The sequence below is a fragment of the Monodon monoceros genome, unplaced genomic scaffold, assembly GCF_005190385.1.
Source record: "Monodon monoceros isolate NGI ecotype Baffin Bay Population unplaced genomic scaffold, NGI_Narwhal_1 Super_Scaffold_2, whole genome shotgun sequence".
In the NCBI taxonomy this organism is placed as follows: domain Eukaryota; kingdom Metazoa; phylum Chordata; class Mammalia; order Artiodactyla; family Monodontidae; genus Monodon; species Monodon monoceros.
The window spans coordinates 50,010,169-50,082,257 of NW_021703776.1; the positions used below are offsets into that span (position 1 = coordinate 50,010,169).

At 38.0% G+C, this 72,089-nt stretch overlaps 1 protein-coding gene across 1 annotated transcript; it reads left to right on the plus strand.

Moving 5' to 3' along the window:
• The first annotated feature begins 29,252 nt into the window (after nt 1-29,252).
• On the plus strand, nt 29,253-37,048 carry MTERF1 (mitochondrial transcription termination factor 1). The gene is made up of 3 exons (XM_029234440.1): nt 29,253-29,308; nt 29,875-29,937; nt 34,482-37,048. The coding sequence occupies exons 2-3, from the start codon at nt 29,906-29,908 to the stop codon at nt 35,668-35,670; spliced, it is 1,221 nt and encodes a 406-aa protein (XP_029090273.1). The 5' UTR covers nt 29,253-29,308; nt 29,875-29,905; the 3' UTR covers nt 35,671-37,048.
• The last annotated feature ends 35,041 nt before the right edge of the window (nt 37,049-72,089 follow it).

A 72,089-nucleotide genomic window follows, 5' to 3' on the forward strand; every position in this document is an offset into this window, starting at 1 on the left:
TCTATAGTAGCTTTAAAAAAACTTCATATTTTGTTAATGTCCAGATTACATTTGTTAATTTCTTGATTTCATACTGTCTCCAACAGTGGTTCTCAAACTTTAAAGTGCATATGAATTATATGGAGTGTTTATTAGAAATATAAATTTCCTAGGCCAGAAGGTCTGAGAAGAACTGAAAGGACCCAGGAATCTGTACATTTAATAAGCAGCCCATGTGACGGTAATGCAGGTGGTCTGAGGACGAGGCTAGTGCTATAAACTGAATGTTTGTGACCCCCAAAATTCACATGTGGAAATCTTTCTTTTTAAAAAATATTTATTTATTTTGGCTGTACCGGGTCCTAGTTGCAGCATGCAGGATCTTCAGTTGTGGCATGCATGTGGGATCTAGCTCCCCGACCAGGGATCAAACCCGGGCCCCCTGCATTGGGAGAGCTGAGTCCTACCCACATGACCACCAGGGAAGTCCCCATATGTGGAAATCTTTTTATTTTTTAGCATCTTTATTGGAGTATAATTGCTTTACAATGGTGTGTTAGTTTCTGCTTTATAACAAAGTGAATCAGCTATACATATACATATATCCCCATATCTCCTCCCTCTTGCATCTCCCTCCCACCCTCCCTATCCCACCCCTCTAGGTAGTCACAAAGCACTGAGCTGATCTCCCCTTGCCTATGTGAAAATCTGAACCTCTGTTGTGATGGTGTTAGAAGGTAGGGCCTTTTGTAGGTGATTACGTCTTGAGGGCAGAGCCCTCATGAAAGGGATTAGTGCCCTTATAAAAGAGATCCCAGAGAGCTCCTTCACTCTTTCTGGCATGTAAGGATAAAATGAGAAGTTGGCAATCTGCAACCCAGAACTGATCTCAGACTTCAAGCCTCCAGTACTGTGAGAAATAAATTCCTGTTTATTAGAAACCACCCAGTTTATGGTATTCTGTTATAGCAGGCCAAACAGACTAAGACAGCTCCTGTTCTATAAGTAATGATTTTCCAAATACATACCAACACAGATATAAAATTATCACTTCTTTTATACCACTTAAATTATAGTTTTTGCTGTAGGATTTAAATTTGGGGAAATGTATATATGATACAATTCTAATAGGGGAAGCTCATCTTTAAATAATCTAGGTTTGAAAAATCGACAAAAGATATTAACAGGTCACAGAAAAAGAACTGTTAATGCATTAACGTTAAAAAAAGTACGTTAATGGATGAAAAAATCCTGGACCTAGCTCATAATGAGACAAATGCAAATTAAAACTATACTCAGACACCATTTCAAACATACCAGGTTGGCAAAGCACATGTCCTTATAAGTGAAAAACTAATAAAGGGGTTCATAGAATGCATTTTATAACTCAAAAGGTATTTGTATTGGCTGTTAGAGGAGATCACCATCAAACATTTTCATTACCCAGCCCTTATATACAAAAACAGCATTTTTGATGCATGCTATTCATTGGCTGTAAAGTCTTTGGTTGAGCATGTTGCCAATAAATATTTGATTTTCATTTTAATTATAAGGGTACCCATTACCTGAATAGCCCTAAAAAACTAGTAATGTAAGGTATACAATTCATTTGTATAAATGTAGCATGATATGCTCTATATATTGGTATAAGTAATGATTTCACAAAGTTTGTCCTTACTTTTGGTATGTACATCTGATTAGCTTTGCATTCTTATACAATAGGAAATGTGGATTTACATGTCAATGAAATTCAATCCCACATAGGCTGACCAATCCATCTTTAAAAGAATGGATTACATGTGAAGATATATGGAAATGGATCACACACTCTTTTATCAGTATTGCTGTAATTTTCATGATTATTTTTCTTCCAATTACCTGTTTAATGAAAAACATGAGTTAGTTTTCAATAAATTTTCCTGTGACAATTTCTGTTCCATATATTTTAATCCAAATTATTATAGCAGGGACTTCCCTGGTGGCACAGTGGTTAAGAATCCGCCTGCCAACGCAGGGGACATGGGTTCGAGCCCTGGTCTGGGACGATCCCGCATGCCACGGAGCAACTAAGCCTGTGGCCACCACTACTGAGCCTGCACTCTAGAGCCCATGAGCCACAACTACTAAGCCCGCGTGCCTAAACTACTGAAGCCTGCACGCCTAGAGCCTGTGCTCCGCAACACGAGAAGCCACTGCAGTGAGAAGCCCACACAGTGCAACGAAGTGTAGCCACCACCCCTGCTCCCCGCCGCTCACGGCAACTAGAGAAAGCCCGCACGCATTAACGAAGACCCAATGCAGCCAAAAATAAATAAATAAATAAATTTATATAAAAAAAATGATTATAGCAGTCATGTAGCAGTCCCTAAGAACTAGAGAAAGTAAACAATCACTGTATACAGTTTTGATTTCTTCTCTTTAATCTCATATGTTTATCTTTGATAGTTTATGAAAGTTATATCTGCACAGTACAACCTAAACAGGAGAATTAATGCAATAATCTAGAAGACTTGAGCAGAACAAACAATTGAATTAATGAGTTCAATTCTCCACATTCTTTCTTACTTTTTTAAAAAGTTTTATTTATTTTTGGCTGCGTTGGGTCTTCGTTGCTGCACGCAGGCTTTCTCTAGTTGCAGCGAGTGGGAGCTACTCTTCGCTGTGGTGCATGGGCTTCTCATTGCGGTGGCTTCTCTTGTTGTGGAGCACCGGCTCTAGGTGCGTAGCCTTCAGTAGTTGCAGCACATTGGCTCAGTAGTTGCGGCAGGCAGGCTCCAAGAGCACGCAGGCTTCAGTAGTTGCAGCATGCAGGCTCTAGGGCTCGTGGGCTTCAGTAGTTGTGGCACGTGGGCTCAGTAGTTGTGGCTCACGGGCTCTAGAGCACAGGCTCAGTAGTTGTGGCACACGGGCTTAGGTGCTCCATGGCATGTGGGATCTTCCCAGATCAGGAATCAAACCCGTGTCCCCTGCATTGGCAGGTGGATTCTTAATCACTGCGCCACCAAAGAAGTCCCCTTTCTTACTTTTTTTTAAAACTAAAACTCGAGAAATTTTCAGATGTTCTGTAATACACCCTTACCTTTTGCTTCTTCCCCTATTCCTCTTTCATCTCTAAAATTGAACCTTTCCAATGTGTCATTCAGAACTCACAAGTGTAGTCAGCAAAATCCCAAATATCTAAAACCTCTTCTCTGATCTTTTCCTTTACTTCTTGATCTGCTGAAACTTGTTCTCCCCTAACACACTGCTTTCCCTGTAGTCCTCTTAAGTGGTAGCTGTTCCTCCCCAAAACCCTTTGTGCTATGGGGGCTAGAGGTAGAGAACAGGCTTTCATCCATACAACTCTACCCAAACTGCTCTTGTCAGGGTCACCTAAGGCCAGCTTATTGCCAAATCCAATGCTCAGGTCTGGTTCCTTCTTGCTTTCCTGACCTCTAAATGTTGCAGTGCTCAAAGTCAGTTCTCGGATCTTTTCTCTGTCTCCATTCACTACTTTGGTCATCTCACCTAGTGCCATTGCTTAAAATACCACCTATCTGCTGCCTACTTATAATTCCAGCTTGGACTCTCCCTTGAACTCCAACTTCATATATCTAATTACTCATTTGACAACTCTACTTGAATGTACAATACACAAATATATTCAAAGCCAAACTTTAAAAATGTATCTAAAATCTGCTCTTTCAATAGTTTTCCCTATCCCAGTAAATGGTAATCATAATTTAGGAGTTCCTTGGACCAATAATCTTGGAGTTATCCTGGTCTTTTCTCTTTCTCTCATAACTCATATTCAGTCGAATAGTAAATTGTGCTCACATATATCCATAATCCTGCCACTTGTTCCCCTTCCACAAGTATCACCCTAGTCCAAGCGATCATCATCTCTTACCTTGATTTTTGCTAAGGTCATAGCTGGTCTCTCTGTTTTACCCTTGCCTCCTCTTGGTATATTCTACACACTGTAGCCAGACTGATCCTATAAAAGGTAAGTCACATCATTTCATTCCTCTGCTCGAAACCCTTTAAAGGCATTACATATCATTCAGAGTAAAACCCAAAATCTTCATGAGGCTACTAGATCAGGTCTTTGATCTCATCAACCCTCTCTGCCTTACTTACTCTGATCCTGCCATATTGGCCTCCTTGGTCTTTCTCCGAAAAGCCAAGCATGTACCTGACTCAGGGTCTTTGCACTTGCTATTCCCACTGCCTGGAATGTTCTTTCTCCAGACAGCCAGACAGCTCACTTTCCAATCCTCTCTCTCATCTCTGCACAATTATCATCTTATCAGAGAAGGTCTTTTCTGAACATCCCATAAAAATGTCCTGTCCTTGCCTGGCTTTATTTTTTTTCATGGTACTTGTCATTACCTAACATCATTTGTTTATTTTATGTCTCTCTCCCATCTCATGCCACAAGTGTCCCCAAAACAGTGACTTTATTTTGTTCACTATTATACCCCGAAAGTCTGGCACATGGCAGGTGCTCAATAAATATTTATTGAAAGAAAGAATGAATATTGTACACTCCTCTTTTTCTCTCTCCCCGTCCTTCCCTCCCTCTCTCTCATTCCTTCCCTTCCTCCTCCCTTGCTTTAATATTCATTTAAATATTAACTAAATATTTCTGTAGTAGAACTACCCACTGCTCTTTGATAGTTCCCCAAATCAATTAAGTTTGCAAATTAAGTTTTGTTCTGATGATGGAAAAGGATTTTTATTTGTTCTTTTCCCCCCTTTCTTGAGCAGTGCTGTCCTATAGAACTTTCAACAATGACTGAAGAAATATTCTATATCTGTACTAGTGTGGTAGCCATTAGCCTCATGTGGTTATTGCACACTTCAAATGTGGCTAGTGTAACTGAGGGACTGAATTTTTAATTTTTTAACATTTTAACTTAAACAGCCACATGTAGCTAGTGGTTATTATTTTGGATAGTGCAGCTCTGGACAATATAAATTTTTAGTATTATATTAAACAATTCCAATTAAACATTTTACAATTTTACATGTCTATTTTTCATTCTTTAAAACATTATTGTAATTTAAGATTATTTTCTTAATTGTGAAGCAGGTATCTTCACAGTTCCCATTTAAAGATTTTCACTGGTTCCTTTCCAATGTAGATTTACATTTACCTTGGAATGTGCATGTGTGCATTCAAATACTAATATGTAAATAAGATAATCAGCAACTTTTTTTTTTTTTTTTGTGATACGCGGGCCTCTCACTGTTGTGGCCTCTCCCGTTGCGGAGCACAGTCTCCGGACACGCAGGCTCAGCGGCCATGGCTCACGGGCCTAGCCGCTCCGTGGCATGTGGGATCTTCCCGGACCGGGACACGAACCCGCGTCCCCTGCATCGGCCGGCGGACTCTCAACCACTGCGCCACCAAGGAAGCCCAATCAGCAACTTTTAATAAAAAGAATGAAACTTAAGTTTCATCATAAAATTTAAAACTGTGAAATTGATTTTAGCATATGTTGCTGTTTAGCTACTCAAAAGCCATTTCTAACCTGATTCTCTTTTGTAACCTCCCATGATAGTCTCTAGAAAGACAAATAATTTCATTACCTCCCTTATAGCAAGGTGTGGCCATATGATTAGATATGACCCATGAGATGCAAGTAGACATTTATTAGGAAAGTTTCTGGGAAACCTTTCGGTATCCCAACAAAAAAGGAATAGACAATGGTATACTACTCAGCAATAAAAAGGTTCAATCCCTTGATATATATTATGGGAGAATCACAAAAACCTGTTGAGTGAAATATCCTGACAAGTGTACATATTGAGTGGTTTCATCTTTATGGAATTCAAGATGGCAAAACTAAGGTTTACTGATAGAAATCAGAACTACTGTTGCCTCTGGGGTGGGTGAGGTGACTGGCTGAAAAGGAACACAAGAGAATTTTCAGGGGTGATGGAAATATTATGTGTTGATTTATGTGCTGATCATATTTGTGTATACATTTGTTAACACTCACTGATTGGTATGTTTAAGGTATATTCATTTTCCTACATGTAAATTGTACAACTATAAAAGAAAGGAAGGAAGGAAGGAAGGAAGGAATGAAGGGAAGAAAGGAAAGAAGGAAGAAAGAAAGAACCAGAGGTGACGCATATGCCCTTTAGCTATCACCCTTTCTTCCCGGACATGATTCCTACCACAGTCATTTTCTCTATGCACAAAGACCAAGAGAATTGTAGAGATACTTGCCCTAATGTTGCTAAGCCATTGAACCACTACAATAATTGCTCACTTCTTATGTCAGAAAAATAAACTCCTATTTGTTTCAGCTATCATAGTTGGGTTAATTGAGGAAATGAAAAAATATATATACATTTTAGGACTTCCCTGGTGGCACAGTGGTTAAGAATCCGCCTGCCAATGCAGGGGACATGGGTTCAAGCCCTGGTCCGGAAAGATCCCACATGCCACAGAGCAACTAAGCCCGTGCGCCACAACTACTGAGCCTGAGTGCCACAAATACTGAGCCCGCATGCCACAACTACTGAAGCCCGAGCACCTAGAGCCCATGCTCCACAAGAGAAGCCACTGCAATGAGAAGCTCACACACCGCAACGAAGAGTAGCCCCCGCTCGCTGCAACTAGAGAAAGCCTGTGTGCAGCAACAAAGACCCAACACAGCCAAAAATAAATTATAAATAAATAAATTTATTTAAAAAATTTTTTACTTGGACTTTTGAATGAGCCTAGTGATGTAACAATTTCATATTAAGTGATTTGTTTCCATTTCATATCTTACCCAGTGGGATCCTACAATGGCCCCAAATGGTTTATCATCATAGAAGTATTGATATGGGAAAATACGCATGTCAAAGAAATTTACCTCATTATTGATTAAATATTAGTAATGACAAACTAGAATGTACACTTATAAAACTAAAGAATTGTGGGGTTTTTTTTTGTTTTTTTTTTTCAGTACACGGGCCTCTCACTGTTGTGGCCTTTTCCGTTGCGGAGCACAGGCTCTGGACGTGCAGGCTCAGCGGCCATGGCTCACGGGCCCAGCCGCTCCGCGGCATGTGGGATCTTCCCGGACCAGGGCATGAACCCATGTCCCCTGCATCGGCAGGAGGACTCTCAACCACTGCGTCACCAGGGAAGCCCAAGAATTGTTTTTTAAAATAAACAAGAGGACAAATAAGAATAAAGAACAAGATGTTATATAACATTCTTTTGTTTTGGAATTTGGGTCCCTAAAAGGGAACAAAACTACAGTTGCTAAAATAAGAAGAAATTATACAGGCTGAAAAAGTTCAAATTACCCACTGTAAAACTAATTGTGACAGCTAATATTTGTTGAGTGACTCCCAAGTATCTATTAGTTAAGTACTAAATGCTTTATGCACACTATCTCAACATAATTCTAACAACTCTATGAAGAATGTATTATCTCCATGTTGGTATGAGGAGACTGAGCTGTAGAGAGGTTAAGCAACTTTCCCAAGGTCAAGGGGCTGATAAAAGGTAGAGGCAGACCTTGATCTTGGGTCTTTCAGACGTAAAGTTTAGTGCCCTTAACCATGGCTCTGTTTACTTTCTCCTTGCTATCACAGTACAATGCATCACAATTTTATTAGGTTTAAAGCAGGGTTGTTTGGGGTTTTTTTTTGAATAACAAATATATGAAAAGGACCTTTACAATTTCTGACCCTTATTAGGGTGTTTTTATAACTGTAAATTAAAAAAACTGTATTTTTTTATAAAAGTAAAAAACGATCTTACTTCGCTTTTTTTTTTTTTTGGCCACGCCATGCAGCATCTGGGATCTTAGTTTCCAGACCAGGGATCAAACCCTCATCCCTTGCATTGGAAGCACAGAGTCTTAACCACTGGACCACCAGGGAAGTCCCTAAAAAATGATCTTACTTTGAATTAAAGAAAGATATTGTAGCTATTAATCATAGTTCTTGTAGACCACACTGCAATTCTGTAGCTTGACACATTCTATAATCTGTCCTCATTTTAATATTTAAATGATGGTAAAACTTTGCATAAGATATTAGAATAATGATCAGTTATAATCTGTTAAGAAAATATTCACAGAGTCTCAAAGAATTCAGAAGACAATGATATACAATATCTACACTGAAACTTTCTAAAGTAACTGGAATATTTTCAGTTTTGCAATTTCACCTTTGTAATCTTTAAAAGACAGTAGAAGCACAATTGCAAAAACATTAAATTAAAACTAGTCAGTGACAAAGTGGTTTCAAAAGAAAAGATTAAATAAACTTTTTTCCAAACAAGGAAAAAATCAGAGGCTTTTTGAGAAAACATTTAGTTAAATCATAGAAATAAAGACTAGTTCCCCTCCCCAACTCAATTGCCAAAAGTGTCTAGAAAATTCCCATAAAAATATTTTAACTCCATATAGTTCTTGGTCAAATTATGAAGCTTTGCTATTATGTGATGTTCCTTCTTTCTCAGAAAACAGAAACAGCATCTACAATTTGCTATTACTTTTCTGCAGGGTTAGGGAATGGGAAGAGACAGGAATAAAGAATTGCTGCTCTATTGAATTATTTTTAATTTCTTATATGTCTTACATAGATATATATTTAGTGGTCAAGCCTCAATTGTCTAGCTCACATAACCATCCAAGATTTTAACTCTCATACTTGTCCATACTGAGTCTCCAGCAATTCATCAATTACAGTTCAGGTTTTCCTACCTCGGCACTGGTTTCCCCAGTTGTTTCCACCCAGGAATCCCTGCTCTGGTAAGCTGTGACTCCCTGTATTCACCTATCTCTCCAATCTTGGGGGGCAGCTGTTGGCCCTGTGTCCTCCCCCTCTCTTATAGATCAAAGAAGCATGATTTTTCAGTCTGTTCAGTTTTTTCACTTGTTAGGATAGACTTCCAAGCTCCTTACATGCGGAACTGGAAACCAGAAGTCCTACCTAGAAATTGTGACACCAGGAACAGCTGGTGTCAGAATTGTTCCTTTAGACACCAACAACAGCTGAGGTCAATGGTGAGATGCCAAACTGACGTAGGAGAGCTTAATAAGCTTCTCTTCCCCCATTTCCCTTCTTGGCGTCCAGAACATGGGAGGCTAGACATATATTGCCAGACAGAATATTGCGAGAATCCTCTCTTAGGAAATGGATCAATACACTGGATGCTCTCTAACTCAACAGCCCTGCAAATCACCCTTAAAGGAGCTCATTCATCAGCATGCCTTGCCAGTATACACACATACAATCAGATAATCAAAAATTACAAGACACTTGAAGGAAACTGTTAACATTTAAAATGGAAGCCAAGGGAATTCCCCGGTGGTCCAGTGGTTAAAACTTGGTGCTTTCACTGCCCAGGGCCTGGGTTCGCGGGCCCTGGCTGGGGAACTAAGATCCCACAAGCCATGTGGTGCGACCAAAAAATAAATAAATAAATAAATACATTATTTAAAAAAAGCCAAAATAAACAAGGAACTTAGAGAAAACAGAGACAGTGTGGAGAGTGAAGGAAAAAAGAATTTTAAGCACATATAATATTTATCCCCAGAGATAAAGAGAGGGTGTTGATTGTGTACATGAGGCAAAAACAGGAGGCTATATAAAAAGCAATATTCAGTGACCAAGAACAAGCTCCTGGAAAATAAAAGAATAGTGAAAATGAAAAATTCATTCAAAGAGTTGGAAGCTAACTTTCAGGAAATTTCCTGCAAAGTAGAATAAAACAAGGCAGAGAAGGAAATGCATGAGAAAAGATAAGAAAATTAGAGGTCTAAAATCCTACTAGTAGGAGTTTCAGAAAGTGATAAAGAGAAAGTGGCAGGGATAAATATGAAAGAAATAATACAACAGAATTTCCTAGAACTAAAAAGCAGGACATTCCACTTTGAAAGCCCACAAATTGTCTACTATAGCGAATGAAAGTACTCCAGCAAGGCAATCACTGAAAAAAATTATAGAACTCTGGGCATAAAGATATCTTGTATGCTCATCTGTCTTGCCCCTCTTCCTTCTTTGTCCTTGCTTAAGAAAACCACAACTCTGGTTAAATCCAACACTAAACTCACTCTTTGTACCCAAGTCCCACCAAGACTGCAGGAAAACCATGCTGACTGGTTTCACTTTAAATTAATGACACTAACCCTAATTGGGCTCTTTTAGTTATTTATTTATTTTTGGCTGCACTGGATTTTCCCTGCTGTGTGAGGGCTTTCTCTAGTTGCGGCGAGCAGGGGCTACCCTTTCGTTGCAGTGTGGGCTTCTCATTGTGGTGGCTTCTCTTGTTATGGAGCACGGGCTCTAGGCTCGCAGCTTCTGTAGTTGTGGCACATGGGCTCAGTAGTGTGGTTCATGGGCTCTAGAGCGCAGGCTCAGTAATTGTGGCCCATGGGCTTAGTTGCTCTGCAGCATGTGGGACCTTCCTGGAACCAGGGCTCGAACCTGCGTCCCCTGCATTGGCAGGCAGATTCTTAACCACTGTGCCACCAGGGAAGCCCCCAAGTGGGCTCTTAATGCTACATTACTCATGTCATATTTCCATGATTCATTCTCTCTCATAGTGACTGCTTCATACTTTCTCCTCTCTCATTAAATTCCAACCCTCTGCAGACATCCTAACTTTTAGCTAACAATTTTGCTTTATTTTGCTGGGAAGAGTTTAGAATTAAATAAAAGAGATCTTCCATAAACTCCTATCACCACAAGATCCGCATGATGAGGCCCCCGTTCTACATTCTCCCTTTACTTTTGATGTCTTCTCCGAGTGAAGGCAAATTTCTCCACCTGTGCATTAGATTTCATTCCCTTTTGCCTACTCAAGGAGATTGCTCCAGTAATTCTCCCCTTTTTCTCCCAAGTCACCAAATTTTCTGTCTCCAGGATAACTTTTAATTAGAATACAAATATCTTCTCTCTCTCCCTCTTGCTCTCTAGCTCTCTCACTCTGACTTGTGTGTGTGTTTTCATGTGTGTAAAACCAACCTTCTCTTTCCTTTCCCAGCTACTGCTCTATTTTTCTCCTTTCCTTGTCAGCAACACTCCATCTATCTCCCATTTCTCTCTGCTCATTCTCTCCTAAACCCACTCTAATAATTATTTTCATCTCCATCATGCTATCAAAATTGTTCCACACAAAGTCCCTGATGATCTCTATGATGCCAAATCCAATGGTCATCTCTCAAACCTCATCTTCCTTGACCTGCCTATCAGTGGGATTTGATACAGATGATGACTCTCTCCTCCTTGAGACACTTCTTTACCTGACTTGCAGGGACACATGATATTTACCTAGTTTTCCTCTTCACCTTCTGGCTGCTACTTTTCTGTCTTTTCTATTGATTCCTTTTCATCTCTTCAACCTCTAACTGTTGAAGTGCCTCAGGGCTCAGTTCTTGGAGTTGTATATACTCACAAAGGGGAGATCTCATCCAGGCATTTGAATGGCATATGACCATCAGTATACTGATGACTCTTAAATTTCTATCTTACCTTGGACTTCTCCCTAGTCTCTCTGTTTCATATCTCTACTTGGTATCTCAGATTTAACATGGACAAAACTGACCTATTGATATATACTCTCCAACTTGTTCCTCCCATAGGCTTCCCCACTTCACTTAAGGGCAACTCCTTTCTTCCATTTTTGCAGGTCAAAAACCTTGGAATCAAAAACCTTGGAGTCATGCTTGACTCCTTTCTTTCACACCCCACATCAAGTAAGTCAGCAAATGCTGTTAGCTTTACCTTTAAAATACGCCCAGAATTTGACCATTTCTCACATCGCCACTAGCACCACTCTGGTCCAAACTACCATTACTTCTCACCTGGATTATCATAATAGCATTCTAAGTGCTTGCCCTACCTCTACCCTCTACCTCTTTACCCAGCTACCAAAAGTGAGAGCAGTCACATTTCTGCTTAAAACTTTCCAATAGCAACTCATCTCTTTTAGAATAAAGGGCCAAGTTCTTACAAGATCTGGCTCTATCTTACTGCTCAGAGCTAGTTGCCTTTTACCTTGTACCTCGTATATCTGCTCCAGCCACACTGGCTTCCTAATGTTCCATAAACAAGACAGACACTTGTCTCAGGGCCTGTGCACTTAGTGTTCTCTCTGCCCACAGTGGTCACCCCTTGGATATCAGCATGGCTTGCTCCCTCACTTCCTTCAAGTCTTCACTCAAAGTTCCCTTCTAAGTAAGGCCCTTCTCATCCAAATTTCCACCCCTCACACTGCATATTCTCCTTCTCTGCTTGAGTACTTATCACTATCTAATATATTATATATTTTACATTTATTTTGCTTATTATTTGTTGCCCACCCACCACTAGAATATACGTTCCACAAAAGCAGGGATATATGTCCTTCTCTTTTCAATGCCATAATCCTTAGTCTCTAAAACAGAACCTAGCACAGTAATGGCTGCCCAACAAATATTTTTGAATGAGTGAACATATGTTTAAAAAAACCTCCCACAGAGGAAAAAAACAGATTCAGGAATCAGAGTGGCACTGTGCTTCTCAGCAGCAACATTGGAAACTGGAAGACAAGAGACCATAAAAAATGGTCATAAAAGAGGCCATAAAAAATGTAGAAGAAAATGTTTTCCAGCCTCCCTGGATTTAAAGGCAAACTGTTAAGGAGGGTAAATTAAAGACGCTTTCAGACTTGCAAGATTTCAAAAATATTATTCTCATGAACTCTTTCTTAGGAAGCTATCAGATGACAGACTCCACTAAAATGAGGGGGAAAAAAACCATGAAATAGGAAGATACAGGTTCCAGGAACCAACTGATTCAACACAAGGGGAAAGGCGAAGGGAAAACCTAGGATAATAATTAGTAAAATTCTAGACTGTCATCACGCAGAAGGTCTTGAGAGTGATCGATCCATACAGAAACAGGAGGACCTGGCCTCCAGGAAGCATCCCTCAGAATTAAAAACCAGAACTAATAGCTCACATGATATATTTACTCATAAGGAAAGGACTTCTACAGTCCTGTTAAAGAGTTCATGAAACAATTAGAAACAAGTAAATAGAAAACTAAACAACACTATGTGGCTTAGTTATGAACAATATTTGCATAGTAATAATAAAATAATGGTCAAATAATTTGACTAAAAATTGTAAGGTGGGTAGAAAAGAATGTGGGGACATTAAGTACAGAAGCCCGATCCAAATTTTTCAGAGTAAAAAGTTGATATATAAACACCTAAAATGGAATAAGAAAAACAGCAGTATAAGCATATTATTTAGAATTATGAATATAAGTAGTTAAGAAAGAGAAAAGAGCTGAAAGAAGCCACTTCTGGAGACTGGGCATGAGAGATTGAGAGAGAGAGGACTCTGAGAGTCTCCTATTCTTCACTATAAGGTTTGTAGTACTATTTGACTTTTTAGGCTATGTTAATTCAATTTTGATAAAAGTAAAAATTAAAATTTAATAAGTTCATGTAAAGTGAAGAAACAGTATTGTAGAAATGTCTTTTAGAGTTTACAGAATAAAAGGAACTGAACACAAATGGTAAAAGACAATGGTTAGTACTGAAAAGTGGGGTTGTGGGCTGACTTTTTTATGACCACAGGCATGATTGCTTTAAAACAAAAATAAATGAATAAGACCAGACCACAATAAAGGTTGGCCAATAAGATCTCTGTGAGAATGGGGTAGTCCTGAAAAATCGTGAACTCGCCAGCTTTCATTAAGGGCATTTTGTCAGAACACGTACACTTACAGAAAGAAACCATTCTTTTAAGGAATTGAACATGTTTGGGCTTCAACGCGATGATGTTACAATGATTTGCCATTTTAAAAACTCAATATCTTAATATCAAGGAAAGGTACCTGCTGATTTAATAGGAATACTGAAATCCAAATTCAAGACTGTCCGCTTGAATCGAAATGACCTTCCAGTAAGAAAATTAATCCTCTTGGGATTTTGTTCTAATCTTATTTTAGGAGTAGATTGTCCCTAACACCCAGTAGAGTCATTTGAGTTCTGACACAGAAATAGCAAAGTAACAGTTACAGTAGGTAAATACTCGGTCAGGACTTTTGTGTGTGCCATGGTGGGTTGCATGGAAGCCACTCATTAATTGCAATACATTGAGGTTACCCAGGGGAAAATATCTGATTTTTTTAAAGATATTTCACAACATCTCTCAATAATTAATTTGTTTTAAAATTTATTTTAAAATAGTTTTATTATATAATATTTTAATACATACTGGAAAATGTAACACACGTGTAAGGATAAAGTATGGCAATATAATGAGCACCAGTCAACCCACCACTCAATTTAAGAATTGGAACACTACCAATACCATAGTAGCAAATCCCTGGGTGTTCCTTTCCACATTCCATCCTCACTGAAAAATAACATTCTCTATAGCAAACTTCACTACTTCCTGTTATGATTCAAATTAATCTCATCTGGTTCTATTCTCTGAAGAATAATATCTATGAAACATTTTTGCTTTCATTCATAAATGAGTGAGTATATATTTGGAATTGACATCTGGTTGCAAGTCCAGCTCTGCCACAACCTTGCTAACTGTGTAACTATAGACAAGTTATTGAACTCTTCTGAATTGCAATTTCCTCATCTGTAAAGCAAAGATAATAATTTATCATTTCCAGGGTTATTATAAGACTTAAACCAGCTAACACATATAAAGCACCCATTACCTATAGCTATTTTTATAGAAAGCAAATCATTGTGATCTTAGAATCGTTTTGCAAAGTATGAAGGAAAGACAATTAGATATCTGATTAATTCATTTGATAATGCTTGCTTCAAAAATACTTAAACATAATCTAAAAAGAAATATTTCACTTGTCTGTTTCTGGATATTTTAATAACTGAATCCAATCAACTTCTGTGGGTGATTTTTTGGTTGATTGTACAGATATTAGTTGTCAGGGTGGCTAAATGTCCTTTTATTAATGAATTCATTAATTTAAAAATTAACAAAAGGATGAAGAAAACAATAGAGACTGCACATGAGAAATGTCATTAGGATATTGATCTAGTCTCTGATCTTGTGTTTAGCTGACACAGCATCATACATACATAGAAAGAGGGACAATGACTTCACGAACATTGAATTTTAGTCATTCATTTTTTTAAATCATTTTTCTGCTTTAAGAAATAATGGAACCAGCTGTTACAATATAGCAGCCCGGAATGTTACCAGTTAGTCTGTCACCATGGTAGCAGCATCTGGGGAACACGTTAAGATACACGATTCTAAAAAGCCAGAGGTTGACTTCTACCTTTGTATAAGGAGAGACTTGTTTATCTGAAGAGGTATCAGATCAATTATTTTTATACTCCTGAATTATATGAAATGTTACCTTCCTGAGAGAGAAGATACTGCTGTGGAAAATTCCACAATATCTTAAAGATGGTCAACATAAATAACTACAGAAATGAAATGTGTTGAAATGACAGTCGGATGAAAAATTGGCCCTTTATTTTTAAACCTACTTAATGTATTTGTATCATATATGATGCTGATGCTAGAAATGGTGATGGTTATGATGGAAACGCAAATGTGAGTGAATCAGGACAGAAAACTTAGTATTAGTGTTAAGCACACTCAATCATTTTTGTACATTTCTTGCCCATTCTTCTTAAAGAGCAGAGCTACTTTATTTTCATGTGATGTGCATCCTATGTTGTAGTCCTGCTTTTTGACTCATGAATTGTGATGAAATATGTGACAGTTACACAATTAGGTTAATTTTAAAGGACTACTGTAAAGCAGTGTTTTGCCACCTTTTCCGCTGTCATCTGAGAACAGATCCAAGATTATAGCATGATAAATATTTGGGTGAAATCCAGTCAAGTGACAGTTTATCCCTTACATGATACTGAAAGACTGGTTTGACTGATTTTATGTTTCACCTATTTGACCAGTAGTTGTTCGATCAAATTGTTTTCTTTTGTATTTTGCAGACACAATTTAAATGTGATAACTAGCTGTGTGGGACTTTGTCTTTAAAACTACTCGTTCAGGGACTTCCCTGGTGGCACAGTGGTTGAGAATTTGCCTGCCAATGCAGGGGACACGGGTTCAATCCCTGGTCCAGGAAGATCCCACATACCACGGAGCAACTAAGCCTGTGCACCACAACTACTGAGCCTGTGCTCTAGAGCCCGCGAGCCACAACTACTGAGCCCACATGCCACAAGTACTGAAGGTCGCGTGCCTAGAGCCCATGCTCTGCAACGAGAGAAGCCACTGCAATGAGAAGCCCGCACACCGCAACGAAGAATAGCCCCCACTTGCCACAACTAGAGAAAGCCTGCACGCAGCAACGAAGACCCAACACAGCCAAAAATAAATAAATAAATAAATTTATTAAAAAACAAACAAACAAAAAACTACTTGTTCAGCCACTTCTAATCAGAGTTTCAGTAATAAGGTTTACCACTGAACTATTTAGCCCAATTCCCACAATATGATCAGAAAAATCCATACAGTGGCATTTACTTGCAGTTGAGCATAAATTTTGAACAACAAAATGAATTTTGGATGACAAAAGGATGGTTGAGAATTCTTGAGAATTTGTTTCCTAATAAAGAGGATTTGATTACTATTTCCAACTTTTAAAATTATAACTCATATCACTGTTATGAAATTTTATAGAACAGATCACTCTGAGCTTAATTCATCAATTCTTCATAAAAATACATTTTTATCTATTTACATCACAAATATCTAGAAGTGACAATCTGAGCTGGTGCCAATGCATACCTTATTCTCCTTTTTATGGAATAGTCACCTGGTAGCCATAGAAACCTTACTGAGGGAGGAACTATTTGGTTTTACATTCATATTCCTTAAGGTTCTTACCTCCAAAATTATGTGCTTAGATTTTTCTGTACCATTTCTATTATTTTTATAAATTTTTAAAGTTTTTTTCATTTTACGACTAACATAGCACCTAGTCTTCCAGTCAAGAATATTTTTAGCACTATTAAATATTTCTTCAAGGACATTTTTCCCTAAAATAATTTTAAGGTATACTTCCAGAATAGCTATTCATAAATTTGAGGGCTAATTAGAGTCTTGTAACATTATGATACACATTATTGTAATAATAAATAATTATATAATAAATATTTTTTAAATGTCACAGTCCAATAATATATTTACTTGTTTTATGTATCATGAAAGTTTTAGAAATCTCATATATTTCCTCTATTGTTATTATTAGAAATAATTCTTTATTATTTTTAGTAATAGTATTATCAATAGAAATAGAAAGATTTAACAGTTTTCATGATTTTGAAAAATAGAATTCAAAATTCTCGTAACATGATGATAGTTTTCTTTCTTGTCAACAAACTATGAAATAGTTACTATATACTGTCAGCTTGCTATTTTACTTTATATTTTCTATCTTTCAAATGTTAGGGTTTCCTAACATAACATGTAAAAAGAATATATTTGTCCTTTTATTTCTTTTGGAGTACAAATATGAAGTGGGTCCTAGTCAAAAACATTGTTTCCTTTTCATACATTACTGTTGGGAGTGAAAATTGGTATAATTTTCATGGAGGGTAATTTGGTTCTATTTGTCAAAGTTAAAAATGCTTATACTCTTTGACCCAATCATTTCAACTCCTAGGTTTTTATTCTATAGATAATCTTTCATACGTGCAACACGAAATATATACAAATGAAAGATTTATTGCAGCCTATTTGTAATAATGAAATATGGGAAACATTAATAAATGCTCGTTATTAACAGACTGTTTATATGAATTATGGTATACTTGTACTGTGGAATTCTATGCAGACAGTAGCTGGAGTGATGACTTTTATATGATGGATTTGGAACAATTTTCAAGAGTGAAAACTCAAGGAACAGAGCAGAGTATATGGTATACTACATTTTGTGTGCAAGGAGAGGAAGAGAAAGAGAGAGTGAGAGGGAATTTACACATGTATGTTGGCAAATGCATGAATTATTGTTGGAAGAATTGCCATGAAACTGGGTTCAGTGTTCGCCTTCAGAGAGGGGAATTGGGTAACTGAATAAAAGGAGATAGACAGGTTTTTATTGTATATGCTTCTGTATCTTTGTATCATGTGTATGTAAAACTTTCTTTATATATACACATACATATATGTACACACACATACATAATTTTAAAAACTAAAAGGAATATAGCCTTATGTCCTAGAAGAAACACACTGCCTGATATTACTTTTATTTCTTCTTTCCTTTTCCAGCACTTGAAGAGGCCTTAAGTTCTTTTGCTAACAAAGAACAGACATTTCTATCTTTACAACTACCTGCACAATCATTGCTAAGTAATTAGAGAAGACTTGGACCTCTTAACCTTAACATTTTAAAAATGTTTGGTTTTGTAAATATACCAATGTAGCTGGGCCTCTGGAATCTAAAGAGAAGTGGAGATTAGATAGTTATAAAGGTAGAAAAGAATCCCCTTTGGAGGCTGGAATTGTTTGTGGTCTAAACTGAGTAACTGCCAAGTTGCTTCAATGTACTATGTATATACAGTATCAGAATGATATTCTAGCATAAGACTGTAATTAGGTCTCTGAAGATGGTTGAGTTGGTACCATATAAAATCTGTAAAATGTTACTGAGATGAAATGTGCACCATATATGTAAAACATACTTAGAAATTCATGGCAATAGATTTGAAAACTTATTTCAAGTTTTAAAAGAAGTTTTAAACTTTAAAACAATTAAATAACATCTGCCAGAAAAAAATGGTAAAATTTCAATTAGAAAAAGAATTACAAAGATCTTATAAAGTTTTATAAAATGCTATCTTGCTCAGAGATGAAGACAGCCTCATATCCTATATTTTGTGGTTATTTCATTGACTGTCAGTGAGAAACAAGAAAAGTAATTTCCTTAAAAGAAATCTCAGGGACTTCCCTGGTTGCGCAGTGGTTAAGAACCCACCTGCCAATGCAGGGGACACGGGTTTGAGCCCTGGTCTGGGAAGATTCCACATGCCGCGGAGCAACTAAGCCCGTGTGCCACCACTACTGAGCCTGCACTCTAGAGCCCACGTGCCACAACTGCTGAAGCCCATGCACCTAGAGCCCGTGCTCTACAACAAGAGAAGCCACCACAATGAGAAGCCTGCACATCACAACAAAGAGTAGCCCCCACTCACCGCAACTAGAGAAAGCCCGCGTGCAGCAATGAAGATCCAACGCAGCCCAAAATAAATAAATAAATAAAATAAATTTAAAAAACTGCTTAAATGACTGTGCAGTCATACAACTGGGCTGGCACTCGAGCCTCTAGAATGTAGTAATACATACCCCCTGGAGAAGGATGCCTTTGTTTCCTGGATCTTGGAGTCGTACAGCATATGGTCTGACAGATTCTAAGCTCCAAGTAAGTATTTTTAGACATGATGGTTCTTTAACATTATCTTTTAATAAAAGAGAAAGTATTTGTTGAGCTGAGACTTGCTTTCACAATAGTACTTTAGCTAGAAAGCAAGTGGCTTTGTCAGCTTAGAAAGTTTGGTGAGATGAATAATTTAGTCTGTAGGAGTAATATGTCTAGAGAAGAAATTTAAGTAGGGGTTAGATAATGCAGGTAATTAATTAAGTGATCTTAGGATACCTGATTCACAATGACTAATTTGAATATGTACTAAAAATACATACAGATCATAAATCATGATTGTGATATTCTCAAGGGCAATACACAACATATAATCCACTACATAATAGAAAAAATTTAATTGCTTTATGTGCTTTAAAACATTTGAGAATTCTCTCTTTTTTTTTTGTCTTTTGCTAATGTTCAGAGAGAATCACAGTGTCTGATCAAAATAGAGAACAGATTAAGGCTAAGGTTTATATTTAATGTCAGGAAAAATGAACCTATTTTAGAGCACTTATCTTTAACTAGATAAATATTTGAATTTTAAAAGTATTTTTTCTGAGAATAGTTCTAGACATCACAATAGGGATTGCTTCTTCAGATTGTCATATTAATTAACTGGGTATAAGGAGTGCTGTGTTATGATACTCTCCTTGGTACTGGGAAAATGATATATAGTAAATTCTCCTGCGCTGAAGAAGAGACTACCTTCCTCTATGTCACCGATGGCTGGGAAGTCATCAATCTTACCAACAGAAACAGATGTCATTAAAATCTGCCCTCATATTCATTCCTCTCCTTTGTCAAACCTTAAGGACTGTCTCCTGTGACAATGGAAAATCAAGACTACTTAGTTAAGGGACTGTCCAGCATGGTGCTAGGTATATTCATGCAGTCCTCAATTTACAGATAAGTTGGGTTCCAAAACTTTGGTACCAGAGTAGAATTTTCAATTAAGACAATGTTACAGATGGTGTTTATGTTCTGAGAAGAATCTATAAAATGAAGTGTTATAAAAATAGTAAAGCCCCAAACTGTTGTAAAACAAGTATTAAAGCAGAAAACAACAAACTGATTAAAAATAACTTATGTTGAATGCTGGTTTCTGAAGAAAAGATTTCTTTTGAGGCGAATAAAAACAATATAGACTCTTGTGAGAACTGTGAAGGGTTTTTATTAGCTCTTTTATGAACTCTAGAGGTTATTCTTCCATTACACCAAAATTCTACTTTAAAATATGTCGCTTCTCTTTTTTTCTGGTTTACATATACCACTGATACTAGTTTTATGCTTAGGCATGATTACACTCATGGTGGGGGAGGTAAAAATGGATCAAGGGAGAGGAGAAGATTCTAGAAATAACCAGTTTCAAGTTAAGGAAGGGGGAGAAGAAAGGAAAGGAGATTAAAGATGAGATGTCTCTGGGGAAGAGATTATTAAAAAGTATCACTAACAGAGGTGTATGTAGTGAAATAAAGAGAAAAATCTGGCAGCTTGACATAGGCATGACTGAGTGATGTTAGGTCAGACAATTTCCTATCCACGCCTGTCACCAAGACACACTGTCTATTCAGGTCAACTTTGTTACAATGGTTTGAGCAGGGGATGGGGGACAGAATGCAGTGGGAAGGCATTAAACACCTACTGTTTTGCCTGCCCAGCAACTGTTTCCCCTTCTTTTACTCCCCATGTTCCTCTGGGGCACAGGCTTAATCACAAGGAACAAACAACAGCCTGTAATTACTGGAACTGGGAGTCCAGGCCACAGTGGGATTAAGCTCTGAGTTGCTGAGCTGCTAGCCTAAGGCTCTTTGAATTTTCCTTGGCTAGGAACAGAATTGGTCCCAGAATCCAGAGTGGGGCTTTATCAGTAGGTGAAAATTAAGCAACTCCAGTTTCAAAGGTACAGCAGTTCTCAATTCTGGCTATACATTAGAATCACTGCTGAGGATTAAAAAAACCAAAACCAAAACTAAACCAAACAAAAAATGAGACCAATGTCTGGATGTCACGTCAAACCAATTAAATCAGAATCCCTGGGGGTGGAGAGCTGGGCTTCAGTATGTTTAAAAAGCTCCCTAAGTGATGCTAATGTGCAGCTAGGATTGAGAACAGCAGATTATTAGGGATACACAGGTGAAAAAGTCAAGTGTCCAGCTCACGGGTAAGGGTGAAGAGAGAAGTTCTACAGGCAGCTTTGGTGTAGGGGACACTTTATGCACAGCTGGCTTGCCTAGTGTTAAAGTGAGATTTGAGGGACTCAGAGGGAAGCATGAGGGTACTAACTATTTAGCAGATACAGGAATTAGGAGTGCAGTGAGAAGGCTGGATGGCAGAAAGGTAAGCCTTCCCATTCTTTGTTATTTCGCTTAGAGGCAGCCCTAAATTATCTCCTCAGTGATTATTTGACAAGCAGCACCCATTTCCCCTTCCCAATGTCTATCCAAGGTTAGCAGTCATTTAAAATTATCAGAATCTATTCTTTTTGCACTGATTTGAGTGCTTAAGATAGGAGGAAGAATGAGGCATCTTTGTGTGATCATAAATCTACCACCTCAGTACACGGAGTGCAAACCTCCCACTCAATAGAATCACAGAAGTTTAGGGGAGGAAGGGATCTTCAATATCATCTGGTTCAACATTTTTCTTTTGGACTGTGAATATCTCCATTAGACTTGTTAAAGGCAGGGAGTGCTTCTTAAGTTTCATTGTTTCTCTGGTGTCCACCGGGTGATGCATAAATATTAAATGACCAACTGAAAGAAATAAGGTTCAGATGAGGAAGCTGAGTTGCACAGTCAGTAAATTAGTTCAATCATTTATTCATTGATTTATTCACTTAATACCAGGCAGAAAGCTTTAGATAGCTATGAGAATGAATGTACAGTGCAGAGACTATAGTTAATAATACTGTATTGTATACTTGAAATTTGCTAAGAAAGTAGAACTTGGGAGATGATTACATTATAACGGTAAAGCCCTCACAAATGGGATTAGTGCCCTTATAAAAGAGACCCCAGAGAGCTCTCTTGTTCCTTTCCACCATGTAAAGACATAGGAAAAGACAGCCGTCTACCAGGAAGGGTCCTCACCAGACACTGAATCTGCTGGCACCTTGATCTTGGACCCCCAGCCTCCAGGACTGTGAGAAATGTTTGTTGTTTTAAACCACCCAGTCTATGGTATTTGCTATAGCAGCCCTACTGGACTAAAACAGTGACTAACAAGTGGAGATAGAGAGCAGAGGAGCAAGCAAAGGATCAGAGGCAAGGACGTGCAATGTCATGTCTGGGAAACTGAGACTAGGTGGTATTAGAAAACAATGCCAACAACAAGGTCCTATTATATAGCACAGGGAACTATATTCAATATCCTATAAGAAACTGTATGGAAAAGAAAAAAAAAGAAAACAGTGCCAACAACTAACTCCTGTCTCTGGACTTTTTGCTATGTAAGACACCATTGACTAGTGATTCTTTACTTGCAGCTAAATACAATCCTGATAGAGTACTCTACATATCTGTGTTAAATGAATGAATAGATGAACGAGAAGAGGATTGGAATGGAGGATCAAAGATCTCAATTCCAGTTCTGGCTTTACAACTATAGTAGTGGGCAGAGATGTTTTGTTTTGTTTACTTAAAAAGAGGTTATTATAGTAATAATAAGGGGAACAAGGGTTAGCAAGATGAACAAAAACAATAACAAAAATCATCTAAAAATAACTGTGGTAGGCTGCTACTTGATATGGATGTCCTCATGGCCTCTCTTCCAGATACCATTGTGGGAGTCTCTTCTAGTTCTTGACTTCTGTCTCTGTTTCTCCAAACCCTTTTACCCAGCACACCAAAACACTTGACTTTAGCATGAAGTTACCTGACTGAGCATCACTTCCAGTTGTGGTGTGATTCTCAGTTGGACAGAGATGTTTTTGTCTGTCCAATTTCCCTTTCTTCATTCTAGCAATAGTAACCCTTCTTTTCCTTTGAGAAATTGCATCTCCCCTACTCCAAATGGTTCTGTTGGGACTGCCAATCACATTACATCCTGCCATGCTTACTCTTGCCCTGAAATGATTGGGTGGTCAAACGACTCAAAGAAAGCCAGTCAGAGTCCTTATTTTGGATTTTACGTTCAAGACTAAGAGGATTTCTCTCTTTTCCCTTGAGTTACCAGTTAAAAGGATGTAACCTCGGAGATACTTGCAGCCATGTATCTTGCCCCATAGAAGAGCCTGAGAGAACCATACCTACATACAGAAAGAAGATAAGATAAGATGCAGAGAGAGAGCTGTGGACCTAATTTAATTTCTGGATATAGTCATGCCTGAGGAAATCTCTGCCCCTCTTATTCCCATGTTATAAGAGAATCCCCTCTTTTTTTGCTTGAATTAGTTTGAGTTGTATTTCTGTCACTTACAAGTGAAAGAATTCTGTGTAATACAGTCACTAACTAGCAACATTACTTGTTAGATAAGTCATTTTTACCATTTTAGGCCTCAGTTTCCTTATCTATAAGTAAGGGGGTTGGACAAGATAATCACTGATATTCCTCCAAGCTCAGCTTCCATTTTTCACACTTCTATAAAAACTGAAGAGTTTGAGCTAAAACATGCTCACCTGAATCCTTGGCCTTTATTTTTCAAGGGAAAAAATCATCCATAAAGGAAAATTCCCATACCAGGCTGAAACCTACTTTCCTTTCTTCATATCACCCCTTAAGTTAGATCACAACAGAACCTTAAGAAATGTCTTCCCAAAATGGAATGCAGTCATTCAAAAATGGAAAGATTACTCTGTTGTTTAGTATATGATAATGGTGGCATTTCAAAGCAGTGGGCAAAGAAAGTATTATTCATTAAATGACGTTGGAATAATTGGCTAGCAATTTGAAAAAGAAACAACTGAATCTCTACCATGTTTTCTATTCCCAAATAAGATCCAGATAATTCAAGGATTTAAACGAAAAACAAGAAAAACAGTAACTTTCTGAAAGAAAACATGGGTGACTGTTCTTTATAAAAAAGAGATGGAAAAGGACATTTTAAGTGTGACAAGTTAAGTATAAACTTGAATATAGTATAGGCCTGGAGTTAGGAGGACAGGTTCTGGAAGCTACCACCTGGGTTGAAATCCTGGTTCCATACACATATTATCTTTATGATCTTGAAAAAGTCACTTAATCTATCTAAGCCTCAACTTCCTCATCTGCAAAACTATAATACCTACCTCATAGAACTAAATAAGAAAAATAATTTTATCTATAAGAATATTCTGGAAGAATATAAACCAAAAGGACATAAATAAAATGTGAATAGTGATTATTTCTAGGTGATGGAATTATGGGTGAATTTTTGCCCCCCCTTTTAAATTTCTATAGAAAAATATTTCTATTTTTGTATTTTCTATGGTGAATTAAAATACTTCTCTCTGAGTGTCAGCATAGCAATTATGATCATAGACTCTGGTGCTGGACTACTTAGTTTCCAATCACTTACTAGCTGTGTGAGCTTGGGCAAGTTACTTAGCCTCTACCTCAGTTTCCTCTTCTGTAAAATGGAGATAATATTATTTCTACCATAGAATTAAATCAATTAATATAGGTGAAGTGATTAGACTAGTTCCTGGTAGATACCTGTTATATGAATGTTTTCAAATACTATTAATATTTTTCTCTTTTGAGTCCTTTCTCTCAAAATTCCTATTCTTTGGATGTCTTTAAGTCAACAAACTACGTTACAGATATATGTGAGTAGCTCATTATAGTTTAATGCAGGTGTGGGCAGACTATGGCCAGTGGCCAGGCTGCCCTTGAGCTAAGAACAGTTTTTACATTTTTAAAGAGTTGTAAAAAAAGAAAGAGAAAAAAAAGACTGTGTAACAGAGATAGTATGTGGCCCACAAAGCCTAAAATATTTACCATCTGGCCCTTTATAGAAAAAGTTTGCTGACTGTTGGCTTAATTTGTTTTCCCTTTCAAATATGTTTCTGATTTAAAATCACCATGCTATAAATACCAAGGAATAAATCTCTAAAGGTGGAATTTCAAGATATACTGTAAACAGGAAGGGAGATAATTTTGGAAAAGGCAGATTGTATTCCATCTTGTGAATATTTGCTCCCCTGCTCTGTGGTAAGATAACATTTTCTACCAGTAATTAAGAACTGCTTCATAGTAACGGAAGGCAGGGTAACATAGGATCAAACAACCCAAAAGGTACTTAAACTCACCAGACTGAATGGAGTCTCAAGTATAATGGCGTTTCTCTTAGCCAACTCTATCCTGCTGATGGTGGCAGTCTAACTACCATGAGAATCCAGGATCATATCAGGTCTGGAATCAGCAAATTTGCCAGGCTAAGTATCCAGTTCCTTGCCACAGACCCTTGTGGTAATAAGCCTGGAAGTAGGAAAGCTGACTCAGGAAGTCTTTCTAGACGCTGGTTAGGCACATTTCAGAGAAAGAAAGTTGCCAGCAGGAAACTCTTCATAAATCTAAGGTTATTAAAAACAATTGTTCTCAAAAGGGGGGAAATTAAGCTAGCTCTTTTATTTGTTTGCAAACAGAAAGAATATTAACCACTTGTGACTATCTGAGTAACTTTACTCAGCCTTAACCAATTCGTAGCTTTTCCATTTGTTTTCATGCAAACCAAACGGCCAGGCAAGAGAATGGAGGAAGAGAGTTCTGGGTAGAGACCTGATGCTCCTCTGAAGGCCCTAAAGTGAGACTTCTAGGAAGCTGGCACTCTGTCTAGGAAGTTGACGGGGTGTGGGTGATCCATTTGTCCACTGAGTCCAGGATTCTGTGGGTGTTGTTTTATTGAATAGGGGGTGGGGGAATGGAGGAACACTTCCTTTCTGACCTTAATTGGGTCTTCTGAGATTCCAACATGAGTGGTCAACCAAAGGCTTGTGGTTTGCTGGAAGTCTATTTACATGAAAAACTAAGGACATTTCCTGGGCAGAGCTGGTCAGGCAAGTACCTTTGGCACAGTAAAAAAACAAAAACAAGAACAAAGAAACAACCTTAGTTATAAAAAGGCAGAGGTGAATATAGCACAGATACTATATTTGTACTTGACTTTCAGCCCATCCCCTGAGTGTCTAAGTCCAATTTGAGGAAGGAGGGCTCCAGAGTCTATCCAGAGTCTATCCTTTCCCTGCAATAGACTTTCAAATAAAAAGGGGGTTGGGGAAGGAGAGATCCAATTCAATTTAACAACTTTGTCTTTCCCCAAGTAAGGTCATTTAAAAATACATATACCATCCAATATCACCATGGTTTCAGAAAAGAAAGAGAATTGTAAGAGATATATGACAATATAAATTCGACTTAAAAACTGAGTTACTTTAGCCTTTATTAAAAATCCAGAAAGATGAAAACTTTAGAACAGCTTCTAGGAAAAATTCTCTACCATGTTGCTACTACTTCATCTCATTCCTTTTCCTCTTTGTTCCTTCATCATCGCTTACTCCCTGCCACTGATCTTCTCCCACACACAGCCCCCCAGTGTTTCGAACCACACTTTCTTTTTCTTAATTACATCATTTTAGTAGGGCCTTGGGTCAGCTATGGTCTTGGGAAAGCATGTAGATGAGCAGATACTCAGGCTGAGTGAGACCTATCCTGGAAATAACATCCCAGGAGGGATAATATTATCCCAGGAGGGCAGGGACTTGTCTTGTTTTCCACTATATCCACCCCATCCTGAAAATAGTGGTGGCAGGCAGGATATAGTGAATAATGAATAAAATACAGGCAAGGTATATACAGGTTCCATTCTAACACACCACCAATGACAACCAAGTAATAGTCCTTGGTCTTATTGAAGGTAATGACAACATTTCACAAATCATTAATGATTAAACCTCTTTGCAGAAATATGAGAAGGAAAAATGAATCAATAATACACCATTCTAGGGCTTCCCTGGTGGTGCAGTGGTTGAGAGTCCGCCTGCCGATGCAGGGGACACGGGTTCGTGCCCTGGTCCGGGAAGATCCCATATGCCATGGAGCGGCTGGGCCCGTAAGCCATGGCCGCTGAGCCTGCGCGTCTGGAGCCTGTGCTCCGCAACGCGAGAGGCCACAGCAGTGAGAGGCCCGCATACCGCAAAAACAAAAAACAAAACAAAACAAAACAAAAAAACACCATTCTAATCCAACCATTATTATACTTTTCTTATTCACTGTTTTATAATATGCATTTAAAATATATTTGTAATCAGAAAATTTGGGATAGGAAATATGGAACTTATTTTCAAAAGAACCAATCTCCTTTGCCTACATGACATCACAAATAACAAACAGTGAGGTTGCTTAAGTAAGTCTGAAAGAACCTTTGATAATCTATGTCAATACAGCAAAGCATGTGGTATAAATCACAGAAAACTTACTGGTCAAGGAGTCATAAGACGTGCATTCTCTTGCTGGCTTCTACTCTAAGGATTTCAATGTCTCATCTGTAAAAGGAGGACTGAGGCTCCATAATCCCAAATGTATTCTTAAAGTCTGAAGTTTACTGATTCCTAAAAAAGATTTTATTGTTTTACATTCTGATTGTAAGGCAGTTTGTAGATGTAATATTTATATGCTTATATCATAAATTTATATATTTATATATAATAGTAAATATTAACTGGGATATATGAGCTCCTTCCACGCAGAAATAGATTTTAGAAACTCACATAAAGAGACCATTTCTAATTTTTCCAGACAATTTTTTTTAACCTGGAGGAACTGGAGTAAATCGTTTCACTTAAAAGATAGATTATTAGTAAAGTCTCAAAGGTAAATCTTTATCCTTATAAACCAACAAAATAGAACGTTAATTCAAAACAAAGTGACGACAACAAACCAGCTAGGAGTCATCTAAGGGACAGAGTGAGGATAAAACATTAATTGGTTCATTGGTGCAGAAATGGGATGAAGAAAATTCTACCACTATGCTCCTACATAGAAGAGGGCAATGCAAGAAATTCTTCCTTGTACTAGAATTCAGGATCAACCCTCTCCCCATCTCTCTGCTTTTCCAAGGACTAAACTACCACTTCCTCCAGAATATAAGTGGCAACCTGATGATTATTTCATTAATCTCTGTATAAGCCTTCTTTTGGGGACTGAGGGGACCACGAAGGTTTAAGGTGACACCCCCAGAGGTGACAAAAACGCACTGGCTGAGGATATTGTTTGTACTGAAACTTTTATTTACTTATTATTATTTTTTTATTTTTTGGCCGCGCCCTGGGTCACGCCGGATCCTAGTTCCCCCACCAGGGATGGAAGCCATGCCCCCTGCATTGGGAGCGCAGAGTCTTAACCACAGGACTGCCAGGGAAGTCCCAAAACTTTGATTTAAATTGCACAAATTCGTCACAATTTCAAAAGAACCAGAAGTAATTTGTATTGTAAGCACTTAAATCGAAGAACACTAGAATTGCTTCCCGTCCTGAAGGCTGACTGAATTCGGACTAGCAGCCACACTTCAGGATTTACCAGGTAGTTCAATAACGAAAACCTGGAGCTGTTCACACGCGTTTTCCTGCACCAAACGCGGAGGTGTTCATCCACGCCATGTTAATCACATTAATAAGCGTAATCATCCTATCAGGCTGCAAACTTCACGTATATAACACTGACTTTCCCACCGCGTGTCGCCTGCAGGAAACGGATCCCCGCAGCGACTCTGGGCCTTTGGCCGGGTCTTGGGAAAGCTCCAAGTCCCGCCCCGCCCATCAAAATCAGACCTGAAGACCGGTTCCCCGCGCTCACCGCGGTCTCCTGCTGCCCTCTGCCGGGGCCCTAGCGTCAGGCTATGGAAGGCGGCCGCGTGGCCGCCGGGGGGCGCCAGGAGGGTGACGTCACCTCTGTGCGCGGCCCCTCGCCGGAAGTTATTCCTGTCCACTTCCGTTCCTCTGTTATTCTCCAGACCCCAGAAGGGGAATTAAAGGTATCTATAGCGCCCAGTTATAGTCCAAGTTGAGGTTGGTGACTCGCTGCCGGCGGGCGTTTTCTTTTTAGAAGCGGGTCTGGGTGACTGTGATGTGTAACGGAGTCCCGTTCCCGTGCAGCCCCTTGTAGAGTTTCTTTGTGGGAGGAAGAGGGATGGAAGAACCCGTGGAAATACCCGTGGAATTTTTGAGTTAAAGACTCAACTGGGTTCGAACCTTGCTTCAACGAGCTAAGTCAAGCTAGTAAGGGAGCTCGGCGCTTTTTCTGATTTTGTAATTTTAGGAATGATGCCGACCTTTTAAGTTGTGGATGTTAAGTAAGATAATGTGTGTGAAGCACTTAGTTCTGGTTTTACAAATTATACTCTGATTCTGCCGCCTTTACCTCTTATACTCGGGCTTGTACTTGCCATTTTCTCAGTATCTCTGAGAGATGCCTAGTATATTAAGAGGTTATGCATCTCACGAGAACATTATGCAGCGTTAGCTGAGATTGAGCTCCTTATTCTGTATTACAATTCCTGACGTTATTTTATCCCCGCCCCTTTTATTTTTCCATTTCTAGGAAACAGCTATTTTTCAGCTTTTCTGGAGGAATGCAAAGTTCTCTTTCCTTAAGACAAATGAGGTGAGAAGTTCATTGCTGTAAATATCTCCAAACTTAGCTCGTTTTGTCAAAAGAAGACTAACTGGAATGTAGAAGCCTGGAACCAGTGATTACCCATTTCCATTAAAAGCCCCTTTGTCCGGGGAATTGTGGAGCAGAGGGGCTCATAAATCTTCCTTTATTCCTTAGACCTCACAAGTTACAGGTACAGAGATTTTCAGTGTATTTGCTAATTTTGGCCTTTAGCTCTTGGAATAGTGGCTTTGGTAATTAAAAACGGCAATTTGAGAGACAGATGGAAATAAGTTATGGAACATTAATTAGTTTTGAAATTCGTAGATTGAGGCAGTTGGTACTTCTTGCATTAGGCTGCTTAAATATTTATTCACCACACTAGATGTAATAGTATTTTGAATGGAGATTGGATGCCAAAGGAGTAAAATAAATTGATATTCATCAGGCTTAACTTTTTTTGTGTTGAAAACTGAAAAATAACTTATTCTGTTTTTTCCTCTCTCTGTATATATTAATGTCCCCTCCCCCCTTTTTATTTAAGTGGTATTATCCTAGCCACTGTACTGTTAAGCAGGTTGCCACTTAGAATGTCTTGGACATCTTTCTATTGTGTTAGATCTGCCTCATTAAAAAAAAAATTTTTTTTTAATTTATTTATTTTTGGCTGTGTTGGGTCTTCGTTTCTGTGCGAGGGCTTTCTCTAGTTGCGGCGAGCGGGGGCCACTCTTCATCGCGGTGTGCCGACCTCTCACTGTCGCGGCCTCTCGTTGCAGAGCACAGGCTCCAGACGCGCAGGCTCAGTAGTTGTGGCTCACGGACCTAGTTGCTCCGCGGCATGTGCGATCTTCCCAGACCAGGGCTCGAACCCTTGTCCCCTGCATTGGCAGGCAGATTCTCAACCACTGTGCCATCAGGGAAGCCCCTGCCTCATTTTTAAAAGGAGGCTGTGTAGTATTATATTGTATACATGTACCACTATTTATTAATCATTCTACTCTTGGTGGCCATTTGGGTTCCTTCTTTTTTGCTGTAGCAAGTAATATTATAATGGTCATCCTTTTTTTTTTTAAATAACAAATGTGTATTCTTGTCCTGTATTTCCTTTGGATAATCTCCAAGAAGTAGAAATGCTGGGCTGAAAGATATGATGGATGGTACCAAATTCCTCAACAACAGTAATATTTGAGAATTCCCCCCATTTCTTCATATGTTTACCAGCTGTTGATACTAGTTACCATTGTTTTTAGGCTTAGCTAAGACTGTTCATACCATTTTGGGGGGGTCAATTTATTGCATTTATAGTATTGTAATCAAAACCAAATTTTTGTTGCTAGTTCTAAGTCCAGTTCAGCTCTTTTTTTCCCCTATGTAAATAGAACACTTAGTTTTAGACTCTTAGTAACAAATTACTATAAAACAAATGATTCACTTCAAGTATTTCTTAAGTTAAAGATTTGTGGTAAGATACTGTTTGAATGGGATCTTGTACTGTGGATAGACATTAGGAGGATAGGCCTTTCTGAAAGACAGAACAGCTTAAAAAAAGGCAGGGAGACAAGAATGGTCAAGGATGTTTAGGACCCGAGATTTGAGAGCAATGGTGCTTTGTTGTGAGGTTGTAGAATAGAATAGATAGCTAGAAAGGTCAACCTGAAGATTTTACCTTCTAGGGGACAGCTACAGAGGTCAGGGAATCAGGGAATGAGGGACATGATCACATCTTTGTTTTACAGGTGTACTGTGGGGGCAGTTTTGAGTGACCGATGTTAGAGAAGCAAGTTAAGTGGCTGTTATAGTCTGAGAGAATAGCAAAGAGTAGAGAGATTGGATTTCAGAGGTACTGAAGAAGCTGAATCTACGTGATTTAATGACTGGGGTTGAGGAAGAGAAAAAAAACCCAAAGCTTACTTTCAGATTTTTTTTTATCATGAGTGATTACTGAGTAATAGTGATTTCATTAATTAGAGGAGGGCTGGTTTTGGGGCTGGGAAGGATGCTCAGTTTGGTTTTGGACATTAAATTGTGTGAAAGATATTTCCATGGAGAATAAACTATACACAAAGAAAAAATCCCCCTATGACAGATTCAGGAGAAACCTTAATTTATTCCTCTTTTGTTAAGATATTTGGCATATATTTTTACTTTTAGTTTTTCATCAGTAGAATTTCTTTTGAATTTTCTGTGACTCGTTCAGCCCTGTTTCTCAAGAGTAGAGTGTAGTCTAGAGTAGTAGTCATAGACATTTTTGAACATGTACAACCTTAATAAAAAGGTTTATAAATGTACCTCCAATATAGGTATATTTATTTACTAATTAGTTATATACATGTTTTATAGTACTATTATATTGTATACATTTTTACATTATGAAACATGTAAAAAGTAGAAATTTTAAAAGGCCAAGACAAATATAAATTGGAGTTTTACTGTTTTCTACCTGCGTCCCATTGGAGAATCTCTCACCCCTCTTTGGAAAGCACTGGTTTTATCTACAGCTGTCGGTGTTCTGTCCCATTATCCAGTAGAGGTCACCCTGAGCATCCGGAAGAGAGAGCAGGTTGTTGAGCAGGGCAAGGTAAAGCCTTCATTCTTTAATTAGGAGGATCTTATTTTTAAGTTCCTATCTTCATGCATTTTTGGAAGAGTATGTAGTTATAGAGTAGTATGTGGTATTATGGAGACATGAAGAACAATGAACTCAAGAGTATAGGGCAATCTAAAATGTGCTTTTGCTGTTTGATGTTTACTTTGTGAGTGTTCTGCGTTTTGTTTGAATGTTATTTGAATCTATAGTTTTGGAATCTTTTGTTAATTCTTTGATGATTGGTGGATTATCTGAGTTACAGGAATGTTCCCAGCCTGTAGGCATAATCCAAGTTCTTGTTAGATTGTAGTAATTAAAAGGACAGACACAGAGGAGCTTTTCTTATATGGATCTTGAAAGCAGTATCTCAAGCCCAGAGATATTAGTGGTGAGTTGGAACCATTTATCTCTATTTTCTATTTTATGCTTAATTAGCAGAGCGGAGAAAGGAAATGCCTCTTTTAAGTGATAAGAGCCTGTTGTAAGTAATTAGGAATCAAGAACTAAGTTTGTCACAGCTGTATAGTCTGAAAAGGAGAAAGTACAGTTAAAAAAGTATTATGTGTTGTTGTATGACTGAGACCACAAACAACTTAGGAACATAAACCAACTGACAAGCTGGATAACAGAAGAAAACTTTTCTGTTAATTTTCTCATAAAATATTTCCTATAAATAGAGTGCTTGTTTTAGTAGGGACCTATGATTATTATCATGTATAAGTTCATCCATTTTATGCCCTATTTCTAAATGATCAGGAAAATGAGTTATCAAGGTTTTAGTCACTTGATCAAAGTTACATGTGCTGTGACACAGATGCAGAGAGCCCTGAGTTAGTCTTTTATAAAATGGTGGTGAGGAGAATGGCAAAAGTAACTTTTAAAATGTTTACATCCCATCTCTCTATATAGTTCCACATGCGGTGGACTGTGTGTATGAAATATCCCAGCTAGATCATTATGAAGATGAAAATTGGTTTGGAGTTGTTGGGTTAACCCAAGAACCAAGGGGACGTTAAGGTAAATTGAGTGACATGGAGATTGGGATCAGGAGCTATGTAAGATAAGAATTAAGGTTCTAATGATAGCATGGGTTTAACGAGTACCATGAATCTAGAAAAAGGTGTTTAAGGTGGAAATTAGGTAGTATGACATGTTGGTTTTCAGGGCTAGATTTAGAGGTTTAAAAAAAAATTTTTTTTTTTTGGCTGTGTTGGGTCTTCCTTGTTGTGCGCGGGCTTTCTCTAGTTGTGGCGAGTGGGGGCTACTCTTCGTTTCGTTGTGCAGGCTTCTCATTGTGGTGGCTTCTCTTGTTGTGGAGCACGGGCTGTAGAGCGCAGGCTCAGTAGTTGTGGTGCATGGGCTTAGTTGCTCCGCGGCATGTGGGATCTATCCCGGACCAGGGGTAGAACCCGTGTTCCCTGCATTGGCAGGCGGATTCTTAAACACTGTGCCACCAGGGAAGTCCCCTAGATTTAGAGTTTGATAACCAGGAAGTGAGAACAGAGGCAAAGAAGTCTGGTATCTATGGGCAGAGGCAAGGCCAAAGATCTAGTAAGTTAGAAGACAAGGCAGAATTGAAAGCATCAGTTAGTAGGAATAAGCCAAAGGTTTGGTAACCAGGAACATAAAGCAGAGATGGAGAGGGGCAACTGGTTTTGGGTAGCCAAGGCAGGCAAGGCCAAATAAAAAGAGGAAGGTAAAGGCAGGAATAATTCTGGAGCAGTGATGATGCTGTACTGCTTTTCTTTATGTTAAGAATAGAACTGGCCCCTGACCCACAGATAATCAGAAGTAGTGAGCTAGGGAGTGGGAGTGTGGTGGTGGGATTGTTACCACAGCACCAGGAGAGCTGGATCCCTAGGTGTTTTCTTACAGAAATGACCATGATACTTACAGGGTCGCAATATGGTCTTTTATCTCTTTAACATGTGTGTTTGTATAATATTATATATGTTGTTTTATACAGCATTCCAAAAGGTTTGGGCTACCTGACCATTATGGCACCAAGAAACCTCTTGTATATGAGAAGTAACTTTCTTTTTGGTTCAAGATGTTGGATGATCCGATTTTCAGCAGAAATCCTCTTTAAATCAGTTTCATTTAGGCTTTTCAGTATGAAATGTGATAATGCAGACAGTGAACCTTTGGAAAGTGAAGAACTGCTGAATAACTTACTTACTATGGGAGTAGATGTTGACATGGCAAAGAAACGACAGCCTGGAGTTTTTAATAGGAGAGGTACTAATGAGCAGAACCTGAAGACATTCCTTCTGTCTAAAGGAGCTAGCAAAGAAGTGATTGCTAGCATCATATCAAGATATCCACGAGCCATGACACGCACACCTGAAAGTCTTTCATATCGGTGGGATCTGTGGAGAAGAATTGTGACATCAGACCTTGAAATTGTAGCTATTTTGGAACGTTCTCCTGAATCCTTATTTCGGTCCAGTAACAACCTAAACTTAGAGAAAAATATAGAGTTCCTCTACTCAGTTGGATTGACCCATAAATGCCTTTGTCGATTGTTGACCAGTGCCCCGCGTACCTTCTCCAATAGTCTCGAGCTGAATAAACAGATGGTTGAATTTTTGCGAGACGTCTGTTTGTCTTTGGGTCACAATGATCCCACAGGTGTTGTCAGGAAGATAATTTTTAAAAACCCTTTCATCTTAATTCAGAGCACCAAACGGGTAAAAACTAATATTGAATTTTTACAGTCAACTTTCAACTTGAACAATGAACAGCTGCTTGTTTTGATACATGGTCCAGGAGCTAAAATCCTAGACCTTTCCAATGATTGTATGAGAAGAAACTACACAAATATCAAAGAAAGACTGTTTTCTCTTGGGTGTACTACAGAAGAGATACGGAAGTTTGTTTTAAGCTGTCCAGATGTGATCTTCTTGGGAGAGAAAAAGTTTAGTGATAAAATAGACTGCCTCATAGAAGAAAAAATTAGCATTTCACAAATAATTGAAAATCCTCGGATTTTGGACTCAAGCATAAGCACTTTAAAAAGTCGAATCAAAGAATTGGTAAATGCTGGCTATAACTTGAGTACGTCAAACATCAGTCTTCTGTCTTGGAGTCAAAAAAGATATAACGCTAAATTGAAAAAGTTAAACACTGGACAGAATGTTGTTCTGGGGAATTAAGCAGAAGTCAGTCTTACAATGTAGTGACATAATTTCATTTTGAATTTGGACCTTTCAAAAAGGAGGTTTGTTTTCTTAACCACATATACATATATAATGTTTCTTTGGATATTTTAGTTTAAAGGTTCATAAAAACTCATGGTCATTATGCCCTGGTATAGTCTTCCCAGCTACCTTTTCTGTAGTTTGAATTAGTACAACACCCAATTTTACGATATAGGCTGTGGCTTTTGTATGAATGGTAGTTGCTGAGTGCTATGGCAGAACAATGTGGAAAAAGAAAGTACAAAATAAGCTTTTTTGGTTTCTGTTCAGATTTGAAAGTTGACAGATTCATTTAGATAGTTCTATTTCCTATCATGGTTTTGAATGGCAACCTATTTCTCCTATTATTCCATGTATCTAATTATGGTTCATCTTCAAAATAGAATGTCAGTAAGAATATGACAACAAAAAGGAGGAATTTTTCATCTCAAATTCTACGTACTCTATTTAAACCATTAGTATGCCCCACCACTCCTCCAGTTTAGGCTCAATTTACTATGGGTATATCCTGATTTCTTTGAAGATAAGGGCAACTGTGATAGGCAGAATAATGGTTACCCAAAGATATCAATGTCTTAATTCCCAGAACCTGTGGATATGTTTCGTTACATTATAAAAGGACTTTGCAGATGTGATTAAGTTAAGGACCTTAATTTGAGGTCCTGAGTTGGGGAGGTTATCCCAGATTATCTGGGTGCGCCCAGTATAATCATAAGGGTCCTTAAAAGTGGAAGAGGGAGGTAAAAGAAGAGGTCAGAGTGATGCAATGTAAGAAGAACTTGACCCACTTTTACTGGCTTTGAAGGAGGAAGGCGACATGAACCAAGGAATGCAGGTAGCCTCTAGAAAATGGAAAAGGCAAGGAAGCATTCCTCACTAGCACCTCAGAAAGGAATGCAGCCGTGCTGAGACCTTGAATTTAGCCCAGTGAGACCCATGTCAGACTTCAGACCTACAGAACCAAAAGATAATAAACTGGTGGTGTTTTAAGCCACTGAGTTTGTGATAATTTGTTACAGCAGCAAACAGACTAATATAACAACTAAATAGATGATTAGTTGCATTTTAGGTGAAGAAGTGTACCTTTAGTATAGTATCTGTATTTCTTCCTCTTATACTTTTTTTATCCACCTATCTTTCTGGAATGGCTAATAAGTTAGTGTTTGTAGTTTCCTCTAAATGTATGTATAAAAAACTAAATGTAAGTAATAAAATCTAAATAAAGGAATACTTTTGCCTAATGAGTGTAGTTTAAAGAAATAATGATGGTTTCTGTATATTTATATTTTGTTGGTGTTTCTGTTAATACAAAGAACCAAGAATTTTTAGAGGCGCTGACTTAAAAAATGACAAACAGATGACATCTGTATCTTGAAGACATTCACAGTCTAGCTCTGACATAAACTGAAAGAGAAGGAACAAATTATATGAGCTTAATTACTTTTAATTGCTTTCCAGAGGCATTTGTTTTCTAGATGTGGATTTTGAATTAAGTAACAATGACGCTAACCGTTTAAGCCTTTTTTTCCCTTTTATTGAAGTACATATAGTTGATTTACAGTATTATGTTTCAGGTGTACGGCATAGTGATTCAGTATTGTTTTTGCAGATTATATTCCATTATAGATATATATAAGATAGGTACACACACCCCCCGCCCCCCAAGATAATGGGTATAATTCCCTGTGTTAAGCCTTATTTCTTATCATTGATGCCTCACAAAAACTTACTCCCACCAGTGATAGAAACCAAATGCCTGTTTTTTCAAGGCCATTTGTATGTCAGTGATCTCTTATATTTCCAATAAAGTATTTGATGACAAGCATGGCATAATTTAGAAAGCATGGACTGTATAGAGACATTTCTTTAGAGTAGTATATCTGGGTACTATTCCTGACCAGCTCTGTAACTTTGTGTAAATAATTTTACTGAACTTGTTTTCTCATCTATAAGATGAAAAATTGAACTCACAGAGTTGTTAAGAATCAGATGATATAGGGTCTGTAAGGTTTCTTACACATAGTAACTTTTCAATGGTAGCCATAATAAATACAGTAGTATTTTTAACAACAGCTTTATCAATGTATAATTCATATACCATACAATTCAATTTAAAGTATGCAATTCAATTTTTAAAATACTCATATTGGGGCTTCCCTGGTGGCGCAGTGGTTGAGAGTCCACCTGCCGATGCAGGGAACATGGGTTCGTGCCCCGGTCCGGGAAGATCCCACGTGCCGCGGAGCAGCTGGGCCCGTGAGCCATGGCTGCTGAGCCTGCGCGTCCGGAGCCTGTGCTCCGCAACGGGAGAGGCCACAACAGGGAGAGGCCCGCGTACCGCAAAACAAAAACAAAAACAAAAAAACTGTGTAATAATCACCACAATCTAACTTTAAAATGTGTTTGTGCCCTTTAAAAGAAACCCTTTACCCATTAGCAGTCCATCTCCATTACCCCCTCCTACTTTCCTAGCCCTAAGCAACCACTGATCTACTTGCTGTCTATAAGATTGCCTATTCTGAATGTTTCATATAAATGGAATCATACAATTTGTGGTCTTTTGTGACTGGCTTCTTTCACTTAGCATAATGTTTCTAAGGTTCATTTTGTACCATGTATCAGTATTTCATTCATTTATGTTGCCAAATAATATTCTGTTGTATGGGTACAGTAGTAGTATTGGGAGTAAATTTTATTGTTATGGCTTAAGGTTCTGAGATGGGAAGGTTATCTCAGATTATCTGGCTGGGCTGAGTGTAATCAAAGGGGTCCTTAAAAGTCAAAGAGGGAGGTAAAAGAGGAGGTCAGAGTGATACGATGTAAGGACTTGATGCACTTTTACTGGCTTTGAAGGAGGAAGGGGACATGAACCCGTTAATTCCTTAAGTCTTCTGAGTTGTATAGTAATACTTTCTGAGGTATTGCTTTGAAATCTAACAAGTTTATAAGGAACGTGAAGGAGATGGGCAGAGGAAATAAAAGTTTATTGGCATCAGCTGGTCATGAGGATTGTACCTGGGCTGATGAGATGATACAGCAACAGTTGCCAGTGGCCAAGGAGGATGTGGGATGCACAGAAGTAAAATACAGTACTTATTTGGGGGGGTTGGGGAGGGACAACTTCCTTTGTATTCTTTGTAGAAACAAATGGCTAATGCCTGTCAGGCAAGATTAACATTATATATATATACACACACATATGTAATTGTTTTTGAAGTGTAGTTAATTTATGATCTTTTGTTAGTTTCTGGTGTACAGCAAAGTGATTCAGAGTATATACTTTTTTCAGATTCTTTTCCATTAGAGTTTATTACAAGATAATTGAATATAGTTCCCTGTGCTATACAGTAGGACCTTGTTTATTTTTTATATAGTAGCTTACATGTCATATTTTAGGTTTGAGTCTGATTGAAGTAGAGTCAGTTCTTTTTAAAAAAATTGAGTTATAGACATATCTCGGAGATTATCGTAGAGATTATTGTGGGTTCAGTTACAGATCACTGCAATAAAGTGAATGTTGCAATAAAGTGAGTCACATGGAATGTCTTGGTTTCCCAGTGCATATGAAAATGATTTATACTGTAGTCCGTTAAGTGTGCAATAGCATACTGTCTAAAAAAAATACATACCTTAATTAAAAATACTTAATTGCTAAAAAATGCTGACTATCATCTGAGGCTTCAGTGAGTCATAATCTTCTTGCTGGTGGAGCGTCCTGCCAGGATGTTGATGACTGCTGACTGATCAGGATGGTGGTTGCTGAAGGTTGGGGTGGCTGTGGACATTTCTTAAAACAAGACAACAGTGAAGCTTAGTGCATGAATTGACTCTTCCTTTCATGAATGATTTCTCTGTAGCATGTAGTGCTGTTTGACAGTATTTTACCCACAGTAGAACTTCTTTAAAAATTGGGGTCAATCCTCTCCAGCCCTGCTACTGTGTTATCAACTAAGTTTATGTAATAGTCTAAATCATTTGATGTTATTTCAACAGTCTTCACAGTATCTTCACCAGGAATAGTTTCCATCTCAAGAAGCCCTGTTCTTTGCTCATCCATAAGAAGCAACTTCTCATCCTTTAAAGTTTTATCGTGAAATTACAGCAATTCAGTCACATCTTCAGGCTTCACTTTAATTGTAGTTTCCTCCCTCTTTCTACCACATTTACAGTTCCTTCCTCCACTGATGTCTTGAACGCCCCCAAAGTCATCCATGAGGGCTGGATTCAACTTTTCCCAAACTCCCATTACTGTTGATATTTTGACTTCTTCCCATGAATCATGAAGTTGTTTTTTTAATTAAAAAAATTTTTTTACGAAGGTTCTTAATGACATCTAGAATGGTGAATCCTTAATATTCTGTAATAAACCGTATGGAAAAAGAATATATATATATACATTCAACTGTACTACAATTAAAAAAAAAAAGGAATGGTGAATCTTTTCCAGAAGGTTTTCGATTTACTTTGCCCAGATCCATCAGAGGAATCACAATCTATGGCAGCTGTAGCATTATAAAATTTCTTTCATAAATAATAAGACTTGAAATTACTCCTTGATCCATGGGCTGCAGAACAGATGTTGTGTTAGCAGGCATGAAAACAACATTAATCTGTGCATCTCCATCAGAGCTCTTGGGTGACCAGACGCGTTGTCAATGAGCAGTAATATTTTGAAAGGAATCTTTTTTCCTGAGCAGTAGGTGGGCTTAAAATATTCAGTAGGTCATGTTGTAAACAGATGCACTGTCACCTAAGCTTTGTTGTTCCATTTATTAGAGCACAGGCAGAGTAGATTGAGCATAATTCTGAAGAGCCTAAGATTTCTGGAATGATAAATGAGCATTGGCTTCAACTTCAAGTCATCATCTGCATGATCCCCCAACAAAAGAATCAGCCTGTCTCTCTTGAAGCTTTGAAGCCAGGCATTGACTTCTCCTCTCTAGCTATGAAAATCCTAGAATGAATCTTCTTCCAACAGAAGGCTATTCCATCTACATTGAAAATCTGTTGTTTAGTGCAGTCACCTTCATTAATCATCTTAACTAGATCTTCTACATAACTTGCTGCAGCTTCTATTCAATACAACAGCTCTTGCTGCTTCACCTTGCACTTTTATGTTATGGAGATGGCTTTTTTCCTCAAACCTCGTGAACCAACCCCTGCTAACTTCCAACTTTTCTTCTGCAGCTTCCTCACCTCTCTCTCAGCCTTCATGGAATTGAAGAGAGTTAGGGCCCTGCTCTGGATGAGGCTTTGGCTTAAGGGAATGTTGTGGCTGGTTTGATCTTCTATCCAGACCACTAAAACTTTCTCCATATCAACAATAAGGCTGTTTCACTTTCTTTTGTGTGTTCACTGGAGTAGCACATTTAATTGCCTTCAAGAACATTTCCTTTGCATTCATAGCTTGGCTGTTTGGTGCAAGAGGCTAAGCTTTCCATCTGTCTTGGTTTTCCAAGTCACTAAGCTTCTGATATAAAGTGAGAGACGTGTGACTCTTCCTTTCACTTGAATACTTAGAGGCCTTTGTTGGGTTATTAACTGGCCTAATTTCAATATTGTTGTGTCTCAGGGAATAGGGAGGCCTGAGGAGAGGGCAAGAGAAGGGGTATCAGCTGGTTGGTGGAGCAGTCAGAACACACACAACATTTATCAATTAAATTCACCATCTAATATGGGCATAGTTCATGACACCGCAAAACAATTACAATAGTAACATCAAAGATCACTGATCACAGATCACCATAACAAATAAAATAATAATGAAAAAATTTGAAATATTTCAAGAATTACCAAAATGAGACACAGAGACACGGAGTGAGCAAATGCCGTTGGAAAAATAACACCAAGAGGGCAGTTGCTCCCTGCTTTGGTCTTGCTACCCCACGAGTACAGATAAATTTAGACTTTGGCCTTTTTCCACAGGAGAACAAGGCCTCTGATGAAGTTCCATGCCCTGTGGAGAACTGGTGTGTTTCTTTGATTAGTAAACTGGATTTAGTCTCTAGGCAACCACACACAGCCTCCTTTTCTAAGGAAAGTAGGATATGTGGACCCAAGTTAGAGGCATTCCTTCCTTTTTGCTTTCCTGCAGCAAGGGAGTACTGATTGTCATGTTACACTCTGAGCATTAACCAAAGGGTCTATAGCAAAATTAATGCACTTGGGTCAGCATTATTCCTCCCTGCATATGGGATTGTATCTCTTCAGACTTGCTCAGCTTCTTCAGAGTTCCTTTTTCTCCTGACCAAAGCTATATGACTGCATTTCATGTAAGCATGATACGCATAGCTGAAGCTTGTTAATTTAGCTAAATGTGATAATTATTAACAGTATTAAAGTTTATCTATGTGTATGATAAAATAATTAGTTAAAATTATATAAATTATGTATTTAATTGACAAGTAAAGGTAATTAATAACTGATAAAAGAATTAAAACTAAGTCCTAGTCACCCTGTGTTTACTTGTGTACAGAAGTTCACGTACTGCAGGGAGAACTGTAGACAGCAGTTTGATTTATACAGTTTTCTAATGTCAGCTGTAAGTCTGGCTGATAATTCAAACTAAGTAAAGAATCCTTTAAATACCAAGGGAGTTAGCAGGGGATCATTTTATCTGTAGGTCTGTCAGCCTCAAGCTGGAAGAAATAAACTGATACTCTTGTATACAGTTTTTTCCCTGATAGTTTAATGTCTGTTTAAAAGTATACACAAGCTGTACTCCTTGAATGGTTATTCATTCCTTGTAAGCAAATATTACTGTTCAATTGTCTCAGACAGTTCCAAAATGATATGATTAGGGCACTTTTTGCATTTTAACCTAGGTTTGTAGTTCTCTTCTTGTTTGTTACACAATCTTAATGCTTAAAAATATTATGCAGCCATGTCTTTGAACTTTTTCAGTTATACTGCCAGATCCTCTGTTCTTGTTTAATTTTCATTTTTAAATTTCTGTGGTGTTTGTTATGTGTCTGTACGAAAAACCCAGCATCAAGTGGTACGGTCTCCATGTGATTGCAGTTGATATAGTTTGTTAACTTTCATTCTTTTTGGACTTGAGGATTTTTTTGTTTGTTTGCTTGTTTGTTTTTAATAAAGATTTTAATGGTGACATCTGAAGTGAGGGAATCAGATTTTGTTGTAAGACTAAATGTTATAACAGACACATTATAAACCACCGTGGTTTCTTTTTTGTTTAGAAGACATTGCACATACAAATGTGTATGCTCTTGGGTCTCCCATGGCATTTAATGTAGCTGTTTTGGTGACCTTACCCACTTAACTATCACTGGGTGAACAATTCTAGTTTTGAGGATCAGTGTGTAAGGGAGAATGATAGAATTAGAAATAAATTTAAAATGCCTTTAGTATAAAGCACCATATGTACAATGCATGCCCTACATGTTATAGTAGCCACAAAAGATGTTGAAACCTCTGCAGTTAAATGCTATCTTTGAAACCTCTGCAGTTAAATGCTATCTTTCATGTCTTATTGTCTGCAATCATGCCTTCATCAAGTTGAATTCTGGTCCATACTCTACCTGACATTTGAAACCTTGACAACAAACTCAAGAACAGAATTGTCATCATGTAGGGAAGGTCGCTTTTCCTCCTCCTGCCTCTGCAGCTGAAGTTAATACTTACTTAGATAAGTTTTGCTTTGCACTTCCCTACTTTCTTCCCTAGTGTCAGTGAGCAAAGGAGTCCCTTGGGTAATGGCTTGACCAGCTAGGTCCTTCAGAAACCCATGTTACCCCTTTCTCCTTTCATTTCCCAATCGGACTGATATTTAGTTACCGCAGTCTGAGTCTCTGCCAAAATTGAGGCCCTTGGGAGCCTAGAAGAGTGCAGTAGTAGCTTTGACAGTTTATTGGTTTGTTTATAAAAATAACATTTTCCCCTGACTGTGTATTAATCATATAATTACACAATGTTGGAAAATGTAGAAAAGCAGACACACAAAAAGTACCTATACTCTTCATACCCCAGAAATAGCACTTGTTAAACTTTCTAGTCTTGTCTTTCTTATGCATATGCATTATGCGTGAAAGATAAATATCTCTTTTCTAGCTAAAATTAATAACTTTTTCAACACGTATTTGCTGAATACCACATATGTAATTATGTGGTGTTTGACACTGGATTATTATCACTGTTTTAAACCTATTTTTATAAATATACTGTGAGCAGTGTCCCATATCACATGCCATTTATGACCTGTTTTTAGATATATTTGAGACTTGACAATCCTGTTCCACTGTGGTTAAGGGACTATGCCATTTGAGAGCTATAGGGAGGAGAACTGGCCTCCAAGGCGGCCTGGTCTGAGTTTGTAAGGTCACCATATGATATTATGCTCAGAGCTTCGTGAGGGAATCCCATATTGTTTCCACTCAATATGTCCACTCAATATGACAGAAGTTCCTGGAAAGGTTATCAAGGACTGGTAGGAAAACAAGAGGAGTACTTGGGGAGGTATGATTTGAGACTCATCTTCAAATCATGTGTTAAATTAATATTCTGATAAAATAATGATTAGATCTCTTGGCCAATATTGAACTATTTAGAAACAAAAGATACTAGAATACTTCTGGATCATATATTCGAGTCTAATTTTCCCAAAGATGATTCAGAATTGAAGCTTCTAGTATCAATTAACTTTAATTTTGACATATTCTTCTCTAGGCAATTCTTGGATCCGTTTTTTTTTTTAAACCTCTAACCTTTTCACCTCTAACCAATCCCTACTCTTAGATTTTCTATACACTGCCCCTAAAATAAATTCCTTGACCAACACTGGGTCTGCACTGGTAGGTTGAACAGACCTGGCCCCATCTGTCATGGGGTTTACAGTCTAGCAGAGGAAGAGAGGCAAATCATTAAGCATACAAATAGCTAACTGTAAATTGAGAAAAGTGAAGGAAACAGAGTTCTTGGATGGAGAGTAAAGGGCAGAAACCCTTAGACTGACTGATCAGGGAGGGCCACCTAGGGAACTAATGTATAAGGTGAGACTTGAATGAAATGGAGACAGCCAAAAAGCCACACAGAACATTCCAGGCATAGGGAATGGTTGATGTGACGGCCCTGGTGGGTATAAAGTTAGTATGTCTTAGGAACTGAAGGATGCCAGGTGCTGCTGGAGAATAGTGAGTGCCTACTGTGTGGCTTTAGAAGACATGATAGTGATGGGCAGACACATGGGAAGCTACAATCATATCATATGCAAGGCCTCAAAGTCCATGATAGGAAACTTGGATTTTAAGGACAATGAGAAACCATTGAGAGATATTAAGCAAGTAAGAAATATAATAAGACTTATATTTTAAAAGGATTTCTAAATTTAAAGAGAATCAGTTAGAATGGGACAATTGAAGAAGCATGAAGATTAATAAGAAGGCCATTGTAGTAGTTCAGGCAAGAAATGATGGTGACTTGGGTGAAGGTGGTGACAGTAGGTCTGGAAGATTTTGATGGATATACTCTATAACAACACTGTCCAATAGAAATATAATGTGAACCACAAATATATATTTAAAAATTTCTCATAACCATATTAAAAATGTAAAAGGAAATTAATTTTAATAATGTATTTTATCTAACCCAATATATCCAAAATATTACTACTTTAACACATAATCAATATAAAAATTATTAGTGAGATATTTGCCATTCTTTTTTTGTACAAGTCTTCAAAATCTGATGTGTATTTTATACTTAAAGCACACCTCAATTTGGACCAGCCCCATTTCAAGTGTTCAGTGGCCACATGTGGCTGACAGCCAATATTAGATAATACAGCTGTATAGAATTTGGTGGTGGATTGGATGTAAGGAATTAGGGAGAAGGGGGTATTCTAGGATAACCCCGTGATTTCTAGTTTGAATGATGGATATGTGGTAGTATCTTTTGAGATGGAACTAAGTTGGGGGAAGAAAGGGTTTAAGATAGAAGGAATAAAGAATTCAGTTTTAGACATGTTAAACTGGAGATGTAGAGACAACCTTGTCACCCCCGTGGATTGGTTGGAAATGAGCTGGCACTACTGGCTCCTTTTTCCCCTGGTGGGAGAGGCAGCACTTTACTACCCCTACCCCGAAGAACACCAGATATCATCAGGATTTTCCCCAGTACTGGCAGACACCTTTCTTGAGAACCGGGTGCCCCAAATATAGGGCTTGCACCCACAGAACCTAGTGCAATAGTGGAAGGGGGCAGGCTTGCTCTGTTGGAGGATATATCCATGGTATGTTCGGTTGCTCACTGGCCCAAGCAGCCCTCCCCACAGAATGGCTAGAGGACAAGGGAATCATGCAACTTGCAGACTTTCTGCCTGTGAATTAGTTCCATTGTACTCGAAGTGATGCTCACTGGTGTTTATCAGAAGCCCTCTACTAGAAAAGATGCTGGAGGGAAAATCCAAGTAAGCATGCCAGATAAGCTATTTGAATATATGAGTGGAGCTTGGAGGAGAATTAATATTTTTCCTTTTTTGCAACTTTATTGGGATCAATTACATACAAATAATATTTAAATCCTTGATAATGGTTTAAAGGAGCAGCAGAGAAGGGAGTGTGAAACCCAGCCTAAGGTTCTCCAGCATTTTGAGGTTGGGTGGAAAAAAACTAGGGCTGCATGGAGTCATGGAATCTAGAAGAGAATATTTCAAGAAGGTGGCAGTTGTCAACTGTGGTGATGCTGTGGTGAAAGGCCAACAGGAGTTCTTTAGAGGTTTCACTGTTGCTCTCTGATATATGCAAGCCTCTGACCTTCAAAGCCCTCCACCAGCTGCTGCTTATCCTCTGCTTCCCCTACGCTTTTTTTATTTTTGTTTTTGTTTCCCTAAGTCTGTTTTTGTGTTTTCCCCACTTGTAGTTCCAGTATCCAGTGCTTTTTGTGTTTTTTAACCTTCAGTTCTTACCTCAGTTGTTTCATGTGGTTTGCTGTATGGTACACATCTGTTATACTTATTTGGATACCTACGTTGATTATATTTTTGATGTCCAAGGGTAAGAACTTTGAATTTAAGACATATCTATTCGAATATACACTTAGCGTTAACTGTAATGCTTCTATTCACTTCTGGATGTCAAATGTTAATCTCAACTCATAAGGTATTTATTAATAATAAAAAATAATAGTAAATTAATAATAAAGAGGGTTGACAAAATTAGACTAGCAACTTAGTGCCAATGCTATTTTTTAGACCAGTGCTACCCAATAGAACTTTCTTCAATGATGGAAATTTCTCTATCTGTTCTATCCAATAGGCACTGCCTCATGTGGCTATTGAGTATTTGAAATGTGGCTAGAGAGAATGAGGAACTGAATTTTATTTTTACAAACGTTTTAATTAATTAAAATGTAAATTTAATTAGCGCATACGGCTGGTGGCTACCATATTGGAGAATGCAACTTTGGACCATATGTTCTGCTAATAAAGCCTCTCTATTGCTTGAATTTGGGCATGCTATTCTCATGCAATGCCTGGTAACCATCTGCAGACAACATAAGCAAGCCTATTTTTTTGTTTAAGGTCCTTTGTAGCCATGAGATTTTTACATTCTATTAGTGAGGTGGCCCTTGAAATTTTTGTGTTCAGTTTCATATATGTCTTTTCCATCTGAAAGTCTGCATAGGGACCACCTGGAACAATGGTTCTAAAACCTGGTTGATCAGATCTTTACAATCATCCAGTGAGCTGTTGCCTTTATTTAAAGTTCTTTTTCTAGAAACTTACGAGTTATTTCCCTACTACAGGGAATTTTTCACAATCTGTGCCCCTCCATAGGCTCTTGCTTTCTGTCGTATGGCTCATCTTTCTCTAGACTCTGATTTTACTTCTTCTTTTGTGTCTTACCCCTCTTTTCTAGGCTTAAGTACAATGCCAGAATTCCCGTTACTTGATTGTTAATTGATCTTGAACATCAATTTACACATTATTGCCTAAACTCATTTTGTATTCTAAATCCATTTGTAACCTCAGAATTGTATTCCATGAGCATGTATTAACATAGTTTTAATTCGCTTTTTTATAGTTTAGGGATCATTCTTTATCAATACAAAAGGAGCTGCTTCTTCCTTTATTAATGGCTGTATAGCAGTCATTTGGGTGGATGTACTACCATTATTTATTTAACTAATCTTAATGGGCATTTAATCTATTGCCATTAAAAACATTTCTGCAGGGATCTTTCTTTCCATATCATTTTTCACATGTACAGAATATCTGTAGGACATATTCTGAGAAATAGAATTGTTGGATCAAAAGATAAGTGCATTTAAAATTTTGATAGATGTTGCCAAACTGCCTTCCATTGATATGGTACCTATTACACTACCAACAAAGTGTGAGGATGCCTATTCTCCTTCACCAACAGTAGGTTTTCAATTTTTTTGATCATTGCCAATCTGTTAATTGGTATCTCCTAACTTCAATTTACATTTTATTATGAGTGAGGTTGATCAATTTTTCATAATATTTAAAGCCTCATTTATTTCTTTTTTCTTTAAATTGTCTTTTTATTCCTGTTGACCATTTATCCCCCACAATTGAACTGTTTGACTTTTTGCAGAACCTCTTTATATATTAAGGAGGCTTTAGGCTTTAATAATGCTATATTTTTCCCCTAACTTTTAACTTTAATCTTTTGTTTTTTCATGTAGAATATTTTAATTTACATGAACTTGGGTTTATTTAGTTTTTCTTTCATGGTTTAGAAAGGCTTTCCCTTTCAGATATTATAAGATCATTTCTCATGTTTTCTTCTAGTAGTTTTATTATTAAAAAATTAAAATTTGGGCTTCCCTGGTGGCGAAGTGGTTGAGAGTCCGCCTGCCGATGCAGGGGACACGGTTTCGTGCCCCGGTCCGGGGGGATCCCACATGCCGCGGAGCGGCTGGGCCCGTGAGCCATGGCTGCTGAGCCTGCGCGTCCGGGGCCTGTGCTCCGCAACGAGAGAGGCCACAACAGTGAGAGGCCCGCGTACTGAAAAAAAAAAAAAAAAAAATTAAAATTTGAACCATTTTAACACCATTTATTGAATAATTCTTTCTCCACTGAGAAATGTTTCATTTCTTTACTATTACCTGTCATATCACATTGTTTCCATTTATTCAAGTCTTCTTTTTGCATGTGTGTGACTTGCAGCATTTTAAGGTTTTTCTTTATATAACATTGACATAGTTCTTGCTAAATTTATTACTAGGCATTTAATCTTATTATTGCTACTGTAAATGGGATCTTTTATTTATTATATTTTGTAAGTGACTGTTGTTTGTATACAGAAAGGCTATTTATTTATTCACTCATTTTATCTTAAATTTTATTACCCATTTCTTTTTCTAATTATTGTGTCAGCTGATACTTCCACAACAGTGTTAACTAATCATGCTAATAATAGGCATTCTTTTTCTTAACTACCATAGAAATGTGTTTGGTATTTCTCAGTTATGCAGGATGTATATGATGTAATAAAATTGTGTGAAACAAGACTCTATCCCTTTTTTATTAAGAATTACTTAGTTAAAATGAAGAATAGATGTGAATTTGATCAAATGCTACTATTTAATCTATGGATATTATGATTTTTCTTTTCAGCTTATTAATGTGATGGATTATGTTAATACATTTGCTAATAATGAGTATCCTACCATCCCTGCTATGAACGTAGCTGGCCAGAATGTATTACTTTTTAAATGTGCTGCTAAATCCCATTTGATAATGATTTAATTAATTTATGAGTATATATAATTAAATTGATCTGTATAGTTTTCTTTTGTGCAATATATATTGAGTTTTGGTATCGGTGTTTTGCTGGCTTCATTAAAACAAAATGACACCATATTAGCAAATGATTTATTTTCATGAATTTGAGCAAAGGAGTTTATTGTTCTTTTAATATCCTCTAATTCTATGGTTATTTCTAAATTTTACTTTAAAAATATATTTTTTCTTAGTTAGAATCATGAATGTTTATCTAATGTATTTATTTATTTTAAGAACTGATATTTAAAAATACATTCTTTTTCATTTTCTGTTTAATTTTTTCTTGCTGTTATCTTTCTTTTGCTTTCCTTAGGTTTATTTTATTGTCCTTTTCTAAGATCTTGAGCTGAATGCTTAATTCATTAATTTTCATTCTTTTTGACCATTAAAAGAAGTTTCTAAGACTATGTATATTCTTCTGAGCATTGCTTTATCTAGATCTTTTAGGTTCTGTATTATTTGTATTACTTTTATTTTGTACATATTTGTCAAGAATGGTAAAAGAGCTGAGATTTTATCCTATTTACAAGGTATAAGGTAGCCTGACACAGTTTTGTGTCTGCTCTGGCTCCTGGATCAGAGACAAAGGATTGTTTATTACAGCAATAACAACAGCCTGAGAATTAGCATTTGTGCCAGTTCCCTGAGCCCCACTTTCCCCAGGGCAATGTGAAGAGGGCCAGGTGACTTCTGCACACACAGTGAGTTGCATTACAGGAAAGAGACCCTGAGCTTAGGAAACCTGAAACTTTTATAATGGTCAGTAAGCTTGATTGTCTTTTGAAGCTTCAAAGGGACATACTATCTTCCAAGATCTGTCCCAAGATCTTTCCAAGGCTATTCAGTATACAAACATCCTTGGAAAGATAGTCCAGAACAAAGGAACTTAGTGTCTTAGCTTGCAAGATGTGCAGAAACGTAAGAGACCCATGGAGAATTGTTTCCCAACAATATCCACCCCTTGTTTCTATGCCATCTTAGCTGCTAGTAATTTTCCCCAAGAATATGCCACTCTCAGCCACTCTGATTAACCTGAACAACCAAGATTAGAACCAAATCCATTCACTTTGTTTCATATAAACACATATGTATCAGGTGGACTCTAGACAGTAGATGAGGCAAACTGCAGTATTGACCTCAACCATGCTCCTCATGCTTCTGGATTCAATTAGCTGAGCAACTCCCATAAGTCCTTCAGGTCCATCTTGGAAAACAAGATGGCTTTACTAATCATTAGAGAAATGCAAATCAAAACCACAAAGAAATATCACCCATTAGGATGACTACTATCAAAAAAAACAGAAAATAATAAGTATAATGAGGATGTGGAGAAATTAGAACCCTTGTGCACCATTGGTGGGAATGTAAAATGGTGCATCTGCTATGGAAAACAGTATGGCAATTCCTTGAAAAATTAAAAATAAAATTACCATATGATCCAGAAATTCTACTTCTGAATATACATCCAAAAGAATTGAAAGCAGGACCATGAAGAGATACTTGCACACCCATAATTATAGCAGCATTATTCATAGTAGCCAAGAGGTGGGAAGCAAGCTAAATATCCATTGACAAAGGAATGGATAAACAAAATGTGGCATACATATACAATAGAATATTATTCAACTTTAAAAAGAAAGGAAATCCTGTCATGCTACAACATGGATGAACCTTGAGAACATTATAAGTGAAATAAGCCAGTCACAAAATAACAAATATTGTATGATTCCACTTATACGAGGTATCTAAGGTAGTCAAATTTATAGAAACACAAAGAAGAATTGTAGTTTTCAGGGACTTGAGGGAGGGAAAGTGTTGTTTAATGGGTATAGAGCTCAGTTTGTAAGATGAAAAAGTTCTAGAGATCTGTTGCACAACAATGTGACTATACCAACGCTGTTGAACTATACACTTAAAAATGGTTAAAATGGGGGAATTCCCTGGCAGTCCAGTGGTTAGGACTCCGCGCTTTCGCTGCTGAGGGCGTGGGTTCAATCCCTGGTTGGGGAACTAAGATCCCACAAGCCATGCAGTGTGGCCAAAAAAATAATAAAAAATAAAAAAATTTAAAAAGTGGTTAAGATGGTAAATAATGTTTTATTTTACTGCAATTAAAACAAAAACAAAACCAAGTGACCTTCTCTTCCACTTCAGTTTCTGTATTGATTTATCCATCACTCAACTTCAACAATTAACAACTCATCATAAGATTAGCAATTTATTCCTCTTTATATCCCTACCTACTTCTTCATTCCTTGATTATTTTGACATAATATAATTTCATCCATAAATCTGAGTATGTATGTACAAAAGATAAGGATTGCTAAAACTTTTATTATTAAATTTATCTATTGAATCATCACAAAACCATCACACCTAAAAAATTAGTGATTTCGGGTTGCTGTGCCTAAGTGTAGTCATCTTTTTCTTATCCTTCTTAGGATTTATAGGCATTCTTAATTCTATATCTTGCTGTATTTTTTCAGTCTTGGAAAATAATCACACATTATCTCTTCAGATTTTCTTTCTGTTCTGCCCTATTCACTCTCTCCTTTCCCTCTGGAACTCCAATTATATGGATGTTAGACCTTCTCACTGTATCACTTACATCTCTGGCTTGGTTTACAGCCAACCTGTCATGAAGGAAAAAAAAAAAAACAGAAAAATGTGAGTCTGGGAGTTCCTCTGAAATATATTTGGCAGGATAATTTATTGACATAATTTAAAATTTTTTTCCACAATCCCCAGAAGTTGTTATGTTCTGATTCTGGGCTTCCTAGCTTCAGGGTGTTGTAAATAGCCCTTATATAGAAGGCCTGAAAAAAGAGCAAAACTAAGAGTTTCTTGGTACCTGGAATAAAACCCTACCACCCAAGTTTTTGTTTTGGGAATACAGATGTAGGAGGAGAGTAGCAGTGGGAACATCAAGCTTGGGAAGGGGATTTGTTGAGAGCAGCGGATACAGAACTGGCAAGAGTGGGATTAGCTTTCAGAGATTGGGGTGGGGTGCCAATCTAGGTGACAGATTTATGAGTAGATGGAACCTGTACACTTTACCCTCGAAGTGAGTTCTTCTGATGGGGAGTTGAGGTGGGGCTTGTTGTTGCTGTGGGCAGGGAGCATTTATGACTGTCTTGGAAGTTGACTTAATAGATCCCTGGCACAGAAGAATGGTGTGGTCTGTCTTTGAATGGACTGGTGGGCTTAAGCAGTGAACATCATGTGTGACCATGATGATCTGAGGGTCAGAAGAAGAGATTTACCCTGTTTTCAGGGTCCCATTGGGGGAGTTGAAGGGGAGAAGGCAGTCTCTCAAATGTGAATTGGAATATCTTGATACCAACTCTGGCTTGTGGGAGGCTGAGCCAGATTTTTTTTCTACATAGAATATATCCATTTAATGTGATCTATCTTGCTCTTGAATGTTGTAGAACAAATTCATACCTTGTTTTGTCCCCCCCAAACCTATTGTTATCATCCAGATGTACTTTTGTCTTTCTTAACTTAGTCTAAATTAACAAAAAAGATGTGGAAAGTAAATTTCGGAGAGCTTTTTTATTCCCTGACTTCCTTTGTTAGCAGCTATAACAATCTTTAAGAAATTTCAAAAGGACACACAGGAGCAAAGGAGAAAAGCCAAGAATGCTATTTTGTGGTGCAGTCGACTTAGGTGAAAGAGAGAAACCTTGGCAGAAGCAACAGGTAATAGCAATTGAAGGTGAATCAGACAGAGTAATCCTCAGGCAGAAAGAAAGGCATGATGATGCCCAGGACCAAGGAATGTGGTCCGAGGTGTATGCTGGCGAGAGACTTCCATCCATCCTTAACCTATTAGACTCTATCCCACACCCTCATCCCTTGCCCTTAGTCTCTGTCTTCACCTACCATTTGTGATTCTTCTACTATGCTGGCTCCAAATAATAGTGGCCAACATTGGTGGCTTTTATTCAGGGCAAGGAAGTCCAACTCCTGTTGCTCAACAGGGAGGGAAATCTGCAAGAGGAAGTGAAGAGGGTGTTACTGGTAAGCTATGTCACAGGCATAAAAAATTGGCACTCTCAATGGATTTTCTCATTGTGCACAGTTCTATGGTATTATTTAGCACAGGTGCATTTTGGTACTATTAAACTGTTAGCACAACTATATGGTGGGTTAAACAGGCTTTTATGGGCTTTCCTAAGAACCTGACCAATAAGTATAACATTGTTTCTATGATAAAATGCTTTTAAAATCCTATAATAGACTGACAAAAGAACCTTTGGATACAATCTGTTTGTAAATTGGATTGTCCTGACTGTGTCAAAGAGGCTCACCCTGCTCCTCAGCTTTAACTTCTACCCCTGTACAAAGAAGGCAAGGTCTTTATAGTGACAGATAAGCCACACACTCCAATTTTAAATAAAGATAAAGATTGGCTCCTTGTAAGAGAGCCTGTCTGATTTAAGTCAGGCCATATTAATGAAATGTGGCATTAAATGGGCCTTTTAAATGAGGCAGTTTGTACGAAGTTCTCTACCATTATCAGACTATCTGTGTTTAGTTTTGTGTGAAAGTAAAAGTTTCAATCTTATTTTGGATCAAAAATGACATTGCTCATTGTGATAAGGAGTGTGATAAGGAGTGTGAATATCACCCAGTAAAAAGTGAATCAAACTGGGGGTTTTATTTTTTACTGGTTGCCATTTTCAATGGAGAATGAATTAAACACATGGAGTCGAAAGAAAGGTAAAGAGGGGTGGCTGACCAATTTAGTCATGTTTTATGTAATACTTGTTTTTCTTTTACGTGAACACATTATACCATCCATCAGGACAAATTAATATGTCTTGGGCCTTTAAAAACTGTAAAAAAATAATTTTAATGGTTCCAATAACAGCTCCAGATGAATGCTGGAAAACAGATATTCCAAACTGTCAAATAGCATATGTATTGCTTGGCTCTGTTGTAACTGCAAGTAAATGCTGCTTTTGTATGAAGTTTCCTTGACTGCCAATGGAAGAACTGTAACACATTTATTGCGAACAAAATTGGAATGGGAATGAGACATGTTACAACAGAATGGTACCTAGTTCCTTCTTGCCAGTTGGACTGAATTAAGATAATAAATCATTAGGATAATAAAGTGTTCTTGGTTATAAGAAGGAATAATTTAATTAAAGAGATTTTTTTAAATGGTAGGTTCATACTTATATCATTTGTGTTACAGAGATTTTGTTTAAAAATATGGTTTCTAATCATTTGGGGGAATAGACTTATATCCCATATAAAATATGTGTGTTAAATGGGAAAAAATATCAGACAAGCTTCAGAGATGAATTTTACTGTGGAATGGAAAGTGTTTACTACAAAGGCCAGTTCCTACTGCTGTTTACTGCAGGTAAGGAGCTCCAGGATGCTGTCCTGTGTTTGAAAGGGGTGACTCATGCCATTATTTATTGCAGTTAATTGCTAATGTGTGTGAAGAGCACAGTATGTTGCAAAGCAGGGCTGAGTAATCCATGGTGACCTTTTGTGCTATCAAAGCTTTATCAATTAGAAGCCCCTGATCGTAAATTCAGAGAACGCCCAGTGAGTGCCATCAAAGAAAGAAAGATCACACATGGCTACTTAAGCGATCCAATTTTTTTTTTTTTTTCTTTTTTGGCTCCTTTTCCTTCAAACTGAATTCTCTCTAGGGTACTGTTTCCAAATCTGCAAAGTGAAGCATATTTAAAATATTTTCAAACTTTAAGGAGCGTTGTGGTTTTTATAAGCAATAGTGGGAATTTCAGAAAAATAGTGGTTATTTTTTCCTGCTGCATGCCTTTCTTCTTGAGGTCCTTGAGCTGGCTGGTTAACTTCCTGATCACTTTCTTTCCCATCTACTTCACTCTGTTGGCACTGGGTCTGTGTGACCTTTTGCAAACTTTGTTAAATGTTTCAAAGTTGTAAATTAAAGCCATTATTTTACTATACTTTTCATTTTGAATCAGTCTTAAAATATTTATTCATTCTCATTCACTCATCTCCAGATAGGATTTTTCATTTCTTATTTTCTTTCATATTTTGCTGCAAGTTTTGATTTGCAACTTTTGACATTGTTTAATGCCCCCCATGCCCAGCTTTTGACATTGTTGAATTCCCTTCTCTTGAAATTCTCTGCTCTAATGTCTTTTATGACACTGCATTGTTCTGGATCTTCTTTTGTTTACTTTGTGTCCCTTTTTCTTCTCCTTCCGCTTCTTCTTCCTCTTCTTCTTCTCCTCCTCCCCCTCCTCCCCCTCCTCCTTCTCCTCCTCCTTCTTCTTTTCTAAAATTGACCTATCTTTTCTATATTCTTTAGTTTGGCCATTAACCAAGGCTCAGCTTTCTTTTCCTCTTCTACTCTCTTGACAAGCTCATCTACTCCCAACTATTTTCCCAAGCTCCAGGTCTACATTTCCAACTGCTGTTGAGCGTTGCTACCATTTCCATCAAAAACAAACTCCAACATCAAACTCAAGATCTTCCCCTGCCCAGATTCATGATCCTAATGACTAACATAGTGTCTGACACATATTAGAGACTCAAATATCTATTGGATTAATCAATAACTTGGAGGGAGACATGTTGGGGGAGGGGACTTAGCTGGGTCTGGGCATGGCCAGAGCTGAAAGTCAGACTTGAAAAACCCAAGACTAGTGGCCAACAGTCAAAATATGGTATCCAAAAGAGAGTGATTGACTCAGGTCCAGTCTGGACTGTTGTCTAAGGGGTTTGCTCTGGTGAATAAAGAAAAGGCAGTAAAAGTCTGTGAGGCAGTGGGATAATACTCTTACTCATACTCATATGGGATACTCATATGCAGATGGTAGTGTCCTAAGTGTCCCACTTGGAACTGCCTTAAGTTCTCACTGGTCCTCAGTCAGTGTCTAGAGGAATAGATTAGAAGGCCTGGAAAAAGCTAGGCATGTTGTTGTCAGTTATCTGCCTCTCATCTAGGGCAAGAAGGGACCTGAGTTTAGGACATGGGTTTAGTTCAGTTATTTTTTTTCTAAGGAACAGAACCTCTCAAGTTACTTCAAATAATGAGGAGGAAGGTAAATAAAACAGGCATCTCAGCTTTGTGGCCAGGCCTCACAAGAGTCTGGGACAAGCTAACCTTCATGGGACAGTAGAAACCACACTATAACTGAGTCTTACTGAAGCTGAACAAAATCCCAGGTGGCTCCTTGGACCTCAGTACCAGGAGTTCACAGATCTTTAGAATAGATCTCTACCTTTAATATAACTCAGCAATTCTCTGTCTCTTGTTTTTCTGTGTCATCTCCCTTTTCCCACTTCCAACTCCCTTCTCTTCTTCAGTAGTTCTTGAGTCTGGGTTAGACTCATCCATGGAGCTTGAAAATATTGTCTTATTCAGTTTGGGCTGCTGTAACAAAGCACCACAAACCTGGGTGGCTCGTAAACAACAGAAATTAATTTTCATACTTCTGGAGGCTAGAAGCCTAAGATGAGGATGCCAGCATGGTTGAGTTCTGGTGAAGACCTCTCTTCTGGCCTCTTTTATATATAAAGGCACTAGTCCCATTCATGAGGGCTCTACTCTCATGACTTAAATCACTTCCCCATGGCCCCACCTCCTAGTACCATTACCTTGAGGGCTAACATTTCACATATGATTGTTGGAGGGACACAGACCCTTAATCTATAGCAAATATATACATGTCTAGTTACATCACTGTATATTCTGACTCAATAAATCTCAATAAAGTTAAGAGTTTTTATTTGTTTTCTTCACAACTGTATCCTGTGCCTAGAGCAGTGTCTGGTACCTAGTAGATGTTAAAAAAATTGTTGAGTAAGTACTTTGTTGAGTAAATAACAAATTGGGATGGGACCCAGATGACTAAACTTATAAGTTTCTCAAGTTATTTTAGATGTGTGGTCAGGTTGATAACTACTGTAGTACACTTGGTTTCTTTTATCTACCTCACAGATTCATCTTCAGAATGTCATCTTGTTCATGGCTTCTGCTCTATTTCATGGCCTTTTTTCCTACATCATTTCAGCTTCTTATCTCTCTATTAACTGCTTATTTCTCTGTATTTTTCTTTTTCTTTTTTTTTTTTTGCAGTACGTGGCCCTCTTACTGTTGTGGCCTCTCCCGTTGCGGAGCACAGACTCCGGACGCGCAGGCTCAGTGGCCATGGCTCACGGGCTTAGCAGCTCCGCGGCATGTGGGATCTTCCTGGACCGGGGCACGAACCCGTGTCCCCTGCATCGGCAGGCGGACTCCCAACCACTGCGCCACCAGGGAAGCCCCTCTCTGTATTTTTCAATTCAAGTTTCTATTAGCAAGACTCTTATTGGTCTAGCTTGTCTCTGTTTGAACAGATTTACCCACATTAGAGCCCTGTATAGGGAGATGGTCAGCTTGAGAATGGGAGGCCCTTGTTTTTCTCTAGCGTCATAATATGTGGCCAAGAATGAGGGAGGTAGAGAACCACATAGCACAAAACATGGCAGCCTAACAGGCCGGGAGTGCAGCATGTAATAGTAATTGGTTTGTCTAGTACAGAAAACGTAGTTGTACCTCCACATTTTTATTAATTATAATCAGTTGATTAAATATTTTTGTGTGCTTTATGTGCCTGGTGTTGAGTATCTTACACGTCAGGCACAAGAAATAAAATAATAAGCAAGAGAAACATGTTGTCATCCTTCATCGAGCTTATTCTGTAGGAGGAAGATAGACGGTTAACAAAGCCATTAAAATAAAGTGTGATATACAAGAAAAATGGATAAATTGTATGACATTAAAATTGAAATCTTTTGCTTTTCAAAAGACACTATTAAGAAAATGAAAAGGAAAGACTTGGACTGGGAAAAAATATTTTCAAGACACATATTTAATAAAGGACTTGTATCAGAATATACAGAGAAACTTATAACCCAATAATAAAAAGTCAAAGAACCCAACACAACAGTGGGCAAAAGAAATGAACAGGTACTTTACTAAAGAAGATTTATAAATGGCAAGTAAGTATATGAAAAGACACTTGACATCATTAGTCATTAGAGTAATGCAAATCAAAACCACAGTATGAAACCACTATACACCCACTTGAGTGGCTGAAGTTAAAATGACTGATGATACCAAGTGTTGTCAAGAAGATAGAGCAACTAGAACTCTTGTATATTGGTGAAAATGCAAAATGAAACAAGCACTTTGGAAAGCAATTTGGCAGTTTCTTATAAAGTTAAACATATACTCACCATATGATCCAGCAATCCTACTTGGAGGGCTTTGCCTAGGTAAAATAAAAATATATGTCCAAAGACTTGCAAATATTAATAGCAGCTTTATTCCTAATAATTCCAAACTGGAAACAAGCATTTTAGAAACAAGTGAATGGGAAAACAAACTGGTACATTTATGTAATGGAATGTTACACAGCAATTAAAAAAAAAGGAACTACTCTCTTTTTAAAAAATTTTATTTATTTATTTTTGGCTGCGTTGGGTCTTCGTTGCTGTGCGCAGGCTTTCTCTAGCTGTGCCAAGCGGGGGCTACTCTTCATTGCAGTGTGTGGGCTTCTCATTGTGGTGGCTTCTCTTGTTGTGGAGCATGGGCTCTAGGCACATGGGCTTCAGTAGTTGTGGCACATGGGTTCAGTAGTTGTGGCTCATTGGCTCCAGAGCGCAGGCTCAGTAGTTGTGGTACACGGGTTTAGTTGCTCTGTGGCATGTGGGATCTTCCTTGACCAGGGATGAAACCCGTGTCCCCTGCATTGGCAGGCGGATTCTTTTTTGTTGTTGTTGTTGCGGTACGCGGGCCTCTCACTGTTGTGGCCTCTCCCGTTTGGGGGCACAGGCTCCGGACAGGCAGGCTCAGTGGCCATGGCTCACGGGCCCAGCCGCTCCGCGGCATGTGGGATCTTCCCGGACCGGGGCATGAACCCGTGTCCCCTGCATCAGCAGGCGGACTCTCAACCACTGTGCCACCAGGGGAGCCCGGTAGGCGGATTCTTAACCACTATGCCACCAGGGAAGTCCCGGAATGAACTACTCTTATATGCAACAAGAAGGAAGAATTTCAGAAGCATTGCTTTAAGTGAAAGAAGCCAGCCACTTACAACTGTCTATGTATGTATGATTCCATTTATATGATATTCTGGAAAAGGCAAACCTATAGTGACACAGCAGATCAGCAGTTAATCTGAAGCCAGAGGTGCAGGGAGTTAATTGACTGGAAAAAAGCACAATGGAACTTTTTGGGCTGATTGGACAGTTCTATATCTTGATTGTGGCGGCTGTTACAAAACTGATACATTTGTAAAAATGTATTAAATTATACATTTAAATTGGCTAATTTAACTATGTCAATTATACTTCAACAAAGCTGATATTAAAAAAAGTAAAGAAAAATGAAGCATGGTAACGCTTAGATTGGGGTGAAGTATAGGGTGCTCTGGGAGTACAAGATAGGGTCGCTTCACAGTCCAGGGGATTTTGAGGAGGCACTTCAGGGGATGAGCCATTTAATCTCAGCATGAGTAGGAGTAGGCCAAGAGCACAGGGCCAGGTGGAAGGGAACAGGGGTCTACAGAGTCAAGGGCATATACAAGGGCTCACAGGCAAGAGAAAACAAGAGACTTTGGAAGTGTTGGTGAAGGAAGAGGGAGAAAAGATGAGTATGGAGAGGTAGGCTGGGCAAAATAAGGACTTTAAAAAATTTATTTATTTATTTATTTATTTGGCTGCTTCGGGTCTTCGTTGCAGCACGCAGGATCTTAGTGGTGGCATGTGGGATCTTTCGTTGTGGTGCGTGAGCTTCTCTACTTGTGGTGCGCGGGCTCCAGAGCATGTGGGCTTAGTTGCCCCCCGGCATGTGGTATGTGGTATCTTAGTTTCCCAACTAGGGATCGAACCTGCGTCTCCTGCATTGGAAGGCAGATTCTTAACCACTGGATCGCCAGGGAAGTCCCAAGATAAGGACTTTTTAAGTCATGTTAAGTTTGGACTTTATACTAAGAGTGACTGATGGGTTTTAAGCCCTTCTTATCATGTGATGTGATTTCTGATGTATAAGAATGTCTCCGGCTGCTGTGTGGAGAATGGGTTGGATGGAAAGACCTTCACTAAGAGGGCATCAGACGATAGTGCTGTGAGTTAGGGGAGTTGCTGGAGGAAATAGAGAGAGGTGGGTAGATTTCAGAAATATTTGGGAAGTAGAATTTCCTGTGGGAATTGATGGGGAAGGAAGAATCAAGAATGGCTTCTTTGGGTAACTGGGTGTATGGTGGTGCCATTCATAGAGATAAAGAATAAAGGAGCAAGAAAAAGTTTATGGGCAAGGTGATGACTTTAGTTTTATACATGCTGGTTTTGAGGTGCCTGGGAGGCATTCATATTGTGTTTAGAGGCAGTTGGATGTATAGGTCTGTTGCTTAGAAGACAGGTCTAGGCTGCAGAAACATATTTATGTCATTTCCATGTAGGTGGTAATTGAAACCATGCAACTGATCACTGAGGAGATAGATGAGTAGGGTGAGGAAAGAAGAGGCCTACAGCAGAACCCTGAGAAATTCCAGTGCTCTAGGGAGAGGTAGGAGGAAAATTAGGAGAGCATTTTATTATGGAAGCCACTAGAAGCGGTGAATGATCAACAATATCAAATGGAATTGCATCATTGAAGAATATGATTTTTAAAGTTCTTGATTAATATGTGTTGTGGAATACTTGAGAGGGGCTCTTACAGTAAAAGATGAATCATTGTTATACAACTATTAAAAAGAAAAAGAAAGTTAACTGATATCTTGTAAAAAAGGCAGCACATTTTCTATATAGATGGAAGAACTCAGAGTTTTCTATCATTTTGTTTTGTTCTTCCCAGCTTGGACTTTCCTCCTTCATTAGAGACTTTAAAAACACTAAATATTAAAGAGCTTCCAGAAATCCACTTATATACATTATGGGGTGGAGAAGTTTGCACTAGATATTCCCTTATTTACAAACCTATGAGCAAGAACATACTTTTTGCAATGTTTGCTTAATAAATACTATCCACCTTAATTCCCCCTTTCCTTTTGGTCTCTTTCATTCCTGAATGGGTGTGACTAGCTTGAAGAGATCAATGGGAAAAGGTTTTTGATCCCCCTACCTTAAGCAAGAAGTGTTTGTAAGGCGGGCAAGAGGATCAGTCACTGATGGATAGAGAAGTTGTTTTTAACTGAAGTTCCATTTGCTTTCAAATTGATCTTACTGCCATGGTTAGCTTTAGTTGTCTGTGGCAGGATGCGGGAATGAATGTCTACACTCTCCTAGATGCCATCTTTCCCTTTCCTTTTTTCTAATTGCCTTTTCCCAAAAAGGGAAGATGAAGAAAGCTTTTGAAGAGCTAGAATTTTACTTCAGAATGATCATTAAAGATGCAATAGAAGAATATTTTTAAGGAACCAATTGAAGATTACATTTACAAGAACTCAGAAAGAACAGCCTGGAAAATAGTTGTATGACCCTTACTAAATCATAGTTCCAATCAGTGGCAATTTCTCTTGTTGTTACTATGGTTTAGGTGGGAGGGGAGGAGAACTTCCAAGCTATTTGTCCCAGTCATCAGTTTACTGTCCTTCAGTTCCACATACCTGCTTGGGGTAATGGACTGACTCTTTAAACATTTCTCTGTCACAGTGAGCACAATGTTAAGTGTTGTCAGCAGAGGTTGCTGGAGGAACATTGCCCGAAGATGAGGGCTTTTCTCCCTGGTCCATGTGCTACATTTTGCTTTTCCTTGCTCCTGCTTTGGGGTCTGTCAGTGGTGTGTGTGGGAGGGCCATCTACTGGTGCTCTACCTGAAATGTGCCCCAGAATGGGCAGTCCATTGGTGATGTCACAGATCTGTCCTGAACCTTGCTTCAACCCTCCCAAGGTAGACACTGGTATGCCCCAGGTTGCCTGCTGGCGGTGGCACCCTGATTTTTTCTGTGTATATGCCCACCAGCCTTGCTTGCTTGCACTCCAGAACATTCCCTGTAATGGTCCTGCCGTGGATACCATGTGCACCAGGCCTCGTACCAGTAGTAGTGCCCTGATTCCTTCTGTGTGCTCACTCACAAGCCTCTGCTCGCCTACTCCCTGGAGGGTTATCTCTTGCTATGCGGTGACTGTGGACCAACTCTGGCCTGGTCAACCCAGCAAACATCTCCACTATCTAGTGGGCTGCAACCGTACCTTCTCCAGTGAGGTCTTTACCCATGCCTTGGGGAGGAGGCTGTCCATCCAAATTTCTTCTTCCCTGTGTACTCTTCATCAGCCATAATATTCTCTTTAGAGTTCTCTTACATCTTTATAGTTACTCCTCTATCATAGTTAAATAATTTTTTAAAGCTAAGCTTCTCCTATTCAAATTACTGTGTGGTTTCTGACTCCTGAGTGTAGCCAGACTGATACACTCTCTTTCCTTTAATCTATTATGTATACATCTGCCAGATTAATCTTGCTACAGCTCAACTCTGATTTAAAACACAAACCAAAAAAATAAACCTCCCCCCCAAAAAAAACCCAGCAATGATCCTTGAATGATTTGGCATTGTCTGGCATTCTCTGTGATCTGGCCTCTGCTTGCCTTTCTAGTCTTATTTTCTACTCTTCCTAAAATAACTAAGGCAAGCAGCACTGTGTAGTATAAAAAGTCTAGTCCGGGGTTTGACTTTTAGCTCTATCATTTATTACTAAGCATAGAAGGCCATGTTCTTAGGCTCCTCTGAATTTCAGTTTACTCATCTGGAAAATGGGGATACTAACAGCTTCTCTGCCTACATCACAGGGTTGTTGTGAAGTTAAATTAAATAATGTATGTGAAAACTAAGAATTCTAAGTTTCTATCTAACTGTAATGTGTGGCCATACATGTAGTGTTTTTTTTACTTTTTTAAGAAAGCGCTCCCATGTGAAAAATAATTACTGTCAATCACTTATTTAGTATTTATGGATGGGTTAAAGGGGATATCTTTTTCTAGAACTCAAAGTTATATCTTATTTTTATATTTTATGTTTTTAGTTTGTTTCAGGATGGGTGAAATAAGACATTAAAAATATCTTGTCTTGATTATTTCTCTTTTTTTTGCCATCAGAAACACAAAATACGATGGCTGTAAAATTTTGGGGTAGAGTAGAACATTTGTCTTTTTCATTACCTTGTCCTGAGGACATCCATTCATTACGTGGGTAGACAGATAATTTCATACATATGTGTGAATTCATTAAAGTAGTACTCTTCCACCATATACTATGGTTGTACATGTGCTAAAATATGAAGAAGTACTTTGTAAACTGTATAATAGAAGGAAATGAAAATTTTAGAAAATAAACTAGAAATGGAAAAGCTCCTAAGTTGGTAAGAAATTCAACCTATTCAAAATTCAAATTCCTTGGGAGAGGTATTCCTATTCCATGAGAATTTGATAAAGGGCTGTTGGGCCTTAAGCCTGTGATACAAGATGAAGGGCCCAACTGTTTGTGTAGAAAGAGGCAGATTTCTCTAGTTGCTCATGGATTGTATTCATCTTTGTTGGGCATCAGGCCAGCCTATGGGTGTTTTCATCAGCAAGTGATTCTTCTGAATTCCTCAGTATCTTGGATATATAATGCTGGAGGAAAAAAGCCAATTCCAGGAGAAGTTGAAGCATGAATATAAAAGGCATTTAAAAACTATTTTTAAAAACTTTCTTAGGGAGGAAATATAGGGTTCCTTCTTTTGTAGCCTGAGAAGCAAGGTGAGTTCAACAGAAGGTAAAAATGAAGAGAAGTAGCCATTCCAGTCTTGCTTAGACAAACCTTTTATTATCTAACCTTTCTATAGCTCTTTGAATTTTCCAAAAACCCTTACAAATGCACTTTTCCCCCATGTAACAATCCTCTGATCAAAGCAGGTTAGTATTCATCTTTCCATTTTCTAGATGAGAAAAAAGAGTTCCAGAGAAGTGTAGTCACCTTCATAGGTCCCAGGGTGAGTCAAAAGTAGAATGGGCTTTTGAGCCTTTGACACAGAGTTCTTGGCTTAATTACTGTACAGCATGTTGTTTCCTGTCTTTACTAAAGCTCTACAAATTGGTTAAAAAGAACCCCTAATCTAAGAAGCCAAGTCTGGAAATCTGAATAGAGGATACTCTGTGGGAAGGCTTTAGGTTTTATTAAAACTGAGATTCCTTTGGGCCACACTGCTTAGAGGGCTGTGGGGAAGAGCTGACGTGGTTCATAGATTTCAGAGAAGGAAGTCCTAGACTTCAGAGTAGGTGCTCCTTCAGGTCTTCCGGGGATTATGGTTGTACCTCTTTATAGAAGAAATCTGAAAATGATGTTTGTTACATTGGCATCTGAGAAAGTAGTTTAGCTCAGCTATTGAGATTTGTGTCCAGTTCTTATGTACCCAGTCAGCTCTTCATATGTTTGAATTTTTTCCCAGAGGAGAACCTGGTCAGTCTCCAATTCCTGGAACTCTAATTTAGGTTATATATTTCTTTGCAATGTGAATCTATTTCAAACTTAACGTCTGATCACATTGCTAGATCACTGACTGGTACATTGCCAAATACCCAATAAGAACCTCAATAAATATTTATTAATGTTAATCAAGAGAATGATCTTTTTCTTACCTTTGAAATATGTGCTCTACCAATACTGCAACAGGGAAAACCTTCGGGATAATTACATTTTGCATTTATATCCAGTGATTTATTTCCTAGAATCTCAAATTTTGGCAGAGGTATGATTACGGGTTTTTTGTTTATCTGTTTGTTTTTGCTCTTAAGGTTATTGGCAAATGTTAGTCCTATAGTATAGATGAGGAATGTAAAAAAATATGGCAGTGATTTGAAAAAATACTTACTGAAGTGAGTAGGATTGAGGTGAAGTAGGGAATGAAAATTTAGGCCTATGTTTCCAAATTTCACTAAAAGTAGTCTAGTTCTGGGAACTAAACTAACAGTTAAGAGGTTATAGTGGGGCATGATTAGTTCATGTATGTGGAACTATTCTTCTGACTACAATGTAATTTTGAAAAATGAATTTTTGTTTTGACTCTCACTGTGAGATTATAGCCTCTACTGGCAGTTGGAGGCTGTTTTTTTTCCTATTGAATTTAACCTGTGGTTGTTTATTCCTGATGATTCAGATGGTAATGTTACCTATTTATATTACTGCTTTCTGTTTTTTCAAATCAGCCTAATCAGTGTAGAAATTGATCTAATTTTTTGTTTTTTAATATATAGATTCAAAATTTTAAAAAATTGCAGTTGAAGTTAGAATAGTTAATACTTTTCTTTAAGTGAAAAATGGCTTAGTTGTTTAGTTATTTTAGAAATAAATTCAGTAGATATTTTAGAAATGTACTACCTAGTTATTTTTATAACTTCATATAAAAGGAATTTTATATCTTTAAAAATGTACTTTGTAGCATTATTTCTTATTAAAATTTTGTAAAACATCTTAAAATATTAAATATTTTTATAATTTGTTTGAAATAGTATTTCTTAACAGGTGATTTATAATTCACCTGCATCAGAGTCACCTGGGATATTTATTAAAATTCAGAGCCCAGGGTCTTACCCCAAATCTAACGAATGTGACTCTTAACACTGGGCTCCAGAAATCTGCGTTTTAAATATGCTTTTTAGCTGATTTGTACAAACTGCAAGTAATTCAGTATTGTTTCAGTGTGGGAGGACAGGGCCATGAGGACTGTGTCAAGGGAGATGAGCAGGGGCACGAAGGGCACAAAATGCTATGGAGTTTGGCCCTTATCCTGGAGGTAATGGGGACTGAAGACTAGGGCAGCAACACGAGTTAACTGGATTCTTTTGAGTTACTTTTATAAGTTATTTATTTAGAGAGTTAATCCCACTATCAAGAAAGATAGGTGAGGCTAAATGCACATAGCATTGTATTCTTATATAAGATTATTTGGAAGGGTATCAGATGTATGTAATTTATTTCTCACTATCCTGGCATTAATGGTTCCAAACTTTTTGCTTATAAATGATAATATATACAAACAACCACTATTTTCCTATTATGATTCATATAAAAATTAGCATATAGAAAAAGAATCTCTAGGATAAAACTGGTAATATTGCTAATATACATTCAGAATTACAAAATCATTGTTAAATATAAATGCCATCATTATGCTAATAAAATGGAAAACATTCTTGAAGCAGCTGGTTCAAAGCTGGTACACTTTTATAGAGTCCATTTGTGTAGCAGTTTATACTGGCTTGATTATATTTGCAATTATGAATTATCTGCCTTCTGTATAAATAAAAATGGAATTGTGATAGTCAGATTAGTCAAACAACCCAAAATGTGGCTCAACACAAAAAAGGATGGTTTCTCGCGCATGTCACAGCCAATGCAGGTTGTCAGGGATAGATTGGAGCTTTGCTTCCTGCAGGAATCCAGGCCTTTTTCGGTGAATTGTTCTGACATCTTCTAAGGCCTTTCAGCCTTCAGACCAGGTGGGGAGAGAGTGTGGACAAGTTACCCATACTTTTAATCACCTTATTGGAGGTGACACACGTCATCTTCCCCACATTCCACTAGTGAGAACTAGTCACATGATCCCACAGAGCTGCAAAGCATCTGAGAGCTGTGAGCTGATACTTCATCAAGAAAGAAAAGAACACAGTCAGTCTCTGCCACAATAGACTATTCTTCTGGATCACTCATATCAAAGATACATAGTAAGGAGTAGGAAATGCTTAGATAAATAGGCTAACATACTATAGATATTTCCCAACTTACATATGTCTTTTATAGTCACTCATTCACTGAGGACAACTGCCTTTGCTTTTGACTGCACTTCAGTAAGAAATGTACTTTACATGATGACTCGATACCAGTACATATATACCAATGTAAAAATTTCATGCCTGTTGTTAAGGAAACAATAATTACCCTTACTATATATGGTGCACTCTGGTGTTTTCTATACTGTTTTCTACTCTGTTCTATAGTCTTGCCTGCCTCAACACTAGGCTCATCCGTAGTCTTGGGAGGCTCCATTCCATCTCTAGCAATCTCTGCTACTGAGGGGAGATGTCCAGGGGAGTTTGAGTCTGGGTTTCCTGACAGGTAGGTTATTCTCACTGCAGTTCTTTGGGTACCCAAAGACTTGCTGTTATCACTTGCGTGCTTTCCTCCTCTCTTATAGTGAGGGTTGTCAGATTTTACAAATACAGGCATACATTGTTCTGTTGCCCTTCACTTTATCGTACTTGGAAGTTATTGTGGTTTTTTACAAACTGAAAGTTTGTGGCAACCGTGCATTGAGCAAGTCTACCAGAGTTATTTTTCCAACAGCATTTGTTCACTTTATGACTCTGTGTCTCATTTTGGTAATTCTTGCAATGTTTCAGAATTTTTCATTATTATTTTATTTGTTATGGTGATGTGACATCAGTGATCTTTGATGTTACTATTGTAATTGTTCTGGGGCACCATGAACCATGCCCTTACTAGATGGTGAACTTAATTGATAAATGTTGTGTGTGTTCTGACTGCTCCACCGACCAGCTGATTCCCCTTCTCTTACCCTCTCCTCCGACCTCCCTATTCCCTGAGACACACAGTATTGAAATTAGGCCAGTTAATAAATAACCCGACAAAGGCCTCTAAGTATTCAAGTGAAGAGTCACACTTCTCTCAGTTTAAATCAAAGGCTAGAACTGATTAAGCCTAGTGAGAAGGCTCATCAAAAACAGAGATAGGCTGAAAGTTAGGCCTCTTGCCCCAAACAGCCAAGCAGTGAATGCAAAGGAAATGTTCTTGAAGGCAATTAAATGTGCTACTCCAGTGAACACACAAAAGAAAGTGAAACAGCCTTATTGTTGATATGGAGAAAGTTTTAGTGGTCTGGATAGAAGATCAAACCAGCCACAACATTCCCTTAAGCCAAAGCCTCATCCAGAGCAGGGCCCTAACTCTCTTCAATTCCATGAAGGCTGAGAGAGAGGTGAGGAAGCTGCAGAAGAAAAGTTGGAAGTTAGCAGGGGTTGGTTCACGAGGTTTGAGGAAAAAAGCCATCTCCATAACATAAAAGTGCAAGGTGAAGCAGCAAGAGCTGTTGTATTGAATAGAAGCTGCAGCAAGTTATGTAGAAGATCTAGTTAAGATGATTAATGAAGGTGACTGCACTAAACAACAGATTTTCAATGTAGATGGAATAGCCTTCTGTTGGAAGAAGATTCATTCTAGGATTTTCATAGCTAGAGAGGAGAAGTCAATGCCTGGCTTCAAAGCTTCAAGAGAGACAGGCTGATTCTTTTGTTGGGGGATCATGCAGATGATGACTTGAAGTTGAAGCCAATGCTCATTTATCATTCCAGAAATCTTAGGCTCTTCAGAATTATGCTCAATCTACTCTGCCTGTGCTCTAATAAATGGAACAACAAAGCTTAGGTGACAGTGCATCTGTTTACAACATGACCTACTGAATATTTTAAGACTACCTACTGCTCAGGAAAAAAGATTCCTTTCAAAATATTACTGCTCATTGACAACGCGTCTGGTCACCCAAGAGCTCTGATGGAGATGTACAGGAGATTAATGTTTGTTTCCATGCCTGCTAATACAACATTCTTCTGCAGCCCATGGATCAAGGAATAATTTCAACTTTTAAGTCTTCTTACTAAGAAATACATTTCATAAGGCTATAGCTGCCATAGATAGTGATTCTTCTGATGGGTCTGGGCAAAGTAAATCAAAAACCTTCTGGAAAAGATCCACCATTCTAGGTGCCATTAAGAACCTTCGTGATTCATGGGAAGAGGTCAAATTTCAACATTAACAGGAGTTTGGAAGAAGTTGAATCCAACCCTCAGGGATGACTTTAGGGGGTTCAAGACTTCAGTGGAAGAAGGAGCTGCAGATGTGGTGGAAATAGGGAGAGAACTAGAATTAGAAGTGGAGACTGAAGATGTGACTGAATTGCTGCAATCTCATGATAAAATTTTAATGGATGAGAAGTTGCTTTTTATGGATGTGTAAAGAAAGTAGCTTCTTGACATGGAATCTACGCCTGGTGACAATGCTGTGAAGACTGTTGAAATGACAAGAAAAGCTTTGGAATATTATATAAACTTAGTTGATAAAGCAGTAGCAGGGTTGGGGAGGATTGACTCCAATTTTGAAAGAAGTCCTATTGTGGGTAAAGTGCTGTCAAACATCATTACATGCTACAGAGAAATCATTCATGAAAGGAAGAGTCAATTCATGCACTACACTTCACTGTTGTCTTATTTTAAAAAATGTCCACGGCCACCCCAACCTTCAGCAACCACCACCCTGATCAGTCAGTAGCCATCAGCATCCAGGCAGGACCCTCCACCAGCAAGAAGATTATGACTCACTGAAGCCTCAGATGATGGTTAGCATTTTTCAGCAATCAATTAGTTTTATTTATTTATTTATTTCAACATCTTTATTGGAGAATAATTGCTTTACAATGGCAATCAATGAGCTTTAAATTAAGGTATGTATATTACTTTTTTAGACATAATGCTATTGCACACTTAATAGACTACAATACTGTGTATTACATAACTTTCATATACTGGGAAACCAAGAAATACCGTGTGACTCACTTTATTTTAGTGGTCTGTAACTGGTACTGTAAAGCATGCTATAAATTTTTAGTTAGAATTATAAGTTTTCTGGGGGTCTTTTAGTTTTATCTATTTTTATTTTTATTTTTTATTTTTTTTGGCACGCGGGCTTGTCACTGTTGTGGCCTCTCCCGTTGCGGAGCACAGGCTCCGGACGCGCAGGCTCAGCGGCCATGGCTCACGGGCCCAGCCGCTCCGCGGCATGTGGGATCTTCCCGGACTGGGGCACGAACCCGTGTCGCCTGCATCGGCAGGCGGACTCTAAACCACTGCGCCACCAGGGAAGCCTATCTATTTTTAAAATGAATGTTTTCAGGGTTTCAGGTTATATACTTACCAAAGGACTTTTGGAACAGAGCCCCTTCCCAAACTGGAGCCGTGGCTAATTCAAGTGCCATCTAGTGGCCAAACTAGTTTTAACTAGTTTTTGTTAAAAACTAGTTAAAATCCTAGAGAAATTGATTTTTCATCTTACCAGTTTGAAGGACTAGCTCTGGGACATGAATATTGCACGTTATTGTAAATTCTGCTGGTAATGGTCCAAGATATGGTGAAGTTACTGCAGCATAAATAGTTCTGATTTCCCTATCTCTGAAGCAGGCAGCTGGTATAGGAGGGCTTCGACCACAAAGTTGGTCACTTATCAAGGGGTTGTAGAGTATTTGATATTTATTTATTCATTATTCATTCATTCAGCATCAAGTATATATATGTATATGTGTGTATATTATATATATATATATATATGTATTGCCACCTAGGTTTAAGGCACTGTTTTAGGGAATAAAAGATTAATCAGACTGGGTGTTTTATTCTTTTAAGGGCTTGTTGTTTAATAGGGAATATATAAATCCATGACTTTAATGAAGCTAGTTTTGTGAGAATTAGAAAGGTGAATCAGACATGGTCCTAACCTTGAAGAACGTACGGTCAATAGAGGACATAGGAAACTTCCAGCACTGCTCTAGATTCAGTCTTGGGGGAGATAAGACATGCATTCACAAAACAGGGAATAATATCAGATGGTAGCTGAACTGGGTGGCTCTATCCCAAGTGCTACAAGGGGGCAGAAAGCTGCCTCTCTCAGCTCATCACTCCCTGACTTCCCTACATAGCTCTCCACATTTTGGAATCAATAAACAATGGTTAATATAGAAGGAATGACAGATTCGCTGTTTTTCACATCTGTGGTTATCAAGCGCAAAATAGCAGCTTTACAAAAACAAACAAACAAACAAATAAGCTGACCTTGTCACTGTAGTTGGATCCAAGTCAAATAATTTGTCTTAAAACTTTTATATAGATTTTAACTAGCTTATGTAAGTAATAAATTCAAATGAAAAATTTCTAGTGGCTATTTCTTGGTTAATTTTGATGAAAAAAATGACACCACAAGAAAATAACACAACGAAAAGCTTGTATTTGAATTTAGCTATGGTGAATTAATAGTAATCCCCCAAGTCCCTTCCCTTTAGCAACATTAAATTCTGTAATGTTTTCCAGCTCCCGCCTCCACCATTTTCCTCCTTTAGGGTCATGAGTGATTAACTTTATTAACTTAATGTCAACTGATATTTTTACAGTAAATCCTTTCAAACATTCGGAGACAGATTTCATTTTAATGGTTTAAATTTGAGGAGTTTTTCAATGCTTTGCTGGGTTGTTGTTCTGAATGCTGAGATAGAAGAGGGAACTTAAATGATTTCTAAAGCACGTAATATATGTGACTTTCATATTACCTACTAAAGTCTGCAAGAGGAAAATTGATCTTGCTTTTTTTTTCCTTCAAAAAAATTTCCAAACCACTACTCAAAATTTCAAACCCAGCACCCCAGATTGCAATGTGTTAATAATATAGATCTACATGATTTAATGCTGTCTTTTAAAAAAAAATTATTTATTTAATTTATTTTATTTTTGGCTGTGTTGGGTCTTTGTTGCTGCGCGCGGGCTTTCTCTAGTTGCGTCAAGCGGGGGCTACTC

What these genes read in the sequence shown, in the direction of transcription:
- MTERF1 (XM_029234440.1), top strand. Translation starts at nt 29,906, where the DNA reads ATGCAAAGTTCTCTTTCCTTAAGACAAATGAG. An exon ending in CTTTCCTTAAGACAAATGAG is followed by an intron (nt 29,938 to 34,481) that starts GTGAGAAGTTCA and finishes TGTTTTATACAG; the next exon opens with CATTCCAAAAGGTTTGGGCT.